Below are 72089 nucleotides of genomic sequence, written 5' to 3' on the forward strand. Positions count from 1 at the left end.
GAGGTAGATGAGTGCTTCTGGAGTTGTTTCTGCATCTTCTAATCTGTTCCATTGATCCTCAGGTCTGTTTCTTTGCCAGTACTATGCTGTTTTTATCATAGAGCTTTGTAGTATAGTTTCAAGTTGGGGATTGTGATGCCCCTGGCCTTGTCTTTGTTCCCCAGAATTGTTTTTGCTATTCTAGGTCTCTTCTGGTTCCAAATGAATTTTTGGATTGATAGAAAATATATTCTTGAGGGCTGGGGATTTAGCTCAGTGGCACCAGGCCTGCTTTGCAAGCACAAGGCCCTGAGTTCAATCCCTGGTACAAAAAAAAAAAAAAGAAAAGAAAGAAAGAAAATATATTCTTAATTTGGGGCTTCCTCTTACATAATAGTGGATTAATTCCTCTAAAAGTCTTAAAAAGTGTATTTTCATGACCATAAGATACTTAAAAGTACACTAATCTGTCTGAAAAGATCTGTAAGGAATCACAATAAACTTCTGGGTCCCCACAAAGGATTTTGGATACAGCTAGTTTCATCTTTATTTCAAGACCACATTTTCCTGAAAGCATCCAGGATTTTTTTTTCCTTTAAGTGATCTTTAATATTACTTTGTTGGCTAGCAAAATTATTCTGGTACCTTCATATTCTCTACGAAATCTACTTAAAAACTGAATAGTTTATTCTTCAGTTTTGCTCTCTCCTCTTACCTTTTTTCTACAGGTCCAGAAACCTCCTTAGCTAAACCATTTAATTCATTAAGAATATTTCCTATTGTCCACATTACCTCAGATCACAGTGTTGCTAAACTTTTCATTACTACATAACAATGGCCTCCCTCCTTCAGCATCTAATAGCACTTTCCTCCCTTTCATTTCTGCCCTCACTAGCAACCTCTTCAGGCCCCATCAGGCTTCTGTTAAGAGTCTCCTTGAGGCTCATTCAGTTTCTACCTCTACACACAGCCAGCTCCAAGGCAGCTCCAGTGCAGCACCCCTACTCCAGATTCAGGGTCCTATTCCTATTATCTCTCCATGTATAATGAACCACCACCCACAACTTTCACAAATTCTATGGTCAGGAGTTTGAAAGGACCCCTGCTGGTGGTTTAAACTGAGTGTTTCATGTAGTTAGAGTCTGATGGAGGTTAGCCTTGGAGCCACAGCAACATGAAGCAATTGGTACTAGGTGGATTCTCTCTATATATCTTTCTCTCTCTTCATCAGCTGTATAACTTCTCTGGGTGGTCTCTCTGAATGAGTTAACTCAGATTTCCTCCCAGCATGGTAGTCTCATGGTGTTTGGATTGCTTACATGGTAGATGAAATCTTCAAAAGCAAATGTCACATCAGCAGGCTGGATGCTGCTTCACCTTTTATAACACAGCATTACACTGTGTTCTGTTTGTTGCAAAAGTCATGAAAGCCTTCCTAATTTCAGAGGAAGGAATATAATCACTACCTCTTCGTGGAAGGAATATCAAGTAATTTGTGGATCTATTTACTTCATTTCTTTAGCAAGCATTGTTTGGGCCCCTGCTATGGGTCAGGTATCAGACTATGGTGCAACATCTCCAGGTGAGTTAGACACAATCCTCCTTGATGAGCTTAGTTAAAAAGACAAAGAGGCAAGTGAAGTGTTGCAATAGAGAATGATTATTTTAAGAGAGCTGTGGGAAGACAGAGATAACAAAAAGTCACAGCCCAAGGACAATTTAGGGAAGTATTTTGAAGAAAATTGCATTTAGTCTAAGCCTGGAAAGACAAGCAGTTCTGCCACTGCTTGAAGACCAATGTTCATTGTAGAATAGAAATGGCATAAAGGTATGAAATACCTTAGTGATCTTTTCATTCTGGTTGTATGATGGTGACATTCACTAAGGTAAGAAATGTGAGAGAACTTGCAATGGATCTAGTTCACGACACATTGACATTTTTAGGTGCACATAAGACATTTGTTCCTCCAACAACAACAACAACAACAACAAAACTGGTAGTAGGCTCTGTCTTTCTCCTATTTTTCAGCAACATCTGGGACAGGTTTAATCTTGGATGTCATCCAAAAGCCAATATGTTAAAGCCTGGTCCAGGGGAATGGTATTTAATAGGCTTCAGAAGATGGGTTCTTAGGTCACTAGTGCTATGTCCTTGAAGAGGACTTTCCTCTTCCTCTCTTTTTGCTTCCTGGCCATGAAGTGAGTGGTTGCGCTCCACCACATACTCCCAACATGTTATGCTGTCTTGTCACAGGCTCAAAGGAAAAGGGCCAACTGATCATGGACTGGAACCTGGAAAACTGTGACCCAAAATAATTCCTTTCTCTCTTATGTTAATTATCTCTGGTATTTTATTATAGTGATGGAAAGATGACTATACAAGGTCTTAATTATACAAGGTCTCCTGGAGAAGACTCAGTAGCCCTGGATGGTGGCCTTCCTCTATCTGGACTCTTCTGAGTGCCTACACTAGCTGCTCAGGCAGTTCCCGTCCCATTATGAATAAATACTCAGATATCCACTAATTCCCAAGCTCAACCTGAGATGCTCAATAAGGATGCTCAACCTGAGAAACACACACTCTACCCTGCAGTGGCTGAAAATATGTCTCTGAGGGAAACACTTGGTCCAAAATATGTGCTTCAGTGTCTAATTCTCCTGGTGGTGATGTGGCCTCTTACGGGTGAGAGAAGAAAGGGGTCTTTAATATCAACTGCTCTAGAGCTTGCGAACTACTGGCATGCATATTGAAACTGGATTTCTTAATTAAGATGAAATTACTCAATGACATAAAAATTGGGAGAGTTTAAAGTGTCGGAATTTTAGCTTCTTTTGAAACATCAATTTTTTTTTTCCATCTAGCATAAATTACCACATGGCAACAGTTAACAAATTTGTCAAGTATTGGGAAGAACATGGGGAAACATTCTCATTCCTCACTGCTAAATTGGTATTGACAATTGGAGGACCAATTCAACATATCTTCCCAAATTTAAAATTCACTTAACATGAACATCAACCTGGCAATTGTACTTCTGGAAATCAAAGTTATAGATATATTTAAATGGAGAACAAAGATTATATTATAATTTTTCTGTCACTCAAACAAATGAAAAAAACTTATTTTCTATCTATAAATATTGGTTAAATAAATTTGAAATATGTATATTAAATATTATCTAGAGATGAGGGATGGAAATGAAATAGTTTTAAATTAACTGGCAGTGAAAGATGCCTAAAATGGATTAAACAGTTTAAAAAGCAAATGGCAGGATAATATGTGTAGTATTATCTTGCTTAGGCTAAAATCAAAAGTATTTGGGCAAATAATAGAGAAAAGTGCAACAAGTAAAAGGTTTTGGGTTTAGACAACTTAGCACTGTTAAGTTTTCCAAAATATCAACTAGCGAATAAGGGAAAGCAAAATTTATTAGAACTCATGGCAGTAAGAATGAATCCATCTTGATAATCTTATGCATTCCCTCAGAGAAACAACTGAGAAGAAAGATGATTATGGGACCATACATAGAGGGTGGGCTCAAATACTCTAGGGCAGTGGTGGTGAACCTATGGCACACATGCCACAGCAGCTCTTTGTATTACTAAAAACTGCAAAAGGTTCACCATCACTGATCTAGGGTATTTTTCAAAGAAAGGGGACCGACTTAGACTGATACATTTCATGATCCAATCTCAATTGGTGGGTGGCCAAGCATGGCTCAATGGGTAGACTATTTGGTGAGCCATTCTGTATCAGCTCTAAGTATCATTCTGTAAGTATCAGTTAGTCTGCAGGAATTCTGGGAGGAAATAATGCAGTTGTTCCTCAGTTGAGCTGTATTCCAGGCAGCACCTGCCATGCTGACATAGGTGGCTCACAGTCATCCTGCTAACAACTAAGTTGTCATGACACAGATGATCCAAATTCTTCATATAAAACATATTCTAGCTATGTGAGTTTGAGAAATTTATTTAAAGTTTAAATTTCCTAATTTATAAGTTGGTGTTAATGATTGTAACAACCTTAGGAGGATTATGATCAATAGTAAATAGGATTCCAGTCTTGGGTTTTGTAAAGCTGGTGGCAGATGTCGGCAACCTGTATGACCTCTGGACAGCAAGGCACGGGTAGAGCGCTAGGCTGGTTTCTCAGTCTTGGCATAACTGATATTGTGGGTCAAATAATGCCTTGTTGGTGGAGCTGTGCTGAGCACTGTAGGATGCTTCATATCACCCTTGGCCTCTACCCACCAGAGGCCCAAAACACTACCCCTCCAAGTTATGACAAGCAAATATGACCCAGACATTATGAAATGTCCTCAGTTATGAACCACTGACCTGTGTAGGTTCTATAAGAGAGCATAACATAAGAAAAATTGGCTATAATATTGTGTTCATTACGGTCTGCTTTTTATTGATGAAGTGCTTGTCCTGTCTGCCCAGGTAACAGCAGACAACTCATTGTCAGGTTCACCTTTCGCACACTGTACAAACACTAATTGTTATGGTTTATATCTGATATCCCCATCAAAGTCTCATGTGCTCACAGTTAGGGCTTTTGAAAGGTTACTGAATCATGGGAACTTTATAGCTAAATATGATATAGGAAGAGGGGCTTGGGTGGAAGAGGTGAGTCACTGGGGATGTGACCTGGAAGGGTGTATCTCTCTCCCCAGCACCTCCCTTCACTCTCTGCTTTCTGTTTGCCATAACATAAGCAGCTTTCCTCTGCCTAGGCCCTTTTGCTATGCTTCCCAGGATGCAAGGACAGCAGCATCTTAAATGTGAGCCAAAATCAACTTCTGCTCCTTTAAGTTGCAGGTGTGTCCCAGCAACAAGAAAGTGACTAAGATGCTAATTCTTTACAGACAACAACAGGAAGATAAATATTTGTTGTAATAGGCATCCAGTAGGTGCTTTCAGACAAGGAAAAAGGTTGTGGCTATTGAGCCATGTCTGGGTCTTGGAAAAGATAAAGGTCAAACCTGTTCATCTCAGATGAGTTCAATTAGACAATTTTAAGATGCTTCTTGGCCAAAAATTTTCTGCCTTTAGGCTCCAGATTTGTTCCAGAAAATTCAGAATGACAGCAAATGATTAGAAAGGGCTCTAGGCCACGGCAACCTGAAATCCAGCAGAAATCACCTACAAGACTCTGGCAGTTTTGGCCACTGCTGCTGACCCATTTGTGGCTGTCAGTGTCTCCCCAGGCCTGGGAGTGACATTAAGAGGCATGTTTCCAAAGTTCCTAATGACCTGACACCTGATCCCAGAGCTTGGAGCAAAGTGAGCCCCACTCAAGCTTCCATTATTGCTTTTTTGTGACCTTTATATACATACAGATAACATAATTTTTCTTGAACTATGAAAGAGGGAAAAATTCTGGCCAGTCCTCACTATTAAAAATCATTTATAGTGGGAAAACCATTCCAGAGACCAGAGAGATCCATCCAGGCACAATATCCAGGATCTTCCAAAACCAAAATCTGATCAACATAATTGTTTAATGTGACATCAAGAAAATATGTTGTCTTTAATTATTTACCATGAAGACTAGCAATTCCTGCATTATACTTACATGAGCTAGCCAAGAATCATCAAATTTACAGAGGCAGAAACAGGAATGATGGTATAGTGTGGAGGGAGGAAGGGAATAGGGAGTTAGTGTTTAAAGGGTACAGTGTTTTGGTTTTGAAAGATGAAAAATGCTGGCGATGGATGGTAGTGGCTGTTGTGTGACAATATGAATGTACTTAGTGCCACTGAACTAACTGTACACCTAAAATGGTTAAAATGCTAAATTTTGTGTGGCATATATTTTATAGCAATAAAAATGGAGGAAATAGCCTCCTCCAGAAGACAAGACTGGTATTATGGTCTACAGCAAGAATGCTCCCCCAAAGGCCTTAGGCACTTACAAGTGAGACTTGTGGAAGGTAAGTGGATCATGCGATACTGTACTCACCAGTGGAATCATCTGCTGGTGAGTTCAGCAGCTGAGTGTGCTGCTGGGAAGTGGGCCAGAAAAGACAGATCACTGTGGAAACATAAATCTCCTTCTCTGGCTCCTTCCTTCTCTCTGCTTCCGGGCTGCCACTGAATGAGCCCTCTCCTTACTTCATGATCCTTGCTGTATTCACCAATTCAAATCTATCGGCCACAAACTCTGCCCAGCTTTACCCAGGTCCCTACTTTGCAAACTCACCTAAAATTTCCTAGCTCAGACCCTAAAACTATAATTATCTGCCCCTCATTTCCCCATTTTGAGATACCAACAAAATTTGTCACTATGTTATTCTCCTTTATTGCAATAAGTCTAATAAACTTAGCTTTGCTTGATCAGCAGGATTTTTTATCAGTGACCTTTTGGGAGGTTAATAGTTGACCGATCGTGGAATCCTCTGAGGGTGCTCATTGCCAGAATCTGAGGTTACAAATGAGCAACTGAGGTAGCCTCCAGGCATGTTTTATTTGTCTTGCAAAATACATTGAAAAAATTAAATGTTTGTCAATTTTTAAATTTGAATTTTAAATATGAATTTCTTACTTCTCTCAAAAATTCAGAACCGGACGCTCTCAAAGCTGGTGACCAGCGACCGGCCCCGGTGAGACAAGGCAAGCAGTTTGGGTTTCCCGAGGCCGTCCCAGGCCACGCCCAGGGCATGGTGAGGTCCGATTGGCCGCGCAGGCGCCTCCAATGCTCAGGTCCCCCCCCCCCCCCCGGGAGCCGCCTACCTTCTGGCTTTACTGCTACCTGGTCCCACACTACAGAGGCACAGGAGATTATAAAGACCCTTGTCCTGAGCGCCACAAGATAGAGCAGAAGTTAGTAGCAGAAAGAGGGCTTCTCAGGCTTCTGGAAGAAAACTGAAGCTCAGCAGAAAAGTACAGAGAACCTCTACAATAAAGGCACATCAGACCACTGTACTTGGTCTGCTGCTGGCTTGCTGAGACTCATTGACTTGTGTATGCACAGGGATTCCTACCTTGCCTACTGCGACAACAGAGACATACCCTGAAGGAGGCCCAAAATTTCTATTGCTATTTGCAAAAAAGAAAAAATTTTTTTTTCTTATTTTTAATTCTTAATTTTTACATTTTTTTCTACTCTTCAAAGTTTTACTTTTCTTCCTTTTCTTTCTTTTATTTTTTCTTTCTCTCTCTCTCTCATTCTTTCACTGTCCCACATTGCCCCTCAACTCCCCATTAGTTCCTTTCTGCACTGAATTTGAATTTCTCCCTTACTGTTCTTTTCTTCTCTTTTTCCTTCTCTTGATTATCATTAGGTTTAAAGGAAAGTAAATTTGGTATCTAGCCTCCCTGTTGCTGTTAGGTGGTTCTATCCACATCTTTGTTCTTTCATTCTGCCATTTTCTCTTGCCTTTAGCAACTTCTTAGAGTTTGTGTGATCTTTCTGTGTCTTCTGGCCTCACCGCTAATCTTACCTGTTCTTTCTACCTGTCCCTCCCTCCCCAGCTCCTTTTAGCTCCCCACCCTGAAGGGGAAAGATGCTATATTGAAGAGTTTATTCATTATAAACTTACTTTGGGTTGGTCCTTGGTTTTAATTTAACTCACATAGTTAAAAGTGATAGATTAATAACTACCACAAATTGTTATTTTCTAAGCTGTGCTAGATGCTATGGTATCGCTGACTATATCATTTGGACTAACATATTGTGATTGATCTAATTAGTTTTCCTTCCTGGTATAAGAAAAATATAATAGCTTCAGAGTCATTAGTCTCAAAACCCAAACACAAGCCATATCTAAAACACATCTGAAAAGGAATCATTCCACAAGGGTTTTAAACACAAGCAACAAAGATACCTACATTAAGCAATCTTGAAATATCAACCCAGGAATTAAATCAAGGACATTACCAAAAGCAAAAATGAGAAGACACTTAAGCAAGGCACAAACACAGGCTTCCATGCCACAAAAAGGAAATTCTGGGGGAAATGAGGTGGAAAAGTCTGATAAGCAACCACTTGGACACCCTGAACTGATAGCACAGGAAGTAACAAAGCAGATGCATGAGGCTCTAAAAAATTTCAAAACAGAAATAATCTCCCAGATAAATACGGACATGGTGAGCAGAGTGAAAGATATGATTAGAAGCTCTAGAGCAGAAACAAATAAGAAAATAGATGAGATCAGAAACATGCTGGAAGCCATGAATGCCCAACATAAGAGAGAAATGGAAAACATGATCGCTCAACATAAGAAAGAAGTGGAATCCATGAAACAGATTCAAACAGATATTCAGGAGATTAAAAACTTGACTGAAAGCATACAGAGCAGACTAAGAGAATCTGAAGACAGAATATCAGACATAGAAGACAGGTTTGCTGTTAAGGACCATGAAAACAGAGATTTCTTAAACATAGTAAGGGACCATGAGAAATCAATCCAGCAGCTGCTAGATGATGCAAATAAGAATAACAAAAGACTGATAGGAGTCCATGAAAAAACAGGAGAAAGTACAATTGACATTAAAAAACAGTTCACAGAAGTAATAGTAGAAAACTTCCCAGACAGAGGTGGAGAAATGGACATACAGAATAGTGAGGCATATAGAACTCCAAATAGCCATAATCAAAAAAAATCTACACCTAGACATATAATAGTCAAGATCCCAGAAACCCAACAGAAGACAAAATTCTACAAGCAGTCAGAGAAAAGAAACAAATCACATACAAAGGAAAGTCCATCAGAATCACAGCAGATTTCTCAACACAAACCCTCAAATCAAGGAGATCCTGGAGTGAAGTATTTCGAGCAATAAAAGAAAATAACTTCTAACCTAGACTGTTGTATCCTGCAAAATTATCTTTCAAAACTGATGGGAAAATTAGATACTTCCATGACAAAGAACACCTGAGAAATTTCATGAACACCAAACCAACTCTCCAAACAATTTTAAGCAATATCCTAGAAAAAGACAATGAAGGTCACAACTCCATGAGGCCCAGCAGAGAGAAGGCACCATGCAAGGTAAGACACTAAAGCAAAAGGGGGGAAAATAAAATAAGAGCCAACAACAGTAAAACATCATGAGAAGGATGAGTCAATATCTGTCAATTATAACTATCAATGTTAATGGCCTCAATTCATCAATCAAAAGAAATAGTCTGGCAGAATGGATTAAGAAGCAAAATCCAACAATATGCTATATACAAGAAACACACCTAACTCAAAAGTAAATCCATAGACTGAAAGTAAAAGGATGGAAAACAGTTCTCCACGCAACAGGAACCCAGAAAAAAGCAGGCGTAGCAATCTTATTTGCAGACAAAGTAGATTTCAAACCAAAACTAATTAAGAGAGACAAAGATGGTCACTACATCCTTGTGAAAGGAACAATCCAAAAGGAAGAGATGACAATCCTAAATATATATGCACCAAATACAAATACTCCCAACTATACAAAACAAATATTAATGGACATGAAAAACCCAATAAGCAGTAATACAATTGTAGTGGGGGACTTCAACACCCCTCTATCACAAATAGACAGATCAACTAGGAAAAAAATTAACAATGAAATTCTAGAACTAAATGAAGCTATTGAACAAGTGGACTTAATAGATGTTTACAGAGTGTTCCACCCCACAAAATCAGAGTACACATTCTTTTCAGCTGCACACAGGTCACTCTCCAAAACAGATCACATGCTAGCTCATTGGACATATCTAAATAAATGTAAAAGAATTGAAGTTATCCCCTGTATATTATCAGACCATAGTGCAATACAACTGGAGATCAATAACATAAGAAACCACAAAACTCCCACAAACACATGGAAATTGAATAACACCCTCCTGAATAACCAATTGGTCACAGAGGAAATTAAAGAAGAAATTAGACAGTTTCTACAAGTAAATGAAAATGCCAGTACAAGATACAGGAATCTGTGGGACACAATGAAAGAAGTTCTACATGGGAAATTCATAACAGTGAATGCCCATATTAAGACAACAGAGAGATCTCAGTTAAATAACTTAAGGCAGAACCTCAAGCTCCTAGAAAAAGAAGAGCATAACAAACCCAAAGCTTGTACAAGAAAGGAAATTATAAAGATCTGAGCAGAAATCAATGCAATGGAGGCTAAGAGAATGATACAAAAAAATCAGTGAATCAAAGAGTTGGTTTTTGGAAAGAATAAATAAAATTGATAAACCTTTAGCCAACCTTATCAAAAAAAGGGAAAGAAATGGCTCAAATACATGCAATTAAGAATGAAAAAGGCGAAGCCATAATAAATCCAGCAAAAATTCAGAGAATCATCAATACCTACTTTGAGAACCTGTACTCTAATAAAATGGAAAACACAGAAGAAATGGACAGATTCCTAGATACATACGAATTGCCAAAATTAAATGAAGAAGATATAGAAATACTAAACACCCCAATTACAATAAATGAAATTGAAAATGTAATAAAAAACTTACCAACAACAAAAAAGCACAGGTCCTGATGGCTTCACTGCTGAATTCTATAAGACATTTAAAGAAGAACTATAGCCATTACGATTTAAACTCATCAAGGAAATTGAAAGGGAAGCAAAGTTTCCAAATTCATTCCTGGAAGCAAGTGTGACTTTGATTCCAAAACCAGGGAAAGACCCAACCCCAAAAGAGAACTACAGACCAATCTCCCAAATGAACATAGATGTAAAAATCCTCAAGAAGATACTGGCAAACAGAATACAGAGTGTCATCAAGAAGATCATACACCCTGACCAAGTTGGATTTATCCCAGGGATGCAAGGATGGTTCAACATCCATAAATCAATAAATGTAATATGCTATATTAACAGAGTCAAGGACAAAAACCATATGATCATCTCAATAGATGCACGAAATGCATTTGACAAAATCCAACACCCATTCATGACAGAAACGCTACAGAAAATTGGAATAGGAGGTTTTTATCTCCACCTGATTAAGGCTATCTATGAAAAATCAACAGCCAACATCATACTAAATGGTCAAAAACTTAAAACTTTCACACTAAAATCAGGAACAAGACAAGGATGCCCACCATCACCACTCTTGTTCAATATTGTTCTGGAAACATTAGCCATAGCAATTAGACAAGAGAAAGAAATAAAAGGAATAAAGATAGGAAAGGAAGAAGTGAAACTGTCATTATTTGCTGATGATATGGTACTTTACAGAGAAGACCCAAAAAACTCAGTCAAAAGTCATCTAGACCTAATTGACAGATTCAGTAGAGTAGCTGGATACAAGGTTCACACTAAAAAAACAATAGCCTTTTTATATGCGAATAGCAGACCCACTGAGAGAGAAATTCGGGAATAAATTCCTTTTACAATAGCATCTAAAGAAATTAAATATCTAGGAATCAACCTAAAAAAGGAAGCAAAAGACCTCTACACTGAAAACTACAGCACTCTGAAGAAGGAGATTGAAGAGGATATAAGAAAATAGAAAGATATCCCTTGTTCCTGGGAAGAAAGAACCAATAGAGTGAAAATGGCCATACTTCCAAAACTGCGATATAGATTCAATGCAATGCCAATTGAAATTCCAACAATATACTTCACAGAACTAGAGAAAACAATCCAAAAATTCATTTGGAAACAGAAGAAACCTAGAAGAGCAAAAGCAATTCTAGGCAACAGAGACATGGCTGGGGGTATCACAATCCCCAACTTAAAACTATACTACAAAGCTACTGTGATAAAAACAGCATGGTACTGGCAGAGAAACAGACCTGAAGATCAGTGGAATAGATTAGAAGATGCAGAAACAACTCCAGACATACTCAGTCACCTCATCTTTGACAAAGGAACCAACCACCCTCATTGGAGGAAAGATAGCCTATTTAATAAATGGTGTTGGAAAAACTGGATTTCAACCTGTCAGTAATTAAAACTAGACCCATACTTATCACCACGCACTAAACTAAGATCGAAGTGGATTAAAGATCTAACTATTAAGTCAGAAACACTAAACTTGCTGGAAGATAAGTTAGGTAGAATTCTTGAAGATATTGGCATAGGAAAAGGCTTAATGAACAAATCTTCAGTAGCACGGGAGCTAGCACAAAGAATCAACAACTGGGATCTCATCTTATTAAAAAGCTTCTGCACTGCAAGAGAAACTACCAACAGAGCTAAGAGACAACCTACAATGTGGGAAGAAATATTTAGCAGCTGTAGCTCAGACAAAGGTCTACTATCAAGAATATATAGGCCAGTCCCAGCACCCAGAAGGAAGCTCCCTGCCTCCATCCCAGGCTCCTAGGGCAGTGAAGCTCAGCCAGTCCCAGCACCCGGAAGGAAACTCCCCTGCTGCCATCCCAAGCTCCTAGGGCACAGAAGGTGAGCAGATCCCAAAACCTGGAAGGAAGCTCCCCACCTCCATCCCAGGCACCTAGGGCAGTGAAGTTCAGCTGGTCCCAGCACCCAAAAGGAAGCTCCCCTGCTGCCATCCTAAGCTCCTAGGGCACAGGAGGTGAGCCACGTGGGCACCACAAGCACCCCCCCGCATGGAAATGAGAAGACACATAAACAAGACTCAAAAACAGACTTCCAGATCACCTACAGCAACCCCAAAGGGAAACAAGATGGAACACTCTGATACTCAACCACCTGGACTCTCTGAACTGGCAACAAAAGAGGATCTGGGAAAAATGAAATCAGAAATAATTACTCAGATAACAGTAAAGATTTTGCTCATGGTGCAAGACATGATTAATAAATCTAGAGAGGACACAGATAAAAAATAGAGGATCTGAGGAACATGATGGAATCCAAACATAGGAAACAAATGGGAATCCATAAAACAGATACAAACAGATTTCAAGAGACTAAAACCTCCATGGAAAGTCTGCGCAGCAGAATGAACCAATGTGAGGATAGAATTTCACATATAGAAGATAAGATTGCAATTAGTGACCAGGAAAAGAAAAATTGCTTTAAAATTGTAAAGGAACATGAGAAATCAATCCAGCAGCTGCTAGACGATGCAAAGAAGAATAACATAAGACTGATTGGAGTTAATGAAGAAAGAAGAGAGAGTGCAGAGGACATAAAAAAACTGTTCACAGAAGTGATGGCAGAAAACTTCCCAAGGAGGGGAAAAGAACTTGACATACACATAAGTGAGGCATATAGGACTCGAGCTAACCTTAATCAAAAAAAATCTACACATAGTCATATAATAGTTAGGATTCCAGAAATCCAACAGAAGAATAAAATTCTATAAGCAGTGAGAGAAAAGAAACAAATCATATACAAAGGAAAGCCCATCAGAATCACAGCAGACTTCTCAATGTAAACCTTCAAGGCAAGAAGAGCTTGGAGTGATGTATTTCAAGCCCTAAAGGAAAACAGCCTCCAACCCAGATTGATGTACCCTGCAAAACTATCTTTCAAAATTGATGGGGAAATAAGATGCTTTCATGATAAAGAACACCTCAGGAACTTCATGAATACCAAACTGGCACTCCAAAAAATTTTAGTCAATACCCTAGGAAAAGACAATGAGGATCACAACCCCAGGAAACCCAGCAGAATGAATCCATTGGACATGACAAATTAAACGCAAAGCGGGAGAATCCAACAAAAAGAAAAAGTCATGACAAGGCTTTTAAAATTTTTGACTTCATCTCCCTAATGAGTGTATAATTCAATCTTATTATTGTACTGATTAGTATTTTTCTGATTCTAGAGTTGCACACCATTCCTTGTGCTATACTGGCTATTTATCATCTTCTTATGTCTACATTTTAATTGGGTTGTCTATTAATGAGCTCTAGGAATTCTTTATATATTCTGCTCATAGGTTATATGCATTGTAAATATGGTCTGTTTAAGGACTACTTTTCATTTTAATGATGTCATTTAAAGTTCTAAATTTTGATGGAATCTCATCAATTTTTTTTCTTTTATACATCATGGTTTTTGTATCCTAGGTAGTTCTTGCCTACCCTGAATTCATAAATATTTTCCCTTATAATTTCTTCTTAAAGTTTTATACTTTTAAGCTTTCTTATTTAGGTTCATAGATCCCTTCAAGTTATTTTCATGCATGGAAATAAAGGGTTGAGATTAATTTTTAATATACGGATACCAGGTGTTCTAGTGCCGTTTGCTGAAGACATTATCTCTTCCTTGGCTCTTGAATTGAGTTTATATTCTATAAAATGGTAAGGTTAAATAATCTTTCAAAACTCAGTGGACCATATATGTGTGGTTCTATTTCTAGATTCTCTGTTTTATTCCAATGATCTATATGTCTTTCCTTACACCAACACTGCCTCGATTACTGTAGCTTTAGAAGAAGTCTTAAAATTGGGTGCTAAACATCTTCCAACACTGTTTTTGTTTTTGTTTTTGGCTTTTCTGGGTCCTTTGTACTCCTACATAACTTTAAAATTTCAATATCCAGTTCTTCATTTATACCAAGTATACACAGACCTGAATTTTTAAATATGCCTTGGGTTTTCTAATCCTGCTAAATTCAAGTACAAGTTCTAGAGGCTCCTAGAGATTTCTTAGTATTTTCTCTGTAGATGATCATTTCATCTACATATAAAGATTTTGCTTCTGCCATGCCAATCCTATCCTAGTTGTGTCATTTTATTGCCAGACTATTTTGGTTTAGACCTATGTTTCAAAGTCTAATGGACAGATGAAGAGTAGGCATATATGCCCTTGTTCCCCACTTTAGGGAGAAAGCATTGTATCATCTCCATTCATAGAAGAAGTTTTTATTGGAAGTATGCAGTACCTGTCTTTGATCTGTTGAGAAGGTTCTGTTCTACTTCTAGTCTCCTGATAGCTTTTACCATGAACAGCTGTAGAATTTAGCCCAATACTCTTTCTCCAACTAGTGACAGGATCATATGCCTTTTTCCTTTCCTCTGTTAAAATGATGACTTTTGGGGGTGGATCTTCCAATGCTGAACCAACAGTGCCATCCCTATAACAAAACCACTTTGTACATACTGCCAGATCTGACTTCTAAGAGTTTGTTTTGTTAAACAAATTTCTATCTATGTTCATACTTTTTCTTCTATTATCTTTATCTAGTTTTAGGATTAGCACAATGTTGATTTCCTAAAATGAGGGGAGAAGTGTTCCTTCTTTTTTCTGCTTTAACTGTTTGATATAATTTATCAGTTAAAATGTATATAAGCCTGCTGTTGTCATATAGGTAGGTTTTCAAGCTAGGAATATACTTTCTTTAATAGGTGCTATTCAAATTTTATATTTCCTCCAGAGTTAGTTTCATTAATTTGTCTTCTAAGTTACTTCTTAGAGGTTGTCAAAATTATTTCAAAACAGATTTTTGTAATATGCTTTCTATATCCTTTTAAATTCTGTAAAATCTGTGATAATGTCTCCTAGATCTTAATATTGTAATTTAAAAAATGCATAACTGATATTGTGTAACAGGAAGAAAAGGTCTAAAAGAGCAGGGGAATTGGGAGGGGTAGGGGAAGGGAAAAAAGGGAAAGGAAAAAATATGAGAAGAGGGAAAAAATGGATACAAGGTCTTTGCAAATAGGGAAGGGTGGAGGGGGTGAAGGGAGGGCAAGGGAAGGGGGAAAAAATAAGAACCAAGAGACTCATGTAGTGGTACAAGATCCCAATGATGAATGTAACTGTATTGTATACCTAAAATGTACCAATAAAGTTAATGGGGGGGAAAAAAAAGAATATATAAAGAACTGAAAAAAATCAGACCTCCCAAATTCAAGGACCCAATTCAAAAATGGATATCTGAAATGAACAAACATTACTCAGGCAAAGAAGTAAAAACAGCAAGTAAATATATGAAAAAATGTTCAACATCACTGGTCATTCGAGAGATGCAGATGAAAACAACACTGAGATTCCACCTCACCCCACAAAGAATGGCTGCTATCAAGAAATCAACCAATAACAAATGCTGGCGGGGGTGTGGAGAGAAAGGAACCCTTCTCCATTGTTGGTGGGAATGTAGATTGGTGCAACCACTGCAGAAATCAGTGTGGAGATACCTCAAAGAACTAGGACTAGAGGTCCCATTTGACCCAGCTATTCCCCTACTGGGAATCTTCCCCAAAGAATTAAAAGAATCATACCACAGCGATATATGTGCACCTATGTTTATAGTGGCACAATTTGTAATAGCTAAAGCTTGGAAACAGCCCAAATGCCCATCAACAAAACTAGATAAAGAAGATGTGTTTTTTTTTTTATAAAATGGAGTACTAGTCAGCCATAAAGAATGAGAAATTAGAGACCTTTATAGCTAAATAGATGCATATTGAGGCCATACTCTTAAGTGAAATAAATAGGACACACATATGTAAATACTGAATAGTTTCTCTAGTGTGAGAAATTGAAAGTGTAAATAAGAATGAAAATGATTAAAATGAATAATTGCTAATTTGAAATAAGAAAAGGTCCAAGGGTTTGGGGATGGTGGAAGGGAAAGGGGAAAGGGAAGAAGGGAAAGAAAAAAAATTATGAGAAAAAAAATGGAATCAAACTCTGTGTAGATAGGGAAGGGTGGAGTGAGTGAAGGGTGCACAGGTAATGGGAGTAAAAATAAAAACTAAGATGCATCATGTTCTGGTACAAACACCCAATGATAAATGTAAATGTATTTTATACCTAAAATGTACCAATAAATATATATATTTTTTTAAAAATTCAGAACAAAATCCATTTTCTCATCCTTCTCACAGGTATTTAGGTTGGTTCACCCAAAGTATTCTCCTAAGCAAAGATGACATGTGTCATGTGACTTGACTCTTAGTGTGCCCATCATCATGTCAGGCATGGCAGCACTTCTGTCATAGGAATGTATCACTCAAAGCAGCTTATTCTAACCAAATGACAAATGTTCTACAATTCATGAAATCAGCCGACAATGTCACCAGTTTGGAATGTGCAAAAGGCTCAAGTCTTCAGTCTGTTTACTGTTTACCTCCAATGTGATGTGGGCAGGTCTCCCTGAGCTCCTTTATAAATGAAACTGGCAGTAGTTGATGGGACCACGTAATGGGTGACAGTATGTCCTGATACACAGTGGGCATGTGGAAAGTAAAAGCAAACATGAATATAGTTATTATTTTCATGAGTTGCATTGAGGCTTTTATTTCTATGGAATCGCGTTTTCCTTCCATCCATCTTTGTTAGAAAACAGTTTCAGTCTCATATTCAAATCACAAAGTGTGACTCTGAGCTTTGAGACCATGATTGTTACCATGGCAGTATTTTAACCAAAGAAAAATGGAGGAACAAATATCAAAGCTTCAGATAAACTTTTATCTTGATCATTTTTAAACTACTCCTACAAACCCATGAAATTAATTACTCCATCATTCTTTATAAAGACTATTTTTAGATATGGATCTCAAATACATATACTAAAAATCATGGGCACAAAAACCTTCACACTCAGTGGAAGATACTAGTTTGAGAGTGAACAATATTGTATTTATAATTCTGTTTTTAAATTTTCTTCCTATGTAATAGAGAGTTACAGAAAATCATATACTGCATACTCATGTATTCTTCACCTGGCTTGACCACATCTTAACTCCCAGCCATGCCTGCTTCAGATTGCTTCACTTTTTATGCTAAGAAAACTTTACAGATACAACTGAACCATATTGTGTACCCTTCCCTGATCTCATGCCTACCTGCCTTCCCCAGAGAGAACCACCAGCCACATGATTCTAACTTACACAATCATGTGTCACTCAACAATGGAAATATTGCCTGAGAAATGTATCCTTAGGTAAGTTCTTGTGGTGCGAACATCATAGAATGTACTTACACAAACTAGGACAGCTACGGTAGCACTAGGAGATAAAATCTTATGGGACCATTGTTCAAAATAGTGTTTATTATTGACCAAAATATCATTATGTGGGGCTTGACTAGATACACTTATAGCTATGAAAAACATATTGAATTCTTTTGTGTGATTTCAGAATTCAAATAAGTTAGGTATCATGGTATATCCTTTCTTATTTTGTTTCCTTCTGTAGCACTAGTTGAATTATTTTAAGTGCTAAATAGTAGTCTATTACTTTTGATTTTTAGTATCTTTTACATTTGGCTCATGGAAAAACTGCATCATCTTAAAGAAAGGAACCCATATCTTCCCTTTCAGGGGCTCCTCTAACATAAAATCCAAATGGAATTCTGAAACCTCCAGGACATAGACTGTTTCCCTTTCCACCACCCACCTGCTGGCTGTTTCCCAAGCGTGTCACTAATCTAGAGCCTCATTCCCTAGATTGTCTACTCCCTTCTCCTCAAGACTCAGTTAAAATATCACTTCTCAGAGAACCATATCCTTTAGACTAAGTTAGGTAGCATTGACTTGGCTTTGCTCAGCACTTTTCAGAAAACATACAATTTTGAAAACATTTTTAAGTGGCATATAATCATTGTACATATTGGTGAGGTATAGTGTGAAATTTTAATATATATGTATCCTGGGTCAGTGATCAGGATAAATAGCATAATCCATCACCTCAGCTATTTATCATTTATTGTGTGGGAAAGATTCAAAATCCTTCATTCTACCTTGATGAAATTATGCAATAAATTATTGTTAGGAGATTAAAAACTCCATCGAAAGTCTGAGCAGCAGAATGAACCAATGTGAGGATAGAATTTCAGATATAGAAGAAAAGATTGCAATTAGTGACCAGGAAAAGAAAAATTGCTTTAAAATTGTAAAGGAACATGAGAAATCAATCCAGCAGCTGCTAGACAATGCAAAGAAGAATAACATAAGACTGATTGGAGTCAATGAAAAAAGAGGAGAGAGTGCAGAGGACATAAAAAAACTGTTCACATAAGTGATGGCAGAAAACTTCCCTAAGAGGGGAAAAGAACTTGACATACACAAAAGTGAGGCATATAGGACTCCAAAGAGCCTGATCAAAAAAATCTACACATAGGCATATAATAGTTAGGGTTCCAGAAATCCAACAGAAGAACAAAATTCTACAAGCAGTTAGAGAAAAGAAACAAATCACATACAAAGGAAAGCCCATCAGAATCACAGCTGACTTCTCAATGCAAACCTTCAAGGCAAGAAGAGCTTGGAGTGATGTATTTCAAGCCCTAAAGGAAAACAGCCTCCAACCCAGATTGATGTACCCTGCAAAACTATCTTTCAAAATGAATGGAGAAATAAGATACTTTCATGATAAAGAGCACCTCAGGAACTCCATGAATATCAAACCAGCACTCCAAAAAATTTTAGTCAATACCCTAGGAAAAGACAATGAGGATTACAACCCCAGGAAACCCAACAGAATGAATCCATTGGGCGTGACAAATTAAATGCAAAGGGGGAGAATCCAACAAAAAGAAAAAGTCATGACAAGGCTTTTAAAACTTTTAAATTCATCTCCCTAATGAGGGTATAATTCAATCTTGTTATTGTATTGATTAGTATTTTTCTGATTCTAGAGTTGCACACCTTTCCTTGTGCTGTACTGGCTATTTATCATCTTATGTCTACTTTTTCATTGGGTTGTCTATTAATGAGCTCTAAGAATTCTTTATATATTCTGATCATAGGTTATATTCATTGCAAATATGGTCTGTTTAAGGGCTACTTTTCATTTTAATGATGTCATTTAAAGTTCTAATTTTGATGGAATCTCATTTATCAATTTTTTTCTTTTATACATCATGTCTTTTGTATATTAGGTAGTTCTTGCCTACCGTGAATTCATAAACATTTTCCCTTATAATTTCTTCTTAAAGTTTTATACTTTTAGGCTTTCATATTTAGGTTCATAGATCCCTTCAAGTTACTTTCATGGATGGAAATAAAGGGTTGAAGTTAATTTTTAATATACGGATACCAGGTGTTCTAGTGCCCTTTCTGAAAACACTATCTCTTCCTTGGCTCTTAAATTGAGTTTATATTCTATAAAATGCTAATGTTAAATAATCTCTCAAAACTCAGTGGACCATATATATATGTGTGGTTCTCTTTCTAGATTCCCTGTTTTATCCCAATGATCTACTTGTCTTTCCTTACACCAACACTGCCTCGATTACTGTAGCTTTAGAAGAAGTCTTAAAATTAGGTACTAAACGTCTTACAACACTGTTTTTTTTTTACTTTTCTAGGTCCTTTGTACTCCTACATAACTTTTAAATTTCAATATCCAATTCTTCATTTATAGCAAGTATACACAGACCTGAATTTTTATATATACCCTGTGTTTTCTAATCCTGCTAAATTCAAATACAAGTTCTAGAGGCTCCTAGAGATTTCTTAGTATTTTCTCTGTAGATGATCATTTCATCTACATATAAAGATTTTGCTTCTACCGTGCCAATCCTATCCTAGTTGTGTCATTTTATTGTCAGACTATTTTGGTGGGGACTAGGTTTCAAAGTTTAATGGACAGATAAAAAGTAAGCATATCTGCTGTTGTTCCCCACCTTAAGGAGAAAGCATTGTATCTTCTTCATTCATATAAGGAGTTCTCGCTGGAAGTATGGAGTATATGTCTTTAATCTGTTGAGAAGGTTCTGTTCTACTTCTAGTCTCCTGATAGCTTTTACCATGAACAGCTGTAGAATTTAGCCCAATACTTTTTCTCCAACTAGTGACAGGGTCATATGGCTTTTTCCTTTCCTCTGTTAAAATGGTGACTTTTGGGGGTGGATCTTCCAATGCTGAACCAACAGTGCCATCCCTATAACAAAACCACTTTGTACATACTGCCAGATCTGACTTCTAAGAGTTTGTTTTGTTAAACAAATTTCTATCTATGTTCATACTTTTTCTTCTATTATCTTTATCCAGTTTTAGGATTAGCACAATGTTGATTTCCTAAAATGAGGGGAGAAGTGTTCCTTCTTTTTTCTGCTTTAACTGTTTGATATAATTTATCAGTTAAAATGTATATAAGCCTGCTGTTGTCATATAGGTAGGTTTTCAAGCTAGGAATATACTTTCTTTAATAGGTGCTATTCAAATTTTATATTTCCTCCAGAGTTAGTTTCATTAATTTGTCTTCCAAGATACTTCTTAGAAGTTGTCCAATTTATTTCAAAACAGATTTTTGAAATATGCTTTCTATATCCTTTTAAATTCTGTAAAATCTGTGAAAATGTCTCCTAGATCTTGATATTGTAATTTTTAAAATGTATAATTGATATTGTGTAACAGGAAGAAAAGGTCTAAAGGTGCAGGGGAAGTGGGAGGGGTAGGGGAAAGGAAAGAAGGGAAAAGAAAAATTATGAGAAAATTAAAAAAATGGAAACAAAGTCTTTGCAAATAGGGAAGGGTGGAGGGGGTGAAGGGAGGGCATGGGAAGGGGAAAAAAAAAGAACCAAGATACTCATATAAAGGTACAGGATCCCAATGATGAATGTAACTGTATTTTATACCAAAAATGTATCAATAAACTTAATGGAAAAAAAAAGCTTCTGCAAAGCAAGAGAAACCAACCACAACAGTGTGAAGACACAACCCACAATGTGGGAAAAAATTTTTACCTGCTGTTCCTCAGACAAAGGTCTACTATCTATAATCTATAAAGAACCTTAAAAAATCAGACTTCCCAAATTTAAAGACCCAATCCAAAAATGGGCATCTGAAATGAATAGACATTTCTCACACAAAGAAGTAGAAATGCCTAATAAACATATGAAAAAATGTTCAACATCACTGGTCATTCGAGAGATGCAAAGGAAAACGATGCTGAGATTCCACCTCACTCCAGAAAGAATGGCTGCTATCATGAAATCAACCAACAGCAAATGCTGGCGGGGGTGTGGAGAGAAAGGAACCCTTCTCCATTGTTGGTGGGAGTGTAGACTGGTGCAACCACTGTGGAAATCAGTGTGGAGATACCTCAAAGAACTAAGACTGGAAGTCCCATTTGACCCAGCTATTCCCCTGCTGGGTATCTTCCCAAAAGAATTAAAACAATCATACCACAGTGATATATGTGCACCCATGTTCGTAGCGGCACAGTTTGTAATAGATAAAACTTGGAAGCAGCCCAACTGCCAATCGACTGGAGACTGGATAAAGAAAATATGGTTTTTTTAGCTCAATGGTTTTGCTGCCTACCTAGCAAGCTCAAGGACCCAAGTTCGATCCTAGGCACACAAAAAAAATATATATGGTTTTTTTAATAAAATGGAGTACTACTCAGCCATAAAAAATGAGAAATTAGAGACATTTGTAGCTAAATAGATGCACACTGTGGCAATACTCTTAAGTGAAATAAATAGGACACACGTGTAAACACTGAATAGTTTCTCTAGTGTGAGAAACTGAGAGTGTCAATAAGGACTAAAAGGTATAATAGATAACGTGAAATAGGAAGGAAAGGTGCAAAGGGGAAGGGGAAGTGGGAGAGGTAGGAAAAAGGAAAGAAGGGAATGGCATTAATATGAGGAAATGAAAAAATGGAAACAAACTCTTTGTAAATAGGGAGGGATGGAGCGGTTGAAGGGAGGGCAGGGGAATGGGGAAAAATAAGAAGCAAGAGAGATTATGTAAAGGTGCAAATTTTCAGTGATGTATGTCAATATATTGTATACCTAAAATGTACCAATAAAATTAATTTAAAAATTTTAAAAAAATTAAAAATTAAAAAAATAAATTATTGTTAGAGTCACCATACTTTTATATAGCATATTAAAACTTGTTCCTCCATCCAATCGTATTTTTGTACCCAATAATCAAACTCTTCTTAGTTCCTATTTCCCCCTCCCCTTTCTAGCTTTGCTAAGTACTATTCTACTCATTACTTCCATGAAATAAACTTTTTCAGTTTCCACATATGAATGGGAAGAAACAGAATGAAATTCCTTTTGCAGAGTGCTCTAGGCAGTGCCCAGCAGATGGTGAATTCTCCATAGCTCTGGTCACTATTTCTGCCAATGTGGCCTAGGACGGCTCTCACCTGGAGCAACATTCTTTAGCCCTGAGCCTGAGCCCTATGTGGTGCTACTGGGAGGAAATTCTGAGTCACAAAAAGGCCATAGCCTTGGGCAAGCACCTCCCAGTGTGAGGCTGTTTTCCCATATGTATTGATGGGCAGTGTACTGATGGACTTAGGGTCATGTTGTCTCAACCTATAATTTATTAGACATATACACAATTATGGTCTGGGTGGGACAAGCTGGGATGGCTGGGAATCAGTTCCATGGTCATCATCAGAGCAGTAACTGTGCTCAGCGGTCTGTAGAAGTAACTTCACACTGTTCTTGCAGGACTCAGCAAGGTCAGAAGTATCATCCTGATTTGGAGTTTGACAGAGGTGAGATTTTCTGATCACAGATTATGGGGCTTGATAATGACAGTTCTGGAGATTACACCTGATTCTGTCTCAGCTGACAAATGATCTCCTCTCTGCTCCCCTTTTCAGCCTTTTCTCCCTCTCTCAACAGTAGAGAAGAGCTTAGTTTAGAGAATGCTGGATACCTTTACCTCCCCACCCGTGACTTCCTATCCAACTGCTTCCATTTAGCTGTTGAAAAAAAAAAATTCTGGAAGAAAGCAGAAGATAAAGACATCAATTCGTCTTTCTTCTGAACACTCTGTTCCTTTATCTATGCCCTTTTTAATCCTCCAACCATCCCAGGTCTGTAGACTTGAAATCCTCCACCAAATCAATACAAGGACACTAACCTTCCTGTAGCCCTCATCAGCCTCTCACCTTGAACCAAACCTTCTGAGTTATTGGAGAATAAAGTGAAAAGAACAAGGGCAAAATAAGTGAAATAACTTTGGAAACACAGTCTTGATGTTTAAATTGGAAACAAGGTTCCCAAAGCCTCTTCACCTGTAATATGGCATTCTGGCCACACAGCAGCCTTGCTAAGTCAGAGTTTATGACAACCCTCATCTAACACAAAAACATGAGGGTGGGAAAGACAGAGGGGCTGCCACAATTACTCTCAGTGCACCAGAGGCTACACTAGGATGGATCCTGGCTCTGAAGCTAGAGAAGACCTCTACTCTGCAGCTCGTACATCATTCCCTGTCTGGGAATAATGCTCCAAGAACACTTTGCAGTGTCCAAGAGAGTCTGATCTACATGTAAGAGTCCTATTTGATATGCTTTTAATTTTTGGTGTTGTGTACATTTGTATACATTAATCATTTGTTTTCAGTTTATTCATCAAATCAATGTGTCAAATAGGTACATAGAAAACAACCAGAATTCCTAGGGCACATTCCAGAAAAATGCCCCCCCCAATACCTCTCCTTAACCCCACCTCCTCTACCTTGCTCCAAATTCAACTTTCACATATAGCTCTGTCCTCTCTCTGCCCTATCTCCAATTTGCTGCTGTCCCAAGTAAAGCCTTCCTACACAAAGCCAATGTGATGCTTTCACAAGTCTGACCTTCTCCCCACCAACAGGTTGAGGGGCAGCTTTGAATAGGATCCAAGCAATCAGATGAAGGAAGAATTGGAATATATGACCCAGAGACAAGCAGTACAAAAGATTCAAAGAAGAAAAATATCATGTGGAAAGGTCTGAGTTATGAAGGAACTCACAGAAGGTTCTACTTGGCTGCAGCTTAGTATTCACAAAGGGGATGAGGCTGTAAGGGGGATGGTGAAGACCCCCAAGACTCCCCATTGCACATAGACTCAATCCCCATACTCTGCTCTGCAATACCCTATGTGATCCAGCCCCTGCCTCTCTCCCTAGCCTCCTTTCTCACTGCTCTCCACCCAACTGCCGGTATACTTTGAACCTACCATGCTCCGTTTATGGGGGGTTGTTAAATAGCCTCTTCTTTCAGTTTGGAATTCCACCTCACCACATTAATGCACTCATGGAAAAAAATCAGGTCTCTGTCAGTGATATACTCTCAAGGTACTGGAAGTCTTCCCTCTCACAATTCAAACTCCAGGTTGAAATGATCTATTTTTTGTTTAGTTACTGCTTAATGCTAATCTCTCCCATTAGAATGAATGCTTTTCCATGAGAGAAAATTCTGGATATTATGGCTCACTGCTGTGCCCTCAGTGCCTAGAACAGCACCTAGTACATGGTAAATGTCCATAAATATTTGGTGCATGAATGGAAGGAAGGAAGGAAGGAGGGAGGGAAGGAAGGAAGGAAGGAAGGGGAGATGGATAGGTAAAGAGCAAAGGTATTTACTCATAGAATAAAACTGTTAGATTTTTATCAAAGGTGAGCCTCAATTGTCATAAAGGAATGATTTTAGAGATGGAAAACGTCTCTCTGCTTTCAGTCTTCAAAGCTGTAAGAAGGCAAGCTTGGCTGGGATTTCTCTTCATCTAACAAGGATATTCTAGCTTCTTTGCACCTGTCTGTGGCTGGGTTTTAGGCTTTACAATTCCCCCACCTAGTGGGCACAGTGTGTATTCTGCAAGGGACTAGAGAGCCACCTAGCAAAATCCCTGTTAGGGGACTCAGGGTGATTGTTTTGAGAGAGCCCTTCCAGCAGCTTAAATCTCCACTATGGCCTTTTAATCCTCAGTTTTCACATCTTGCTAGCAAGTGTTACTTAAAATGGAAATATATTCCTTTAGAAAAATAAGACTTACAAAATTTTCATCTTCTAAATGCTAATGATTTACACAGGACAATGACTTGGGTGTTGACTTTAGGGCTTGTGAACAGTGTCTATTTGTACCAAATAGTAAGTCTAAGTATAAATACTGAACATGTACAATTTTGGAAACAAAATTGACGATTAAACGGCCATGTTTTGCAATTTTAAAAATATATGCAAACACTCTACCTTTGCTTTATTTGCTACATTGTGAGTTGTATTGTATGATCGTGAGAGACACTAATTAGCCATCTCCTTCCATCTTTATGGTCTTCTGTAGATCTGGGAACCACTTCAGTGTTAGGTCATGACAATATGTAGAAGAATGCCACAAGAACAAGGAGCTGGAGAATGATACAGGATTCAAAGTCAGACATGTCCAGATTTGGATTCTATCATATCACTTCTTATTTCTGCTACCTAGGGCAGGCCACTTAACTTTGCTGAGACTCATTTTTTTGTCTATAATAAAGACTAATGACATCAATCATGATGGTATAGTTTTCCTCATTTTACAGGAGACAGAAAGAAAGTGACACCAAAAATGCTAGCCTGTGCTTCAAGTTGGACAGGTACTGAGTGCCAGAGCCAGGGCTCATGCCCAGGTCTCCCCATTGCCCAAGGTCAGTTCCTTTGCACACACTCGCTTATGTTGAATAAAGGAGCAGCACATGAACAAATGGCTTGGGTATTATTTAAAAATTTCACGCACTTTCTCACCTGTCTAAATCCCAGCTTCCATCCCTGTCACTGAATGTTGCAGCCTCCACTCCCTCCACCTCCAAGGGTAACTTGGTGGATTGAAGTGGTTTTGCTGTTTTCCTGTATCTGGCATCAGTTCAGCAAGAGGTGAAAGAATCTCCCCTTTTCTAATTAGACCAAAAAATCTGTTAAATACTTTGATATCTTCAGATGAAAGGACTACTTAAAATACCATATATAATTTGTTAGTAATCCACACATGCATTTGGATTCTTTGCCTTTTTAATTTGCTTCCTAAACAAAGCAAAAGCAAACAGCCCTGATCTTTGATTTCTTGTTCAAAGGTCCCAGGTATTTCAGATCCTGTTTATCTTACCTTCATTTCTGTGTTCCATTTTCTGCTGTTTCTTACACTTGTTCTGTTTGCTTATTCATAGAACATTTTAAATCATTTTAATCAACAATGAAATGTGAGGGATCCACTACTTTTCAGCCCAGATGCCCAGTTTTGTAAACTGATTAGAATGCAAGGGAGAAATAATAAAATCATGCTTTTTCTGGCACACATTCCCCACAAAATGTTTTTCACTTCCAATAGTTCCTGGACTTGCTCACTCACTTGTGTATTCATCTATTATTTCATTCATTCATCAAATATTTAGAACAACCTACTATGCACTTGGCCGTGGGACAGACACTGGGGACCTCCAGATAAGTCAGACCCAGAGGTAGCACAGAATAAGAGGAGTCTGGAATCAGACAAATGAAGGTTTTTTATCTGGCCTTTAACATTTTCCAGTCGTGTGAACTTAGGAAGTTCCCTAACCTCCTTAAGACTTGATATGCTCGTTTGCAGAATAGAAATTGATTGCTGATACATTTAAAAGTAATCTGTACCTGGTACTGAATAAACAGTGGATATCAAAAAATTACACAAAGCATAACTTGGACTGTGTAGCTCCAGCATGGCCTCTGACTTCAAAGACCTCAGGTGTAGTGGGCATCATAGACATGCTGTATACATAGATCCATAATCATCCCTCTTATCTGTAGGGAACTTAGTTTCAGGACTTCCAGAGACACCAAAATCTGCAGTTGCTCAAGTCCCTTATATAAAATGGCATAGCATTTGCATATGAACTACATACATCCTCCTCTATACTTTAAATCATGGCTAGATGACTTATAATCTCTGATACAATATAAATATTGTTTGGCTCATTGTTATTCTGTATTCTTTAGGGAATGATAACAAGGAAAAATGTCTGAACATGTTCAGTAGAGATAGAATTTTTTCCAATATTTTTAACCTGAGATCGGTTGAATTCCAAAGATGCAGACCTATAGCAAGGGAGGGCCAACTGTACAGCTTAAGGAAATAATCCCTACTAAGAAGAAAAGCTCAGATACATTAATGCTCCTCCAAGTGTTGTTTTTAAATGTGGGAAAACAGGAAAACAACCAATAATAGTAGTAAAAAAAAAACCCAGAGTAATCAGAAAGAATACTGTCTATGCTTTTAAAGTAATGTTAAAAACATTTCTAAGAACAACTGTATAATGACATGAGTGAGTTGCCATTATGTAATGTTAAGTATAACAGTCAGGAACTACAGCTATGTGTGTTGTATGTAACCAAATACATAGTTCTAAAAATATACATGTGTGTTGAATTTTAAAAGCCTAAATGGTGGTTTTCTCTTTGTTTTGGGATTAAATGCCATTTTCCTCCTTTATTCTTTTTAGTATCTGGCATGATTTTGACCCCTGAGCATACTTTGCTTTTATAGATGGGAAAGCAAACACAAAATATTTCAAAAACAATAGCGGTTTCGATTCCCCAGGGGCTACCACTGTTGTTTTCATTAAAAAGTACTAAAAACTGGGCTTACCTGAGGGCTGGCTCCCACCACCTCCCCACACCCACCAGGTGGTGATTTGGGTCCTGCTACACAGAAGGGTCCCCAAGAGCTAAGACCACTGCTCACCGTGACTCTCCCTCGCTCTACTGTTCCATATGCCTTCTCAGACTTAACCCCTGCTACCATCAGCTTGTACAACTCTTCTTGTAAACATCAGTTTAACTCAGTGAAAGCACACAACCATGACCAACTATAGTTTAAAGCTGTGCACACTTGCTTCTCATTCTCAGAGCATCCCTGTGAAACACAGCCATGCTTTGTTTACCCTAGGGAAAGTACTCAGAGACACATCAGTGGGCGACTTTGCCCTGCAGATATCACAGTTTGCCCCTGGGGGGTGTAGCCTAATGCATACCTAGGCTATGTGGTACAATGCAAGTGTACAATACAATACAATACAAGTGTAGTATAATACAAACTGGTAACATAGTCATTTATTATTGTTATCAATGTTTATATGCTATACTTGTATGTAATTGTGCTCTGCTTTCATATGACAGGCAGGGCTGTAGGTTTGTTTACACCAGCACCACCACAAGTATGTGAGAAATGTATTGCAGTTCGGCACTATGACAGCTACAAAGTCACTAGATGAAAGCAACTGTTCAGCCTCTATGACCTCATGGAGCCACCAACTTTGACTACAGTGTCATTATGGGGTGCATGACTATATTCAGTTTTACAAATAGAAAAACTGAGGCTCAAAGAAATGAAGCAAATTGCTTAAGACCTCAGAAATAGTGACTGATCCCAGATCTTTTTAATCTCCCAGCCTATATTTCTTCCCCCTATTGCATGCTCCAGCCTCTTCCTGGACAGCCAGCTGCCCTCTCCTGATTCTCCCTGTCCTGAGGTCATTCCCTCATGTCCTTGCAGCCCACCATCTCAGCTTCTTCCCTGTCCCAGCAGTCCCTCTTTACTGCGATCCCCAGACACCTTGCCTTCCAAAGGCAGATGAAGGCTGAGTGGGTGTTGGAAGAATTGTCATTCTCAAAAGAACAGAATAGCACAGAAGACAGGAAGGCTTGACAAAGTGACAATGAAAAGCCCAGAAAAAGGACTAAAGTCAACACGATTTGCTCAAAAGAGATCAAATTCCAAGGAATAGTAACACTGTACTGCTATGACTTTAAAATTGTGCTAATAGCTTCAACCTTTTCTTCAGCAACATCAAAACACAGTACTTTTCCTCATGCTGAGGAAGATGTGGGAGAACTTGAAATTGGGTCAGCACCACCTGGAAAATTCCTGAAGCTTGAGACAGTACTCGGGGTTTCAACAGAAGTATCTTCTGGCAGTTGTCCCTGGGATTCTTGCCTCTGGTGCAGCAGGGGATCCTCTGGGGGCACTGAATAGGAAGGAAGAGGAAGATCTGTAAGCTCTCTGTACTTGTACAGGCAAAATGAGGTCTCCATCTGTTTGTTGGTATTGCATGGTAATATTGCATGCTTAATACAAATGAGACATGCAAAATTTATGTGAGATCATTGGGGGAAAATTCTGAAAGACTGCCATCAGAGGAGAGGATTCTACCACATTTGGAGGTGTGCTCACTGCTGTGTGTCCAGTTGGCTCAGACTACATCACAATACCAAAGCTGTGCATCACTTCCCAACTCTGCTCGGTTACTTCACATTGACAGCTTGCAGGTCATCAAGAAGGACATATTTACACCATGGAAATTGGCAAGTGTGTTAAACCAGGCCTAAGTTTCATCTCAGATGCTCAAATCCTCCAAGGTTCCCTCATATGTAGATTTTGCCTTGAAAATGTTTGCGGCTCCCCAAACCCTCTCTAATCTAGTGACTCTCAAGACCACCTATGCCCTGCTCAAGCCACTCTCCTGAACTCCATCCCAACTTGGGCTGTCTTTGTATGTCTCTTTCTAAACATAATGACCTTTCCTAAAAGCCAGTTCTGATCTGGGTGCTGATCTGGGAGCATGAGGCTACTGTCCACAAAGCAATATTCTGGAATCACTCTGGAGCCTACCTGCATTAAAATTTTTGATAAACCATGAGGTCCTACTGATTCTATCTCCTAATGCTGTTAGCCTCTGCTCCATTCCCCTGTAACTTTCTTGGTCTGGTCATTTTTGCATTTCATGTCCTTATAAAAATCTGCTTCTCTCTATGGCCAAACCATTACAAAAATAACTTAACCTGTATGGTTACTTTCCTATTCTAATCCCCCCAATAATGTGTTATACTCATTAGAGCAATAGTCAAGCCCCACAACACTGAGAGTACTCATGACCTTGGCCCTGCCTCCTTCACCACTGTCACCTCCCAAGGACCACTTACGCAGGAGCCATGGTCACACAAAGGGAAACTGTTGCAGTTCCCAGACCCTCATTTGTGTACTGAGTCCCTACACACTTGCAGAGAGCTGTTGTGTCTCTTTTTCCTCTGGTGACCTTCTGCTTCTTCTTCAAACCCCTGCTCAACACCCCTTTTCTATTAAGTTCTCTTGGAACTGTCCTACATCTCAGGGGAACAGGCTATGACATCTGAGTTAAGATCTGAAGAATGCAAAGAGCCCAGTATGGAAAGCTCAGGGGAAGAGAATTGCAGGCAGAGGAATCAGACATGCTGTTCTCAATGCAGGAAAAAGTGACAGGTGCTCAGATCTGTCCACTGTGAGGTTCCACCAGGTATTCCACTGCATCTCAGGAGCAATTCTGCCACACAGGTGACAGAGCTCCATTGCCTTGGGTTTGGACTTTTGTGTTTCCAATGCTTTTTGCTCATTGAGGAAGGACAAGAATGGTAGAGGTCCTCATGATGTTGGATGAAACCACACTCATAGTCCTTGGAACCTTACAGAAAGTGTTGCTCAGTGATTAGATTTCTTGCCAGGTGGTTGAAGAGGACAGCTATGTCCAAGTGAGCATATCAACATCCCAGGCACTAGTCACCAAATTAAAGTGTTGAGCACTGGGATGGCGACAACAGCATGGACACAGACGTAGAATGCTCTGGAAAGCAACAGATGCTGAACTCCTGACTTACCCTGAGGTTTGCCTTATCAGAACTGCTGCCCCTCCCTTCCTCCTCAGCCCCTTTCACTTTCCTTCACAACACTTCTCATCTGATGTTCCACCTGTTTATTGGAGGAGGTGTGTGCTGCCCTCTCCTGCACCTATTATAAGAGCTCCAAGTGGCAGGGATTCATTTCCCCCACTGTTCCCATGACTCCTGGAAAGAATGCCTGGCCCACTGCAGAAAAAACAATGTTTACAGTTTGCTAACAACTTGCATTGTAATTTCATGGCTCTGTGTGCTTACTGAAAGAGAAAACAACAGAAGGAATTTCCATGTGAAGTGAAACATAAAGTATGTGCCCAATGGGCTATTTTTTAAAGAAGAGGAGTACAGTGTCCATCCTGTGCCAGCCACTTCCCTCCCAGAGCCCCACTCACCCTCAGGATGCTTCTATGAGGTAGTGTCCACCAGCAATGATTCTTCATGCTGTGTGTTGATGTGCTTTGTCATATCTCCACACTCAGTGAGAGATTCTGAGTGGGCCTTGGGGCCTGTGCTGTCTGCTGTCAGCCTGACAGCTCTAAGCAAGTCACCATTGCCTCAGGGGTGGTGGTCACTAGGGAATCTGAAAACTGGAGTCCTATATGTGTGTCTTTTATGTTCAAAGCCAGTGGTTAGTACAAAGCAGGACAATGATGGTGCACACCTGGAAATCAACTTTTGCAACTGCTCAGACCACAGAAGACACTGTGTGGGCTGGAGGAAGGAAGAAGCACAGGAAGATGACAGCTGAGTGAGAGGCTGAGTCTGAGAACTGATCCTTGGACAAGGGTAGTGCCTTATGGAGGTCAGATCGAGGCCCCAGAGAATTCAGTCTCTGTTTGAGGGAGCATTGTCCATTGCTCTCACTGAAACACCCAGTCCTCTCAGTCATCTGGAGAGGGCCATTATCATGGTAAAGGGTGGTCTCTAACTAGTGGGGGAAAGACACAGGAGGGAGAATGCCAAATGCTGTCAAGATGTCCCAGTGGTGGAATATTCCCCTTCCGTATCCCCATTTTGAAGACCAGAAAAACAAGAATCAGAAAAGTGAAATGGCCTGTACAAGGTCAGGCAGCTAGTGCTGGTAAAGAGAACACAGGTCTCTTCTCCTCCAGGGTCCCTGAGATTTCCACCTCACTTACCTACTGCATCAAGAGGTTGTGAGGCAGGAGAAAGAGCAAGGACAAATGCACAACAGAAAGAAAGCCATGGGGCAAAGACTTGAGAAACCAGACAGGGCAAGGATGACTGTGTCAGAATAGCAGGAAACCAACAGGTAAAGGTCACTGCGTCCCCCCAGTACCCCAGACACCTGCGAAACTGAAAGTGCACGGCCCTAGTCTGCATCCAATCTCATTTTCCCTGTTCCCCACCCTCCCCACCCACCACCAAAGGGTGGGTTTTGGACAATGACACTTCTTCTAAAAACCTTGTAGTCTCAAAAACTCCCTCTCTTGACAGGTGGGCTGAGTCAGGTAACTGATTGGGCCACGGCTTCAGCCAATCCCCAGCAATAGATCCTCCAATAATCCCAGGACCTTAACAGACCTAGTATTTGCCCCTACTGTGGCCATGATCTCTTCTCACTGGCCGTCTTCCACCCTGTGGAGTGTATCTTCACTCTTTTTGCTTTTAATAAATCTTATTGTTACTTTTTTGAGTAACCTGCTCAATTCTTTGTTAAAGATGCCAAGAACCTAGACACAACTTCCCTGAGATTCCCTCATCTGGTAACAGTAGCACAAATTCATTCCCTACCAATGGGAAGTGAACCTAGTGACCACAGGTGGTATTTTAAGCGACCCAGAAATGAAGGTTCCCAGACGGCTTTGCCAGTGGTCTCCCATGAGACCACTAGAGGGCACCCGCACCTCACAGACTCACGGTGGCATCCATCCAGGTAGGGCGCTTTGAGACCAAGGGAAAAGCCTCCTTCGGGTAAGGCTTCACTACTAACGGAGAGCTTGCTCATTTCCTCTTTTTATCTCTTCGTTCCAGTCTCTAGTTCACAGCCCGGCTAGCGAAAGTTTCAAACCTCCAAGGACAAACCGTTGTGTTAGACACGGATTTGTTCATGGCTGGACTGGGACCACTGTTGGCGCCAGCCACGGCATCTTTTAACGTACGCATTCTCTGGGCAAGAAATCTGCGTTTGTACCAAGAGTAGAGGATTCTGAAGCCACATAAAGGTTGAGAATTGCTGCATTCCAGCACTCAGAGCAGGTGACACTTCAAATCAGCCTCACCCGGCTGTTGTAAGGACCCAGAGGTGAAGCTGCTTGACCCCAATTGCAGGACCATGAGCAATGGGGCCGTGCTGTACCCCCAGCCTGCCCGGCTCCTGCAAGTGGAGAAACCAGCTACAGCTTTAGTCAGGGTTCGATCCCCTGGGGCTCATCTGTGGGCAGCACCGCTTAAAGGATAAGGCTTTATTTATTTTGGTGTCAGTACCATCACAGAGCCATGACCACAAGACCCCAGTGATAAGCTTTTTGTGAGGGGAATTTCTTTGCTACCTTTCCCAGCCAGACTTTAATGTTCCTCTAAGTTGGAGTTTAGAAATCAAATTAGATTCCCTTTGGAATCAGAAACAGGGACAAACTGTTCAATGATACCTGGTATGATTTCTCCCAAAGTTCATGTGTTGAAAAGTAAATCCTCAAATTCATGTTGATGGTATATGGAGGTGGGACTTTTGGGATGTAATTAAAATTAGTTGAGGTCAGAAGGGTGGAGGCCCCATGATGGTATTAGTAATTTTAAAAGAACAGGGAGAGAAAGCTGAAGTACTACACTTGCTCTATTTTGCCATGTGATTCCTTCCACCATGTTATGAGGCAACAAGTAGCGCCCACCAGATGCCAGCATCCTTGGACTTCTAAGCCTCCAGAAAATAAACTTTTTAAAAAATAAATTGCCTGGCCTCTAGTATTTTATTATAGAAATGGAAAATGAACTAAGACAACACCCTCCTACTTACAAAATATCCCCACTGGTTGTCCAGTGTCAGGGGTCTCCTTTCTAGAACATTCTAATTGAGCCATTTCTATTTCTGCAGTGTTAAGAGTACAGAGACATTGACTGCTTCATCCACCAGAAAGCCTCAGATAAGTATGTTCTGAGTTTTGGCTTTCCTCTGAACACTCAAGAAAGGCCTAGGAAAGGTAGGCCCTTTGTCTTGAAAAGGAATGAGAGGGGAGAGAGAGGGAAAGTGAGAAGCAGAAATCCATGAGCAAAGATATGATGTTTTCTGGAGAACTCCACAGAGTGGGAAACATTGGAATCAGACCCCTGTGGAAATGTTGCTATGAATACAGGATCCATGTCCCCAAACTCTAAGTTGGAAAAGAGTGAACTATGAGAGGCAGACAGACAGAGACAAGAGACAAAGAAGGGATTCCAGTATCCTCAATGTGTCCAGCCTCCAGGTGACACACCAGCCAATGAGCCAGACCACAGGAGGACTCTGCTGTCTAAGCCCGGGTGCAGAAAGGAGTAGTCAAAATGGCAGCTGTTTAAGTCACTAAGATTTGAGTTGACCTGTTATGTAATAATAGACAAAATGTCTTGATGTAGTAAACGTTTATTTCTCACTCACAATGCAATTCAGTGGTGACTGACTGAGAAGAGGGAGTGCTCTGCTCCATGCAGCCTGCAGGGACTCAGCGTCCTTCCATACAGTGGGTGTCATCTTCTAGGCCCTTGGACCTCTGGAGGCTCTATACCCAGCCACACATAAAAGACAGGGACAGTGGAGAAGACAGATGGAAGGGGGACCAGCAGGTCTGAAAATGACCCATAACTAGGTTGTTCAAAAACTCAGTTACACAGCCTTGTCCAGCTGAAAGCAGGCTGGGAAATATGGCCAGAGCATGTGACCAGGATAAAGAAGAAATGCATGGGTTTGAAGTCCCCTGTCACATAAGATATGTAAATATATATGTATACACACATATACATATGACTAATGTAGATGAATATGAGCAATGGTTTAGAAAATCCATAAAAGGAAACAGTTTTGCATTAAGCCCCATCTCCAGTCAGCAAAATAATGATAGAACTTGATCTGAGTTTGGAAGGGTGAGTAGGAGTTTGCCAGGCGAAGAAAGTAAGTTTAAGCAAAGGACCATGAGAGAACACAGAAGGCAAAGAAGGTAATAAGGAAAACAGAACCACTAAAATGAATAAAGCTAAAGCTGGGTCCCTTGGCCTGAGGCCCTGAATTGTGCTGCTCCAGAGGGACGTCTGTGTCATTTAGTTATAGGAACATTAAGGCTTAATCTGTTTTGAGCTGGGTTGAGTCATTTCTAAATAAACTACTCTTGATGAATAATTCTGAAATTCTAGGATTATTTATTTCTAGTAAATAAGATCCATAACACCACTCAAGGGGAACCTCTGAAAATGTAGTGGACAGCTAGATAATATAATTGCATAAAGTGTCTTCCATCCAATCATTATCTCCCACCACCAGAGTCCTTGGTTAATTACTCCTTGAAGTCAGAGCATTTTCATCTCTGAACCTCAGTTTACCATCTGTCAAATGGCCAGACACATTAGGGCTGTGCCTCCTCAGCTCCCACTGAAGCTATGCCCACTCAAGAGCTCTCCCTCCTGGCTTCAGAGGATTGGACGAGATGGGGGCATGTGACCTTTGATGAGCCAGTTAGATTCTCTCCTATAAGAGCAGGAACTAGGAGACAGAAAATCTCCAGTGAGATTGGGAAGCCTGCAGCTGCCAACCTGGAACTCAGGACTGGAATTTAGTAATGTGCCCCCCGGGAGAGCTGGCAGTGGAAACTCATCTTCAGTGAAAGGCAGAGCAGAGAACAGGTTAGCAGGGCAGCCACACCACCCATGAATGGAGAGAAAAAGATGTGGTCCACTGATTTCCCTCTTACCATGAGACTCAACTCAATCTTTGCAAAATAAATTAGACATTTGCAAAATGAAAGACCCAACTAAAGCAGAGGGAACAATAATGTATTGTGAGGGGTATTGCAAGAATGACAATGTCACAATAGAGTCATGTGCTTCATAGCAATGCTTCAGTCGACATCAGGCCACAAATGTGATAGTGGTCCCATACGATTATATCACTTAGTGACACTGCAGCTGTCTTAGCTTGGGTAAGTGCACTCTACAATGTTTGCACAATGATTAAACTGCCTAATGACACATTTCTCTAAATATATCTCCAGGGTTAAGTGATGCAAAACTCCATAAGACATGATCATGAAGTGAATTGAGGATAAAAATATCTAATGGAAACGTTATGTAGATTGAGTGGGATTATCCATGCAATACACAGTTCCCGGCACACGCTGTACTAGGTACACCAAGAAAAAATTATTATGATCATTATTGTTCCTCTCACAGCACCCCTACCCTGCCAAGCACACACACATTTATGCATTGAGACTTTACCTAGGGTTAGCTGAAGAAGAGAGAAAGAGATTTGCTTTGCCTAACATATGACTGCCAATCTTAATCTTCTGTTACACATTCTCTTCCAAAAAGATCCTTTCCAGTCATAGCACCACACAACATTTTCTCCTCTGCCTTCCCCTAAGGCTCCAGATTTATGACTCCCTGTCTGTTTTGGATTCGGAGTTCCTCCCGACATTGCACACCCAAATCTAAATCCATCCCTATATTCTGCCAAATGAGAGCCCTCCTGTGGCACAGCTGATATGGGCCAGAGCTCACTCCTGGTACCCTACCAATGGCCAACGTGCTGGGTAGCACTAGGTAGTGTTAGGTTGGCTCCAGGGTCCAGTGTTTCTGCACCAGGAGCAGGCCCCATGCAGCCCCAAGAGGCTGGAAGGACAGGACACAAGTGTCCATCAAGGACTAAGGTCTGATTCAGTCTCTTCACGACAGATGCTGTGAGATGCTGATGGGCCTCCTTGTCCTCCTCTGCAACACTGCCCTCTCTTTCACCTCCCTCTCCTGTCTTAAGGACTCTTGAGGTTGTCCCAGCAGGGAAATGCCAAGTTGTCAGCAGAGGAGGCAGAGTTTAACAGAGCCTTAATGGAACATTAAGACTAATCAACAAAGATTGACAAAAGGGAGAGAGGCCTGAAGCTTTTTCCATAAGAGGAGAGATTCTTTCCCCAATAAAGGGGAGCAGTCTGGGATGACAGGAGGGGTGGAGAAGCAAAGAAAAATCCTTCTAATGTACCAGATGTGTCTTGACAAGCCATGTGTCTAGTTTTCCACAAAGCTCTGAGACAAATTAAATGTGCCTGATGAATAGGAAGTGGGCATGGTGGTGAGTTTTGAAACTAGGAAGAGTGCCAGACTGTGTCACAATAACCCTAAAAGGGTCCCTCAATGACTTTTGGTCCAACATGTTGGTTAACTTAATTTCATGCCCATAGCCTGCAATTCTGTAATACAAACATCCAAAAATTATTTTATTATCTCCAAGAACAATTATGCACATAAGCTTTTATTTGCGCGATGTCATTGCAAACTTATATAAAACAGATAAATCAATAATACCCATTGATCATCTGAAATTTTATCATCACTCAGGTTTCAAGTTTGAAATTCTAAAATGACTGCCAAGTTGAGAAAATTGGCAGGATATATAATGGAAGAAGAAAGTTACAATAAAAAACTAAGGCAAATGATTGGAAAACAGAAAAATATGCTCATGATATTGATAAGTAAAGGCAAGTTGAAAAGACAACAAAATAGGATTTTTACACAGCAAAACATTTCATAATCTTCACTTTTAGAAAAGATGTAGAGGAAATGATGATGCTGTGATTGTGAATAAGTATAATAATTTTGAACATATTTTGGCATAATCTATCCAAATTGTAACTGCATTGTTCTTTAATCCAGCCTTTGAAATGCAGAAACGTTCCTACTGCTGTTCTCACATGCATTTGAATTCTTTGGAATGGTCAAAGTAAATGAGGTGGATCTGTATGGAGCAACATGAAATGACTTCAAAAATAAAATGTACATGAAAAAAATCTTTTGAAAAAACAATTTATAGTATGATTGAATTAATATAAATGTTAAACTACTCCAATATTATATGTTTGTACATATAAGGGAAATAAACAATGAAAAGGGGATAGGGCACACTTACGTTGTCAGGTAGTTTCTTTGAAAATGGCTTGCCAAACGAAAGCATTCCAGGTGTTTCTTGTCTCGAACAAACAATTGGATGAGACAAGCCAACAACAGTACCAAGAGTTTATTTCAAAGGTTAAGGGGTGAAGGGGTAAGGGAAGAACAAAAAAAAGGGACAAAAACAAAAATAAAAGTGCATCCTGGGTGTTCTACCATTTTTTAGGACACTGGACTTCTGCTGGTGTCTAGTCTCCTTTATGCCACTCACATCTTGCGGGAGCCCATGAGAAGTTTTACATAGGAGGTCCTAAAAATCATCTGGTGCCACCCTGGGATCTTGAAATTGACAAGCCCCGCCCATTTCTCCAGCCAGCTTTGGGGGCCCTATCTCCTATATCGCTTACACATACCTGAGAGTGGATGGTTCTGGTAATAATAGTGACAATGAAACAGTAAAGAAAGGCATTACATGGATAATAACTATGCTTACTATGAATTAAGGTGCATGAGTGACTTGTTCTGGTAAAACTAGGGTCTACAATGAAAAAATTAAAATAATAACAAAAGTCCTCAAGTATTCTTGAATCCAAATATACAGAATATACAAGTATACAGAATCCAAATGTCAACTGAGGTATTTGTTGTAAGAGCAATAAATTAGAAACACTTTAAATGCCCATCAAAGTTTATAATGTCCATTAATATTTTAAATTAAATAATCACCTGATAGGTCTCCCACTACCTCAGTGGCTATTATGTATAGTAGCTGCTCTCTTCCTGTTGTGCCTTGCCCCCTCCCCGTGTGACGTCATGCCAAGATGGTTGCTTCCACCAAAGAAGAAACCTTTCTTCCCAGCATGCCCCTGTTCCTGCCTAGAAAGTAACCTAATCCTCTCTCACCTCCTGCCAACTAGTGACGTCACAGGCTCCTCCATTCCCTAGTCAGTACCTCACTCAACCCTGCCTCAGCCCCTACAAACCCCACCCCAGTCTCTATAAAAGACTCTCCCTGCCCCAGCCATATTGCCTTTGTCTCTCCTTTGTTCAGAGACAGCCCGGCAGATCTGTTCCCCTAATAAAGGCTTGTTGTGGTCTGGTCTGGTCTTGGTTTTCTGCCTTTTTACCTGACATCACGCATTCAACAACACGTAGTATAACATTGATGGATAATGGGATAATTTTATATGAATTAATATGGAACGTTCTCTGGGACATATAAATTGCAAAAATGGTACAATAGTACAAGAAAAGACACGAACTCAGAAAACATAGGGCATGCATTTGCTTCCTCCTTCAGTAGCATAGTAAGGCTATTGACCTAGCAAGTTTGAGTTGGCTCAACAAAAGAACAGGATAATTCCAACCACTGAGCCAAGAAGGGTCATCTTCTCCACAAGGACAGTTCTATTGTTACAAGATCACATGGACATTTCCTGCTTATTTTTTTTTTTCTGTAAATATAGTAGCACATTTTAGGAGTGGAATTTCTTTCTTGGATCCCTTTCTAAGGAATTTCTCATTCAAGTATTCCTTGATAATTCTATGGGTAACTGGAATCTCAGAAAAAGGGAAAGAAAATAGAGTAGAAAAACATTTGAAAATATGATTAAGACTTTTTCAGAATTGATAAAAGATATCAAACTGTATATCCAAAAATCTTTAAAAACAAAACGGGATAAATTTCCTTCTCATTCTTCTTGCCTCTACCCCCAATACCCACCATTTAGACACATATTCAAACCGCAGAAAAACCAGAGATCAAAAGAAAATCTTAAAGGCAGCTGGGAAGAGGTAGAAACACTATGTACAGAGTATCAGAGATAATGATTATAACAAAGGTTAATTGGAAACTACCCAACCAGAGACAATGGAATGATATTTTAAAGTGGCCAAAAAAAGAAATGTCAGCCTAGAATTCTGTTTCTGGAAAAAAAGTATTTTGAAAATGAAATAGATAATGCAATCTGCTTGTGTCTATGATGGGATAGCAGAGGCAGAATATGTGCTCCTACCTTAAACAAAGAGAAAAATAAATAAAGAATATATATAAATTTTCAGGTAGTGGGCTATGTGGAGCACAGAATGGTGATTGTTGAAGAAAGGGAAACATGATAAGTACCAAGATTGGTGCAACACACTGTAAAGAAGGAGTTTCCAGATACATCATTGGAAAGAAAACTCAGAGAAAGTCTGGTGAATTTGCTTACTTGAAAGGAGAAAGTGCAGAGTGAAGGAAGGCAAGACAGCAAGTTTTTGTGTGGCAGAGAGGAGATGGATAACTGAGAAAAAGCTCCAGAGGTCGGCAGAGTAATCCTCTCCACTTCTTAACTAAGTATTTTCATATGTGAAAGAAAAGTACCAAAGACTGGAAATGAAATGAATCAGCAGGAGTAACAAATTTAAAAATTCCCAACCTTCACATAAAACTAGGAATAGTGCCGCTTCCTAGCAGTCAGCAGCTCAAGCTACAGTAGCTAATCTCTGGAAACAACCTAGATGCTTGTTAACAGATGAAGAGATAAAGAAAAAAATGTATGTATGTGTGTATATATATATATATATATATGTAGGGAACAGGGAAAGATGATGTTACTAGAACCTCTGCAGTAAGTCCTAGTCTCCTGCGAGTCATGGCAGCACAAGACGAATTAACTTATTATACAGGAAAGGTAGAAAAAATGAGACTTGGAAAAGAAGCTGAGCTTTGGGCCTGATCAGTGCTGCTCTGGGCAGCAAAGACAGAACCCCCGGAGCTTGCTGCACCTTTTATTTAGTACATCTGGAGAAACAGATGTAACAGATGACTGGGGAGTGGCAGAATTCCTAGATCAATGAGGAACTATGCAGAGGAAGATTTAGTTCCTCCCAGGTTGTCTCCCGCAGGTGTGGCCATGCCCTGGAACATCACAGCATCACGGGGTCATTGAGGTCTCAGTTGTGACTGGAGGCCAAAATGGAATCATGTCTCCAAATGCCATAGCTGGCCTATAGGCAGGAGAGCCAGGCCTAATCAAATAATTTTTCCCTAAAATTATGTAGCATTGCTCTCCACAGATACATATATATATATACCCATACGTACACAGTGGAAAACAAACATTCCATTTTTGTGACCAGATCATTAGAAGAACTGGTTGCTAAATGAGGAATTGTACTTAATATGTACAATAGTCAGATCAAAGAAATGACCTAAGAAACTCCAGCTTGATGGCTGCTTTTATTTGAATAACTCTTATGCCCAGTACTATAATGTTAAACAGAACATAAAACTATAGTACTGTACTGTAGAGAACAAAAAACAAAAATTGGAGTAATATATAAAGGTATACTGTAAAAAAATACATCTAGGCTCTATAACAAGATATACATACAAAACTGTACCAAAAAAAAGATGTAAGTCCAAACTTGTGGGTCACAATTCAAAAATGAGCATCCAAAATGAACAGACATTTCTCAGACAAAGAAATAAAAGCAGCAAATAAATATATAAAAAAATGTTCAACATCACTGGTCATTCGAGAGACGCAGATGAAAAGAACACTGAGATTCCACCTCACCCTACAAAGAATGGCTGTTACCAAGAAATCAACCAATAACAAATGCTGGCGGGGGTGTGGAGAAAAAGGAACCCTTCTGCATTGTTGGTGGGAGTGTAAACTGGTGCAACCACTATGGAAGTCAGTATGGAGATACCTCAAAGAACTAGGACTAGAGGTCCCATTTGACCCAGTTATTCCCCTACTGGGTATCTTCCCCAAAGAATTAAAAGAATCATACCACAACGATATATGTGCACCCATGTTCATAGCAGCACAGTTTGTAATAAATAGCTAAAGCTTGTAAACACCCCAAGTGCCCATCAACTGGAAACTGGATAAAGATGTGGGGTTTTTTTAATAAAAAATGAGAAGCCATAAAGAATGAGAAACTAGGGACATTTATAGCTAAATGGATGCATATTGAGGCCATACTCTTAAGTGAAATAAATAGGACACACATGTCCAAATACCAAATAGTTTCTCTAGTGTGAGAAACTGAAAGTATAAATAAGGATGAAAATGATTAAAATGAATAATTGATAATTTGAAATAGGAAAAGGTCCAAAGATGTAGGGGTGGCAGGAGGGGAAGGGGAAAGGGAAGAAGGGAAAGGGAAAATTATGAGAAAGAAAAAAAAATGGAAACAAAGTCTATGTAAATAGGGAAGGGTGGTGGGGGTGAAGGGTCCACAGGTAATGGGGAAAAAAATAAGAACTTAGATACATCACGTACAGGTACAAACACCCAATGATAAATGTAAATGTATTGTATACCTAAAATGTACCAATAAATATATAAATTTTAACAAGTGGTGGGTCATAAGTCCAAATAGGGCATCCATAAGTCTAAACAGTCGTTAAATGGGTAAGTTGTTAAATGAGGAATATATGTATTATTTAGCTATAAAGAATTAAACCATGTCATTTACAGCAAAAAGCATGGAACTTGAAGTCATAATGTTAAATGAAATAACATTTTAGACACAGAAAAATCTATCAGTAGGAACAGAAACAAATATGACATATTTTATAGAGTTAGCAGGCAAGAACATTAGAACAGTGACTATAAATATGCTGCCTATGTTCAAGATGATAAAATATAACTTAAACATAGTGAAGAGAGAAATGGACAATTTCACAGTGACCAAAATTAAAATTCTAAAAATAAAAATACGATATCTGAACTGAAAATGTTTAGATGTTATTAAAATTAGACTGTTATTTCAAGAGAAAAGCTCAATAAACAGATACACATAGAAATAGACACTATCCAAAATGAAGCATAGAAAGGAAAATAATTTAAAAAGTGACAGTAACCTGCAGGACTGTGGAGGACAGGGTGAAGAGGCAGAAAAAATATGTTTGCAGAAAAAATATGTTTAAAGAAAAAATGACCAAAATGTTTCCCAATTTCAAAAGCCATAAATCTAAAAACCTAAGATAATCCTAAAGAGAATAAATGAATAAAACCATAATAATCATATTGCTGAAAATTAACAATATATAGAATTCTTAAAGTAACCAGAACCTTACTTACATAATATACACTTCACAGACACAGGAAGGAAGATAAGAATTATACCATACTTCTCATCAGAAACTATGTAAGCCAGAAAATAATGGAGCAACATTTTTAAGCATTAGGGAAAGAAAAAAAATGATCTTGAATACTGCACTCATTCAGAGAAAATATCTTTTTTTAAATTAGTTTTATTGGTACATTTTAGGTATGCAATATAATGACATTCACCATTGGAAATCTACACCTCTACAAAGTCTCTCTTGGTTTTTATTTTTTCCCCCTTCCCCTGCCCTCCCTTCAATCCCTCCATCCCTCCCTATGTACAGAGACTTTGTTTCCTTTTTTCATTTTCTTATATTAATCCCATTCCCTACTTTTCTTTCCCTACCCCTTGCCATTTGCCCCTTTTCTTCCTATTACACATTATCTATTACACCTTTTAGTCCTTATTTACACTTTCAGTTTTTCTAACACTAAAGAAACTATTCAGTATTTACACATGTGTGTCCAATTTATTTCACTTAAGAGTATAGCCTCAATGTGCATCCACTTAGCAATAAATGTCTGTAATTTCTCGTTTTTTATGGCTGAGTAGTACTCCATTTTATAAAAATAAAAAACACATTTTCTTTATCCAGTCTCCGGTTGATGGGCATTTGGGCTGTTTCCAAGTTTTAGCTATTATAAACTGTGTTGCTATGAACATGAGTGCACATAGATCACTGTAGTATGATTCTTTTAATTCTTTGGGGAAGATACCAAGCAGGAGAATAGCTGGGTCAAATGGGACTTCCAGTCCAATTTCTTTGAGGTATCTCCATACTGATTTCCACAGTGGTTGCACCAGTCGACACTCCCAGCAGCAGTGGAGAGGTATTCCTCTCCCCACAGCCCTGCCAGCATGTTATTGGTTGATTTCTTGATAGCAGCCATTCTTTCTGGGGTGAGGTGGAATCTCAGTTTTGTTTTCATTTGCATCTCTCAAATGACCAGTGATGTTGAAAAGTTTTTCATGTGTTTATGTGTTTATTTGCTATTTCTACTTATTTGTGTGAGAAATGTCTGTTTATTTCAGATGCCTATTTTTGGATTGGGTCTTTAAGTTTGGGAGGTCTGATTTTTTAAAGTTCTTTATAGATTCGAGATAGTAGACCTTTGTCTGAGGGACCGCTGGTGAAAATTTTTTCCCACATTTTGGGTTGTCTCTTCACACTTCTGGGGGTTTCTATTGCTGTCCAGAAGCTTTTTAGTAAGAAGATATCCCACTTCTTGATTGTTTGTGCTAGTTCACAGGCAACTGAGGTTTTGTTCATAAAATCTTTTCCTGCATAAATGTCTTCAAGAGTTCTACCTAACCTCTGTCCCAGGCAGTTCAGCGTTTCTGTTTTAATAGTTAGATCTTTAATCTATTTTGATTCTAGTTTAGTGCATGGTGAGAGATATAGATCTAGTTTTAGTCTCTGGAAAGTTGAAACCCAATTTTTCCACCACCATTTGTTAAAGAGGCTATCTTTCCCCCAATGAGGGTGATTGGCTCCTTTGTCAAAGATGAGGTAGCTGAGTGTGTCTGGAGGTGTTTTTGCATCTTCTAATCTGTTCCACTGGTCCTCAGGCCTGTTTTGCCAGTACCATGTTGTTTTTATCACAGTAGCTTTGTAGTTTAGTTTCAAGTTGGGGGTGGTAATACCCCCTGCCGTGTCTCTGTTACCTAGAATTGCTTTTGCTATTCTGGGTCTCTTCTTGTAAAAAATGAATTTTTGGATTATTTTCTCAAGGTCCATGAAGTATTCTGCTGGGATTTCAATTGGGATTGCATTGAAACTACATAGCACTTTTGGAAGTATGGCCATTTTCACTATATTGATCCTCCTACCCAGGAACAGGGGATGTCTTTCCATTTTCTGATATTGTCTTCAATTTCTCTTTTCAGAGTGCTATAGTTTTCAGAGAAGAGGTCTTTGATTTCTTTTGTTAGGTTGATTCCTAGGTATTTCAGTTTTTTGGATGCTATTGTGAAAGAATTGTTTGCCCTATTTCTGTCTCAGTGAGTCTGTTGTTTGTGTAGAGAAGAGTCACTGATTTTTGTGTGTTGACCTTGTATCCAGTTACTTGACTGAATTTGGTAATTAAGTCTAGAAGACTTTTGGTGGAGTTCTTGGGGTCTTCTATTTAGAGTCTCATGTCATCTGCAAATAATGCAATTTGAATTCTTCATTTCCTATTTTTATTCCTTTTATTTCTTTCTCTTGTCTAATTGCCTTGGCTAATGTTTCCAAAACTATACTGAACAAGAGGGGTGATAGTGGACATCCTTGTCTTGTTCCTGGTTTTAGTGTGAAGGATTTCAGTTTGTGACCATTTAGTATGATATTGGCTGTTGGTTTTTCATAGATAGCTTTTATCAGTTTGAGGTAGAGACCATCTATTCTGACTTTTTGTAGGGTTTTTATCATATATGCATGTTGGATTTTGTCAAATGCTTTTTCCACATCTATTGAGTTAATCATATGGTTTTTGTCCCTGGCTCTATTGATATAGTGTATTACATTAATTGATTTGTATATGTTGAACCATCCCTGCATCCTTGGGATGAATCCCACTTGGTCAGGGTGTATGATCGTCTTGATGATATTCTGCATTTTGTTTGCCAGTATCTTATTAAGGATTTTTGTATCTATGTTCATTAATGAAACTGTCTTTCTCTGCTTTGGGGATCAAGGTGATGTTTGCTTCCAGGAATGATTTTGGGAATATTGCTTCCCTTTCAATTTCGTTGAAGCGTTTAAACAGTAGTGGAAGTAGTTCCTCTCTAAATGTCTTATAGAATTCAGCAATGAAGCCACCAGGACCTGGGCTTTTCTTGGTTGGTAAGTTTTTAATGGCATTTTCAATTTCATTGATTGATATTGGGTTGTTTAGAATTTTTAGGTCTTCTTCATTCAACTTTGGTAATTCATACGTGTCTAGGAATCTGTCCATGTCTTCTGTGTTGTCCATCTTACTGGTGTATAGGTTCTGGAAGTAGGTATTGATGATTCTCTGGATTTCTGCAGGGTCTGTTGTAATTTCACCCTTTTCATTCCTAATTGCATGGATTTGGGCCTTTTCTTTCCTTTTTGTGATAAGGTTGGCTAAGGGTTTGTCAATTTTGTTGATTCTTTCGAAGAACCTACTCTTGGCTTCATTAATTTTTTGTATTGTTCTGTTAGTCTCCATTGGATTGATTTCTCCTCTGATCTTTATAATTTCCTCCCTTGTATGAGCTTTGGGTTTGTCTTGCTCTTTTTTTTCTAGAAGCTTGAGGTTCAGCATCAGGTTTTTTAATTGGGCTCACTCTGTTTTCCTAGTATGTGTATTCACTGCCATGAATTTCCCTCGTAAGACTGCTTTCATTGTGTCCCATAGATTCTGATATGTTGTACTGTCATTGTCATTTAATTGTAGAAACTGTCTGATTTCTTCTTTAATTTCCTCTGTGACCCATTGGTTATTCAGAAGTGTGTTGTTCAATTTCCATGTGTTTATGAAGTTTTTGCTGTTTCTTTTGCTGTTGATCTCCAATTTCATCACATTATTGTCTGATAATATACAGGGGATAACTTCAATTCCTTTGCACTTCCTTAAACATGTTCTATGTGTGAGTATGTGGTCTATTTTGGAGAGTGACCCATGTGCAGCTGAAAAGAATATGTATTCTGATTTTGTGGGGTGGAAGACTCTGTAAACATCTGTTAAGTTCATTTGTTCAAGAGTTCACTTGAGTTCTAGTATTTTATTACTTACTTTTTTGTCTAGTTGATCTATCTATTTGTGACAATGGGGGTATTGAGTTCCCCCACTACAATTGCATTTTTGCATATATGACTTTTCATGTCCATTAGTATTTGTTTTATATAGTTGGGCTCACTAGTGTTTGGTGCATAGATATTTACGATTGTCATCTCTTCCTCTTGGATTGTTCCCTTTACAAGGATGTAGTGTCCTCCTCTATCTCTCTTAATCAGTGTTGGTTTGAAATCTACTTGATCTGCAAATATGATAGCTACTCCTGCTTTTTTTGGGGTTCCCGTCACATGGAGTATTGTTTTCCACCCTTTCACTTTCAGTCTATGAGTTTCATGTTAAATTAAGTGTGTTTCTTGTATGCAGGATATTGTTGGATTTTGCTTCTTGACCCATTCTGCCAGTCTATTTCTTTTGAGTGGTGAATTGAGACCATTAATGTTGATGGTTATACCTGAAACGTATTGACTTGTCATAGCCATGACTTTTTCATTTTGTTAGGGTCTCCCCCTTTACACTTAATTTCTTGTCATGCCAGATGGGTTCATTCTGCTTTGCTTCCTGGGGTTGTGATCCTCAATGTCTGTTCCTAGGATATTGTGTAAAATTTTTTGGAGTGCTGATTTGCTATTCATAATGTTCCTAAGGTTCTCTTTATCATGAAAGTATCTTATTTCTGCATCAATTTTGAAAGATAGATTTGCAGGGTACCTCAATCTGGGTTGGAGGCTGTTTTCTTTTAGGGCTTGGAATATGTCACTCCAAGCTCTTCTTGCCTTGAGGGTTTGCACTGAGAAGTCTGCTGTGATTCTGATGGGCTTTCCTCTGTATGTGATTTGTTTCTTTTCTCTAACTGCTTGTAGAACTTTGTTTCTCTGTTGTGTTTCTGGAATCTTAACAATTATATGCCTATGTGTAGATTTTTTTTTGATCAAGGCTATTTGGAGTCCTATATGCCTCACTTATCTGTATGTCAAGTTCTTTTCCCCTGCTTGGGAAGTTTTCTGCCATTACTTCTGTGAAGAGTTTTTTTATGTCATCTGCACTCTCTCCTGTTTCTTCATTGACTCCAATCAGTCTTATGTTATTCTTCTTTGCATCATCTAGCAGCTGCTGGATTGATTTCTCATGTTACCTTAGAATTTTGAAGCAATTTTTCTTTTCCTGGTCACTAATTGCAATCTTATCTTCTATATGTGAAATTCTATCCTCACATTGGCTCATTCTGCTGTGTAGACTTTCAATGGAGTTTTTCATGTCCTGGAAATCTATTTGCATCTGTTTTATGGATTCCATTTGTTTCCTATGTTGCGATTCCATCATATTTCTCAGCTCCTCTCTAGATTCATTAATCATGTCTTGCACTAGGTGCACAATTTCTCCTGTTATCTGAGAAATTATTTCTGATTTCATTTTTTCCAGATCCCCTTTTGTTGCCAATTCAGTGGGGCCAAGTGGTTGAGTATCAGAGTGTTCCATCTCATTTCCCTTTGGGGTTGCTGTAGGTGATCTGGAAGTCTGATTTTGAAACTTATTTACATGTTTTCTTGTTTCGACTGGGGGGGGCGTGGCGGAGGAGTGCTGTTGGCACCCACGTGGCTCACCTCCTCTGAGCTGGGAGAGGTGGGACAGGGGCAGGGAGCAGCAGTAGGGATGTTGGACTGGAAGCCCCTTTCTTTTGGCCACAAGTGGTGGGACAGAAGGTGGCTCAAAAACCCTTTCCTGTGGGCTGGGAGTAGTGAGAGTGATGGTGGCCAAGAAGCCCCTTCCTCTGGACCAGGAGAAATGGGACAGTGGCTCAGAAGCCCCTACCTCTGTGCCGGGAGCAGTGGGACAGATGACAGCCCAGAAGCCCCTTCCTCTGGGCTGGGAGCGGCAGGAGGGATGGTGGCCGGGAAGCCCTTTCCTCTGGACCACCTGTCTGCTCATTTTGATGTGCAGTGGAGGGTATAGGGTGTGTCTGTGTTCCTGGCACCAGCACAGTGCACCTCTCTGGGCTCAGAGCCATGGCATGCCTATGCGGAAGCCTCCTGCAGCCTGGGAGCCATGAGGCACTGATCTGGAGGTTTTCTCTATGCTGGGAGCCAAGGCACACCTACCCAGAAGCCTTCTACTGCCTGGGAGCCATGGTGCACTGATCTGGAGGTCTCCTCTGGGCTTGGAGCCATGGCACACCTACCTGGAAGCTTCCTATATACTGGGAGCCGCAGCACACCTACCCGGAAGCCTCCTGCTGCCTGGGAGCTGTGGTGCACTGATCTGCCTGATTTCTTTAAGTTCCTTGGTGACTTATTGGTTATTCAGAAGTGTGTTGTTCAATTTCCATGTGTTTATGAAATTCTTGAAGTTTCTTTTGCTATTGATCTCCAATTTCATCACACTGTGGTCTAATAATATACAAGGGATAACTTCAGTTCCTTTGCACTTACTTAAACATGTTCTATGAGTGAGTATGTAATCCATTTTGGAGAACAACCCATGTGCAGCTGAAAAGAATGTGTATTCAATTTTGTGGGGTGGAACACTCTGTAAACATCTGTTCAGTTCATTTGTTCAAGAGGTTGATTGAGTTCCAGTATTTTGTTGCTTATTTTTTGTCTAGTTGATCTATCTATTTGTGACAGTGGGGTATTGAGTTCTCCCACTACTATTGTATTACTGCTTATTTGATTTTTCATGTCGATTAGCATTTGTTTTATATAGTTGGGGGCACTAGTGTTTGGTGCATATATGTTTATGATTGTCATCTCTTCCTCTTGAATTGTTCCCTTTACAAGGGTATAGTGTCCTTTTTTCCTCTCTTAATCAGTGTTGGCTTGAAATCCACTTGATCTGGTTTTTTTGGGGTTCCTGTCACATGGAGTATTGTTTTCCACCCTTTAACTTTCAGTCTATGAGTTTCTTTTTGATTGTCTTTCTTGTACACTGCATATTGTTGGATCTTGCTTCTTGACCTATTCTAGCAGTCTATTTCTTTTGATTGGTGAATTGAGAACTTTAACATTGATGGTTATAATTGATACGTATTGACTTATCCTTGTCATGACTTTTTCTTTTTGTTGGATTCTCCCACTTTCTGTTTAAGGTTTTGTCATCTGCAATGGATCATTCTGCTGTGCTTCCTGGGGTTGTGATCCTCATTATCTTTTCCTAGGATATTGTCTAAAAGTTTTTGGAGTGCTGGTTTGATATTCATGAAGTTCCTAAGGTGCTCTTTGTCATGAAAATTTCTTATTTCTCCATCAATTTTGAAAGATAGTTTTGCAGGGTACATCAATCTGGGCTGGAGGCTGTTTTCCTTTAGGCCTTGAAATACATCACTCCAAGATCTTCTTGCCTTGAAGGTTTGCATTGAGAAGTCAGCTGTGATTCTGATGGGCTTTCTTTTGTATGTGATTTGTTTCTTTTCTCTAACTGCTTGTAGAATTTTGGATTTCTGGAATCTTAACTATTATATGTCTATGTGTAGTTTTTTTTTTGATCAAGGCTATTTGGAGTCCCATATGCCTCACTTATCTGCATCTCTTTTCCTCTGCTTGGGAAGTTTCCTGCCATCACTTCTGTGAACAGTTTTTTTTATGTCACCTGCATACTCTTCTATTTCTTCATTGACTCAGATCAGTCTTACATTATTCTTCTTTGCATCATCTAGCAGCTTCTGGATTGATTTCTTGTGGTCCCTTACTATTTTAAAGAAATTTTTCTTTTCCTTGTCACTAATTGCAATCTTATTTTCTATATCTGAAATTCTGTCCTCACATTGGCCCATTCTGCTGTGTAGACTTTCAATGGAGTTTTTAATCTCCTGGAAATCTGTTTGCATCTGTTTTATGGATTCCATTTGTTTCCTAGGTTGGGATTCCATCATGTTCTTAGCGCCTCTATTGTTTTTATCTGTGTCCTCTTTAGATTTTTTAATCATGTCTTGCACTATGAACACATGCTCTGCTGATATCTGAGAAATTATTTCTGATTTCTTTTTTTCCAGATCCTGGTTTTTGGCCAGTTCAGGGCATCCAGGTGGTTGAGTATCAGATTGTTCCATCTCATTGCCCTTTGGGGTTGTTTTAGGTGATCTGAAAGTCTGGTTTTGAGACTTGTTTATGTGTCTTCTCATTTCAATGGGGAGGGGGGAGGATGTGTGCTGCTGGTACCCACGTTGCTCACCTCCTCAGCACTTGGGGTGGTGGTACAGCAGCCTGGAAGGCTCACCTCCTCTGCTGGGGGCAGCTCTGCTCCTCTGCACTCAGGGAGGTGGTACAGTGGCCTGGAAGGTTTACCTCCTCTGCACTGGGGGCAGTTCTGCTCCTAGGTTGAAAATATCTTTCAAAAATGAATATGAAGTCAAGATATTCTTAAAAAAAAAAAGATATTCTTCACACAAATTTCAACAGCAAATCATATCAATAAGAAATGTTATGGGAAGTACTTCAGAAAAAAGAAATGCTATCAAATGGAAATTGAAAATGAACAGCAGTAGCAATGGTAAGTAGGTGGGTAAATATAAACTTTCTCATTTCTTAATCACTTTAAGTTATAATTGTTTGAAATAAAATTAATAGCAATCTTTATGTAGTTTATAACACATTAGAAGTAGCATGAAACACAAAAGACAACAGAGTGAAAGTGAAATGCTATGTTGTAAGTTTTTAACACAATACATAAACTTCGTAGTGCTATTTAAAGGTAGATTGGGATATGTTAGTGATATACATATATAAATACAAGAACCACTTAAAATGTAATTGTCCTTCATAACTCTGGGTGGTCCATATTTGTTGAACCAATCTACTGTGGATTGAAAGTGTTTTTAAATATTTTGTTGATCTAAATACGTATAGATTTTTTTCTTGTTATTATTCCCTGAAAAATACAGTGTAACTATTTCCATAGCATTTACATTTTAAGAGATATTATAAATAAACTGACGATGTGGATTTAGATTTTAAAGTACATGGGCAAAAGCACATAGACTATATGAAAGTATAAGAACCATATAAGAGATCAGAGTATTCATGAATTTAGGTCTCCATGAGCATGAGAAGCCCCCCTTGGATACTGCAATACAAAGATTTCTAGTAAAGCAATGTAGAAATAAAATAGAGTTAAATCTTTTTAAATTTAATCTACAAGAAGAAAGGAAAGGAGAGTAAGGAATAAAGAATGAATTTAAGAACGAAATAGAGAATAGATTTGGACACAACCACATCAATAATTATACTGATCATGTAGTCCAGATAAAAGATAAACTTTGTCAGATTTGATTAAATATGAAGATAAAACTATGTATCACTTTCAGAAAATGTACTTTAAATATTAAAATACTACACATAAGTTAAAATCAAATAACAGAAAAAATATATATCATGAGAGCATTTACTATAAGAAACCTACAGACAAATGACCAATAAGCACATGAAATTATGTTCAACAATTAGTATTAGGGAAATACAAGTCAATACTACAAGATACTTTCATACCTATTACAATGAGTATTATTTAAAACCAAACAAAATAACAAATATTGGCAAATATGAAAAAAACTATTATGTGTTCTGGTGGAAATATAAAATCAGAATACTTCTGAGTATATATTCAAAAAAATTGAAAGCAGGAACTCAAACACATATTTGTACAGAAATCTTTATAGTGACATTATTTACAATAGGGAAAAAGTAGAAACAAACCAATTGTCCATAGACGGATGAACAGATTTTTTTAATGTGGTATGGCCATATAATTGGATATTATTTAAGTATAAAAGGACTGGATTGTGCATACACCTGAAATCCCAGAGTTCTACAAAGCTAAGGCAGGAAGATTACAGGTTTGAGCCCAGCCTGGGCAATATGGGATTTAGGGAAACTGCCTCAAAATAAAAAAAATTTTTAAAGGGCCAAGGATGTAGCTCAGTGGGAGTATCCCAGGTTCAATCTTCAACATCAGAGAGAGAAATGGAAGTCTAGAACATGCTGCAACATAGATAAAACTTGAAGACATTGTGCTAAGTGAAATAAGTTAGACACAAAGAACACATACTATTATGATTCTAGCTCTATGAAATAACTAGAATAGTCACAGTCATAGGTACAGACAGTCACACGTGGGTTTCTATGGGTTAAGAGAAAGGGAACACAGAAAATTGTTGGATGAATGTGGAGCTTCCATTTAGAAATATGAAAAAGTTTTAGAGCTGGATGGTAATAATGGTTGCATGACAGTGTGAATGTACTTAATCTCACATAACTGTGCATTTAAAAATAGTTAAAATGATAAACTTTGTGTTGTATGTATTTTACTATAATAAAAAGAAAGAAATGCTATATGAATACAAAATTAGACTTCAAAACAAAGAATATTATCAGAGACAAAAAAAAGGATATTTCATAATGTTAAAATGTTCACTCCTTTAGGATCAGGTTATAACTCTGAATTTATATGTGCCTAAGCACATAAGATCAAGATACAGAGACCAAAACCTGATAGCATTAAAGGGAAAAAAGATAAATCTACAATTACAGAAGAAAATTTCAACGATTCTCTCGTAATGGTTGATAGAAAAAAGTAGTGAGAAAATCAGTAAGGCCACAGAAAAGGTGAATAACCCTATTTGAAACTAATTGAGATATTTTAGAACTCACCATGAAACAAAAGTAGGACACATTATTTTAAAATCCATATGAAACATGCACCAAAATAGATTAGATTCTTGGCCACATAACTTTTTTAAACATTCAATAACTTTTAAAATAATATAAAGTGTATCTCTTACCACAATGGAATTAAACTAGAAATTAAATACAGAAACATATTTAGAAAATTCAAAGGTTTGGTAAATTTCTGATTTCTGAGTAACACAAAACTAAAGAAGAAAAGACAGGGCAATTTAAAACTGCTCTGACTTTATTGAACATGAAACAGAATATCAAAAATCATCTCATAAAGTTTTAGTAATGCTTACAGGAAAACATAAACCTTGAAATGTTGATGTAAGAAAATAAGAAAGATCTCGTTAATGACTAGTGCCTTTATCTTAATAAATGGAGCAGGTCAAATTAAACTCAAAAGTTAGAAGAAGAAATAAAGCAATAAAAATAAGAACAAATCAGTTGATAAAACGAAAGTTTTAGTTTTTAAAAAAATCAGTTGAACCAAAATTGCTTCTTTGAGAAAAATCAGTAAAAGTGATACAACACTAGGCAAACTGATCAGAACAAATGAAAGAAGACACAAATTACCAAATCAGTAATTTAAAAGGAGGGCATTACTACAGATTGTACAGATTTTAAAACCATAATAATGAAATACCATTTAAAAACCTTAGTTTTACAACCGACAAAATAGACTAATTTCCTGCCTTGCAAGAGCCAGGTCCCGAGTTCAATCCCCAGTACCAAAAAAAAAGAGACTAATTTCTTTACAAAAATACCAAAATTGTCTAACAAAGAAATCTTATTAAAAACTTTCCAACAAAGGAAACTGTAGGAACATCTTTGGATGAATCTTTCAAACATTTAAGGAATAAATATTATCAATCTATACAAATTCTTCCAGAAACATAGAAGAGAAATATTTTCCAAAAACTTAAACAAATATATTACCTGAAAAAGAAAGTGAAAATCAATATCTGTCAGGAATATAGATGCAAAATTTTACAAAAAGTTATAAATATAACCTAAACTTATAATGCTTCATGAATTAGTTAAATTTACCAAAGAAATGAAAGATGATTTAATAATTGAAAATCAATTGTTATAATTTACCATATTAACAGGCTAAACAACCCAAGCCATACCATATAGTTATCAAAAAATGTAATGAATAACATTTGACAGGGCCGGGGATTTAGCTCAGTGGTGCTGTGCCTCCTCACCAGCACAAGGTCCTGAGTTCAATCCCCAGTACCAAAAAAAAAGGAAAAAAATTTTGACAAAATTAAAATTCCATTAAATCAAAATTTAATCATTCATAATTAAAATCACTCTGAAATCTAGTGGGAGAAAAGAACTTCTTCAACCTCACAAGACACACCCAAAGTGTTTTAAAAAACAGCCTTCATTTGCTTTGTTCCAAGATAAAGGATGAAATTTACATAGCAGGTTCATATTTGGTCACATTGACATTTGAATCAATAACTGAAAAAAACAAAAACCACATTGATTCTACAAGCATTTTGATCTCACCATAAAAGCATGCCTAGAATGAAAGGACAGTTGGCAATACCCATCACATTTTCAAAAAGAGGGTGTAAATTACTTAGAGACCTTGCTTCCTTACAACAAATATTTACTAAAACTAGATGACTAGAAAACTGACCTTCCCCTGTATTCCATGAGCAACAAGCTCAGAATCTATACTGAAATACATCACTTCATTTAGAAAGAGGAAGCTATTGATCAAACATGCCTTCCCATTTCATAAACCAAATTAGTATATGACTGTCTCCTTTTACCTAACCATCTTGCTTAAATAGTATGATTATAAGAGCCCATAAAATCTCAGTTTAAACTATCTCGACTCCACCACATAGTCCAACCAAAATACTCCCATCAACCTATACTCTTTAGGCTTTCATTTTTGGCTCCTTTTGAAAGATAAATTTCCAGGAAAAGACAATATTTTACTTGTCATCTTTCCAGAACCAAAATCTTGATACATATATACAGTGATTGGAAAATCATTCCACTCTTCAAAACACATGCCCACATTCATTATTATATTTCATCTTTACCATAGGAACAGAGGCTACTATAATTCCTATTGTTGGAGAAGCTGAAAACTTCATGCAAAATGAAACTGGATGCTTATCTCACATCAGTTATTTATTATCTCAATAGATATAGAAAAAACATTTTACAAATTTCAACATCTCAACACAATAAAAAATCTTAACAAATTGAGTATAGAAGGAATATACCTCAAAATGATGAAGGCTGTATTTGACAAGCCCACAGCTAACATTACACGGGAAAGCTAAAAGATTTTCCTTGAAGATCAGGAACAAGAATGTCCACTCTGGCCACTTTCGTTCACTGTAGCACTCAAGCCAGAGGACTTACACAAGAAAAAAAAAAAGTAGTCCAAATGAGAAAAGAAAAAGTGAAACTATCCTGTTTGTAAATGACATGATTTTACTGTAGAAAACTTTAAAGATTTCACCAAAAAGGTATTTGAACTAATAAAAAAATTCAGTAAAATTTCAGGACACAAAATCAATCATATTTCCATACACTAACAAACTATATAAAACTTTTAAAGAAGATAATCTTATTTCCAATAGTACTTGCTATGGCTTGTGCTTAGATGTTCCCTCAATGCCTCGTGGGGTCATAGGTGGGGCTTTTCAGCGGTGGCTAGATCTAGAGTGTGTGACAGTGGGATCAAGGGTGTGTGATTACTAAATTAGTTCACTGATTTGTTTGGTGTAGTTCTGGGTAGTATTAAGGGTGCCCCACCCTGGGTGTGAGTGATACTTGGGCAGGTAGCCTGGATAGAATATAAGGGTCAGAAAGAGGACTAGTGTCATTGCTTACTGTGGCTTCCTCATTATTTTAGTGCTCTGCTGCCTTCTTGTCTTCTGCCCACTGTGAACTGTCTCTCCTCTGTGATGCCCCTATGCCATTCTATCTTGCCTTGGGGTCAGCTGATTATGGACTGAAACCTCTACAAATTGTGAGCCAAAATAAACCTTTCCTCCTTTAACTTTAGGTATGGGGTATTTTGTCTTAGCAATGTGAAAAGTAACTAAGCATCCAAAAAATAAATAAAATATTTAAGTATAAGTGTAACCAAAAAATTGAAATATCTGTACCCTGAAGATTATAAAGCATTAATAAGAGAAAGAGAAAAAGACATAAATAGACAGAAATAATTTTATATTTATGGATTTGGAAAATTAATATTGCAAAAATATCCATACTACTCAAAGAAATCTACACATTCAGTGCAGGTCCCATCAAAATTCCAATGGGATTTTCACAGAAAAGCAAACCTAAAATTCATAGGGAATTATAAAAGACCCTCAATAGCAAAAGTACTCTTGAGCAAGAAGAATAAAGCTGGAGATATCACACTACTTGGTTTCAGAATATACTATAAAGCTATAGTAATCAAAAGAACATGGTATTGGAATTAAAATAAATATAAATCAGTAAAAATAGAACACAAAAGTAAATCCACACAGTTACAATCAAATGTTACAACACAGTTACAAAGCTGCCAAGAACACACATTGGGAGAAAGGCAATCTCTTTCATAAATGATGTTGGAAAAACTAGATATCCACATTCAGAAGAATAATACTGAATACTTAGCATCCAAAGTGGACTTAATAAGGGTGAATATCCAAAATATATAAGGAACTTAAACAACTAAATAGCAAGGAAAATATTACAATCCAATTTAAAAATTGTCAAAGAACCTGAATAGACATTTCTTTAAAGAAGATTAATATCCAAAAGAAGTATCAAAAATGCTCTACATCACTCATCAGAGCAATTCAAACCAAAAAACACAATGAAATATCACCTCACACTTATTAGAATGGCTAATAACAGAAAGACAAAAGACTCCCAGTGTTGGTGAGGAGATTGAGAAAAGGGACCCTACTGTTACCTACTACAATGTTATTACGTGGTGGATGACTCTGTTATTAGCTTTTGAAATCCATCACACTATAGGCATAAGGTGTTTGATGATAATGTTCATTTTGCTGACTGTAATAAAACTATTTAAATAGATACCCAGAGTTTATCCAATTTTTCCTCTCTAAAAAGGGACTCACATATTGATGGTGAGAATAATACATTGAACCTGCTACCCCAAATTTATACAAGATAAAACAATGGGTGTCAGAATCCACCTTTATTGTGCAATTGGGGGTATTAGCTACAATGGAAAAGTTATTTGTTCAATATCATGCATTTCACCCATCTTCAAACCAGGACCAAAATCTCAAGTCTTCAAGGTAGTTAAAATAGTGTTTCCCAACTGGTGACCCACAATCTAAACTTTCCACTCATCTTGCAAAATATTTTACAATTCAGATATTTTGCATAAAAGTCCTTCTTTGCTGAATTCTTCTGAAAAATGAGAGCTGGTAACAATGGCTGTCATTCATATGAGCCAGAAAACCATGGGCCAGAGCTTAGAGCAGTGTTCTCCATTGGTGGGGCATGTACTCTGCCCATGCACCCCTCAAGTCTCCCAGGTCCCCCTCCAGGGTGGGGCCTGAGTCAGTTGTCTGGAGTGGGCCCTGAGATGATAACAAGCTGCCGAACTCTGCTAATCCTGTTGTGCCAGACGCCTCACTAGCATCTCTTCTGTCTCTGTCTTCCACTTTGGAGAATCCCTCTGATTCCACTGGACCATCTGGATAATCTAGAATAAACTTTAGATTTTTAAGTCAGATGAGTAGCAACTCTAATGCCATCTGCAGCCTTAATTTCCCTTCACCATGTCCATCAAACATATTTACAGATTCTGAGAATTAGGACCTGGTTACCTTGGGGAGGGGGCATTATTTTACCTAGCATATTTAGTAAATATGCATTATTACTGTTATTCAGGTCAGATTAATTTCACCTCTCTGCCCTACCCAAGTCCTTGATTAGAGAAGCAGACTTATTAAAATTCAATTATTACCTGTGTACATGGTAATGTCAACTCAGGCCCTAGTTTGCTTTCCTCAGTAAAACAAAGAATTGTCCGCTGCTGGCCTGTTGCTTTATACAGATGGGCTAACAGGGTACTCACCCTGACAGGCTCTACAAAGCCAGTGAGATCCAGTCAAAGGCATTCCCAGGTCAAGGGAATGGAGAGTTGACAAGGTCAAGGTCAAGAGTGAACTCTAATCTAAAAATCAGAGCTAAAATATGGCATTCCACAGTACAGTGAGATTTCACGAGCAAAGACAGAAGCACCACTTCCCTTCTATGAAAACCAGGCTCTACCTCAGCCAGGGAGCGAGGCATTCAGTCAGGTTAATTGGCTTTGGTGAGAGGAGGACAGGGGAAGGGCACCGCCTCTCCTTGCCTGAGTGCTCTTCTCCTTGTTTAGTCAGAGATGAACTTCAGCCACATTCAAAAGCACTGGAATAACCCCAGGGACACAGAGTTCTGACACAAAGACTTAGAAGGGGAGCAGTTAGGACTTGCTTTCAAGTCCTTAAGTCTACTTTTTCTTTCAATTTCTGCCCCCCCACAATCTGGTGAATATTATGGGCATTAGAGAATAGAAAAAGTTTTCTTTTTGAAATTCTCCTAAGTCCATGTACTTCACAAATATTTGAGAACTTAGAAATATAGTTGGAGTGGCAGCAGGAAACAAACAGACACCAAGAGGTTAATAAGTAAACCAAGTGACTTCAGGTAGCAACTGTGGGAAATGAAGGCAGTACAGCTGGGTCTTAAGAAGGGGGTGATAGGATGGGGAGGAGCTCTAAGGATGAGCTGTTGTTATTAGGTTATTAGGGCAGGAAGAGTATTCACTATGAATGCTATGGGAAAAGGGGTGATTCATGTCCTGGCAGGGACAAGATTCCACTGTGCTGCTCAGAAACCCATACAACCTACAATTTATTAATTGTTAATTTCTAGGATTTTTAAATTTTTTCAACTGTGGTTGACCTTGGGCAATTGAAGTCATAAGAAATGAAAACGCAGATAAGAGGGCAACCACAGAAGCAGAGCTGAGGCACAAAGGAGGAGGCAGCAATGGGAAAAGCAGTGAGGAGAGAATTCCAGGCAAGGTGAACAGCAACTGCCAAATCCCTGTAGAAGATGAGACAGGGGTCAGTGCAGTAGAGGGCAGGAGTGAAGCTCTTTCCGGCTGTCTGTGGAATTGGACCATGACAGGGACCTCCTGACTGCTCTCAAGTTCTTCCTTTGCAAGGGAAGGGGAGGGTCCAGGACACAGGATAACTGGGGTTTGTACTTGGCCTCCCTCACTTACAAGCCATATGTCCTTACTAGAGGGTTTCAGTTCCTTGGGTCTCAATTTCACCATCTGTAGAATGGGTGTGGATACTCCCACTTTGGAAAGTGACAGTAAAGATTTGCCATGACACATGACAAAGAGCTGGTATTCAGTTATTCTGAAAAAGAATATGGGTTCTTGGTCTGATATCCCCTCAGTAGGACACAATCTGGCAAGATTCACTTTCCACTCTCAGCTTTAATTATTACCCTTCGATCCCTTTGCCCACAACCTGTTCCTTGCCCTCTGGTGCTTGGAAAACCTTTGGCCCCAAACATAGGGCATTCCACAGCACAATCCCAAGTTCCTTTTTAAGCATGCTTTTTATTTCCACTGGTAATGAATGAATATTTCTCCTTGTCAAATATTCTAATACAGACACAAATTTTGTAGTGAATAAGACATCAAAGTCCTCTTAATTTTCATTCATTAGCCCCAATGTAAGCTCTGCCTATACTTTGGTATGTATTGATCCGCCTGTTTTTGTGTAACATTTCATATATGCAGACACATGCATGTGCAATCTGTCAAAGAAATGCAGTATTGCATGTTCAGATGCTATTTTTATTCTTCCTTTATACCTTTGCCTTTCCTAAAAATACTCATCTGAAATTCCTATACCCCTTCAGTTCCACAGCCTTCAAGCCACCTTCCCATCTGCTTGCTGCATCTTCTGAATTCACACTGTATAGGTGTAAAATCCTGCACTGGGCCAACATGTTGTGTGCTTCCTGGAATCCCCTTGCAGGGCCTAGAATGGGTCTGGATACATTGTGAATACTTCATAAATAAACAGCAAGAGTCAGGCTAATGATTAAAGCTCATAGCTAATGTGTTGAGCACTCACTGTGTGTCAGACACTGCTCTAAAACACCCTTACATCAGTGTCTCACAGCCATCAAATAGGTGAGGCAGGATTCGAAGATAATTCCTCTGACTCAGGGGATCATGCTTTCATCCCCTGGGTTCTGTTGACTTTTCTGTGGGTAGGTCCTATTAAAGCCAGATCACATATGTGCCAGAGACCAAGGCTGTCCCTGCAGCTCTGTCCCCTGGGGAAGCAGGTCCCCTACCCTTTAAAGAAATGTACAGTCCCTGACCTCACTGCCTGTCTCTGTCCATACCTCTTACTTTAGCAGGTCTCATCACTTCTCTCCTGTGTACCCTTGGTCCTTGGCTTGTTAGCTTTACACTCCCATCCCATTTCTTATACTCACACCTGCTCTCCAATCAGGACTCAGCTTCTTCATGATGTACCCTTGGAGGCCCCAACAAACCCAGTGTCTGATGGTCTTAGCTGCGAATGATCAATTCATCCCAATCCAGATGGTGCTTATGGGCAGGAAGGCTCAAGCCAAGGAAGGTTCAAGGCTGGGGTGGTTCAGGCACAGGTGGGGTGCAGGTGGGGGTGGACATGGAGGCACCATGCAGGGGCAGAGGTATCAGTGCAGGTAGCACACATGTATGTGCTCAGAGTCATTAAGCCAGGTCCACATCTGCGAACCCTCCACAGACCAACTCAGCAAAGGAAGCACAACGTGGTGCAGCTGACATTAACAGTGCACACAGGCAGTGGAGGAATTCTGGTTCTCCCAGTATGGAAGGCTTCATTCCCACCTTTGGGCCTGATGACTCAGGGAACTATCTTGGGGCTGAGGTTTTCTCAGCCTCTTCTGCCAAGTTTCTCAGAAGCAAATAAGCTACTGTTAAGTCACGGTGACATGATGACATTTAAGTATACATGAAGGAAGAGCTGTAAGCAAATTTCTATTTTTCTCTATTACAGATTTTTATTTCAGATTTATCAAAACAAATCTCTCTAACTTATGTAACTAACATCATTTCCAGAACCAATCTAGACAACTAATTGAGCCAGCTGACATGGTTTATTAAAAGTATATTATGATAGAACTACAGGATTATTATTTTTTGAAAATTTTCGCCTGTCATGTGCACTTGGCAGATAAAACATGCAACACAGCTCAAAGACAAATGTATGAAAATATTTAACAGATCTGATGTTCAATGAAATGAAAGTTTAAAAACTGAGTTAATGCACTGCTCTGTTATGTTAAACTTAAGTTATTGTTTTCTAAGCAGTGGCCAGAGTTGGGACGTTATGCCCAGTGGAAGCTATGATCAAACAGCACAGGACCCTTTGGGGAACAATTTAACAGCATGCATCCAGAGCACAGAGTCCTACTGTCCTTTTGCTTGGTAATAAAAATGTGGGGGCTGGGCTGGGATTTAGCTCAGTGGTTCCACAGCTTGCCTCGCAAGCTCAAGGTCCCGAGTTCAATCCCTTGAACCAAAAAAACAAAAAAAAATGTGTGGGCTTTGATGAAAGGGGGAAAAAGTTCCCAAATAAAGTGTGAAATGCCTTGGGATTCACCGGTAAACAATAAAAGTGTCCATTCATAGTAGCTTGGCTTATTAATGTGTGATGGAAAAACACTACATGGGCGATAAAAATGTAATTAGAAATAATTTAGGAATAAGGAAATACATTTGTGATGAAAATAGAATTCAGAATGAAATAGTTATCACAATCACGACCGTATCTGTGTGTCCTTCAAACCAAGGAATTCAGAAGTGACTTCCAGCCAAAAAAAAGTAACACTAGTAATTGTACAAGATGTATGTGTGTATGCATGCATGTGCATGTGTGTGCTCATGCACGTGTGTGTGTGTGTGTGTGTGTAGTGTTAGGGATGGAACCCAGATCCCTGCACATGCTAAGTACATGATCTGCTACTGAGCTACAACACCAGACTAAGACTTCTTTTTCAGTTAAAATTGCCTTTAATATGTTTATACTTTTGTAATATAAATTTTAAAATGTTAAACTTGTACATAGAAACACTGATGTTTTCATTTTTTTCCTTCTGGTAAAGAAAATCCTTTGTGGCTGGCATAACCAGCTTTCTGTTCCTCCCATGAGTAGTTAAACCTTTCAGCCTCCATTATCCTTTATCTCTGTCAGTGTTCTAGGATAAAAGCTCTAACCTTTCAACACAGCACCATTGGAGACAAGGCTTGGAGTAGTTAATTTAGCTAAACTCAGTGGCACAATGACTCATCGTTGCCTTAAATCAAAGTGGTTATTCTAAGAGAGAGAGTTATAAACTTAATCCCTGCTTTTTTGATCCTAGCCAGGCTAGGGTAGAAGAGATGGGCTTTAAGAAATAAAACAAATGAGTTCAGTAAGGATTATGTACTTACTGTGTGCTCTAGCTGTGTTAAACCATTTAGTGCTGAGAATAAACGCATATGATCTGGAATCCATAGCCTGTTGTGACTCTGTATCTACCTACCTCTTGGCAGCTTTATGGCCTTTGGTAAGCTACTCAACCACTCTGGAGCTCACCTTTCTCTGCATTCATCACATTTCTATTATATGTCAGGTACTATGGTAGACATTAGGATACTATGTAAAAAGGTAGTGTGGTCCCCATCTTTTAGGAATTTATAGTCCATATGATTTACAGACAATGATGTTGAAAAGCACAAACCAAATCATAAAGGCTCGTGGCAAGTCCCATTGAGCAAATAAATGGGGATGGATAGAAGCTAGCATGGTATTCCTACTTCAGATAGAATGTATTGGAAAATTCTCTTTGAGTTTGCTATTAACACCTGAAGAGTGAGAAGGATCCAGTCTTACAATAGTCTGGAAGTGTTTCAGTCACTGGAAGAGAAATGAGGATTTCAAAAGTACCCATTCAGTAGGTTCATTTTGAGGGTTAAACAGAATAATGCTCCTCAATCTGCTAGCAAATGTTCTTACTTAAGCCAATAAACAGCAGGTACTACTGCCGCCACCCCCATGAACCTGTATGTGATGTCAAGGAGAAAGCACGATGCTTAGACAGAGAAGGACCAAGTTTGAGTCTTAGGTCTTCTGTTTACCAGTTACCAGCAGAGTGAACTTGGACACGTATTCCTACTCTCTCAACCTCTTGGTCCAAGTTCTTAAGAGGAGGTCAGATGTGCAGTGCATGATGGAGAATGTCCATAAACAGCAATGTATTGATTGTATCTGTGAAGTGATGATGATACAGTGATGATGACAATGAAAACAACAATGATTTCAGTTGTGTGGCTGTGAACAAGCAACTTATCCCCCTCAGCTTTTTTTATGATCTGAAAGTGAGGGCAAAGAGGGACTAAATTTCTGCTAAGACCATTCAGTGGCTTCAGGTGACATCAACGCATAGGCAAGCAGAACCACTATTACATGAAAGCCCATGTTGATCTCTCCCAAAGCCGTGGCACACAGATGGCTTAAATGACTGAACTAAATGAATAGGATTGTCAGCATATTTCTCATCAGACACTTTAAAGGCTAGAATGTAGTGGCTGATATATTTAAAAAGCTAAAAAAAAAAAAAAAAGTAAACTGGCAACCACAACTCCTATTTCCAACACAACTGTCCTTCAAAAGCTAAGGAATAGGTTAAGAAGTTACAGGTAAACTAAAGTTGAAGAAGTTTGTTACCTACCAGTACATGTACCCCTCAAGAGAATACTGAAGGGTACCCTGCAGAATGGAATAAAAGGATATTTGACAGTAATTCAAACCATATGAGAAAATAAAGATCTCAGTAAAAGGTTTTCTTTTTAAAGAAAGTGTTATTATAGCAATGGTTTAAAAATAACCGTTTCTCTACATGATTTAAGAAACCAGTCCATTTTAAAAAAATTATTAGTCTACCAATCCAAAAATGGGCATCTGAAATGAACAGATATTTCTCAGACAAAGATGTAGAAATAGCAAAGAAACATATGAAAAAATGTTCAACATCACTGGTCATTTGAGAGATGCAAATGAAAACAACACTGAGATTTCACCTCACTCCAGAAAGAATGGCTGCTATCGGGTAATCAACCAATAACAAATGCTGGCAGGGCTGTGGGGAAAGAGGAACCCTGCTCCACTGCTGGTGGGAGTGTAGACTGGTGCAACCACTGTGGAAATCAGTATGGAGATACCTCAAAGAACTAGGACTGGAAGTCCCATTTGACCCAGCTATTCCCCTGCTGGGTATCTTCCCCAAAGAATTAAAAGAATCATACCACAGTGATACATGTGCGCCCATGTTCATAGCAGCACAGTTTGTAATAGCTAAAACTTGGAAACAACCCAAATGCCCATCAACTGGAGACTGGATAAAGAAAATGTGTTTTTTATTTTTATAAAATGGAGTACTACTCAGCCATAAAAAATGAGAAATTACAGACATTTATAGCAAATGGATGCACATTGAGGCCATACTCTTAAGTGAAATAAATAGGACACATGTGTAAATACCAAATAGTTTCTCTAGTGTGAGAAACTGAAAGTGTAAATAAGGACTAAAAGGTATAATAGATAATGTGAAATAGGTAGAAAAGGGGCAAAGGGGAAGGAAGTGGGAGGGGTAGGGGAAAGGAAAGAAGGGAATGGAATTAATATGAGAAAATGAAAAAATGGAAACAAGTCTTTGTCAATAAGGAGGGATGGAGGGGTTGAAGGGAGGGCAGGGGAAAAATAAGAACCAAGAGAGACTATGTAAAGGTGAAAATTTCCAATGGTGAATGTCATTATATTGTATAACTAAAATGTAACAATAAAATAAAATTTTAAAAAATTATTAGCCTAAAAGCTAGTATTATAAATTTACTTGGTAACCCCATGTTTTGTCTTCACAGCATGAGACTAATACAAGACTAATACATTGAAATTTATTAGTTTTAAAAAATCAGTAGCCTTCATAAAGAGAAACAATAAACAGAGGGCATAATAGATTAGAGAAAATTGCATTTAAAATGACAATTAAGCACATAGAAATAAACTTAACAAGAAAAGTGCAACACCCACAGAAGAAAAAATTAAATATTTCTGAGACATAAGAAGTTTTATACTATGGAAAGGTAAATCCATGCAAAAATAACATGATTATTCCAGTAATAACAAAGAATCAGCCCTTTCATGTTGAAAGCAGTTTGATGTAGTCAATCTTCAACAAGATAATGGAATGGTCACCCAAGGCATGATATCACATCAAAAGCTGAATGTTGGCTAACAGATTTGTCACTCAGCAATGACTGTGATGAGGTCAACCTCGGTGAATGAAAATCCATATTGATGCTCCCACACATAAACTCCACACCTGTGACCATGACCACTTTTTTGTACCATCGGGCAATGATGGGAGAGGCTGGGAGAGAAGGCTGACTAATGTCCACACGGCAGAACTTCATCCCCTGGGTCACCCTTTAGAAAGCATTCACATAGTATTCACCTTTACACACTGCCAATAAGGATTCCATCCACACATCTCTTCTCCACATTTTTTGCCAGCAGTTTTCTGACTATGTTCATTTTAAACCTTTGGCCGTCCAACCAAAGTTTTAGCCACAGATCATGGGACCTTCATCCCAACCATAGTACCATATGTAAGCCAAACATTTGTTTTTGGGTTGTTTGTTTATTTGTTTTCTTTCTCAGTCAAGTGGACATAGGGAGCTCCCTGTGAAGATAAAAGGGAAGGTTGAGGGAGAGAAGGTAGTAAAACAAAGCTAGGGCCATAAAAACCTGAAGCTTCCTCAAGTATCTGATACTTTCTCATGTATCTTCTTTGCATCTTATGTCTTGATTAAATTTGATCTCTTATAGACTATTTCTATTTGGTATTGGGATAAAATTGTGTATCCCCAACTTTATGGCTTCATGAGTGAAACATCCAATTTATGATAGGCAACTCAGGTCACGTGCCAATATAATCACATATTTACTCTCCAAAGGCCCAGTAACAAGCCAAAAGTTCTCAAAAGCAGAGAGAGCCATTCACAAATGACAGTAAGTCTTTGCTCAAAAATACTAAAGATCTGCACTGTTATTTACCTGTAGGTGCTTTCCAAAGGCTCCAAACAGCATCTCTATATCTTGACACTTTGAGGACCACAGGGTATGGTGGGTCGTATGGTCAAGTGACAGCAGCAAACAAAGAAAGCTTTCTCTGCTGCAAAACCTTTTTTGCTCTGGGCCCCTTCAAAGCTGGTAGCTTTTGATATCGCTCAGTGAATGGGCCCAAATTAAGTAAAATCCCGAATCCCATTAGGCACTGTTTGTTTGTTTATTTATTTATTTATTTATTTATTTATTTTTTGCTGTACCATGGATCAAACTCAGGACCTTGCACTTGCAAGGCAGGCACAGTGTCCCTGAGCTAAATCCCCAGCCCCCATTGTGTTTCTTTTTTAATGATAGGTGGGACCAGATGTAGCAAGTTGTTTTTTACCTTTGAAGAAATATCATAACTGGTTCTAGATTACCGAACCTCTAAAAATGTTGTCAACATCACAAGATCCTGAAGTTTTAGTATCTATTTTGTATACTCTTGTATGTAGGTGTCTTAGTAATATACATAAAGCAGTTTTTATTTCCTACTCATGAAATCTAATAAGGATAATATCATCAGTGGACTAGCATAATGTCATGTGGAAGGAAAAAGCAAACAAGATATTTGATGATTCTATTATAATTTAGAACTAGGGAATGGATATATCCCACAAGTAGGTATGCTCTGGATAGTTTCCAGATGAAGACAGTTTCCAGATGAAGCTTTGCCAGCTGAAAGTCAGTTGCCTGTGATGGTCTTTGCCAGCAGATAAGGGAGCAGAAATGCCAATCGATAACTTCTACCAGATACCCAGCAATGTGATGATTTCCTTCAAGAACACAACCACCGCAGCTGCAATTGAAGTCACTTTCTGATTAATTTTACAATAAACCTCTGTCATTCTCTGTAGAGAATATCTGTCTTTTATACAGGTCTAATAGCTGAGTTATGTGGAGATGCAGTAGGAATCACTACTCCTACATCTTTCAAGTCATTGATGGTGACACTATTCCTGCAATCCCTCTAAGAATACGGTTTGCTGTTTTCGTCAGTAGACACAATTCTAATGTTTTCCACTTAATCTTTCCTGTCATAATAACCTTCAGTTCATGGATAATAGAACATAGCTATGTAAGGATCCAAACTGTTACTAAAGGTGTAAATTGTAACTATGCAAAAATTGAGGAAGAACTTGAGGATGAGCTCTGGAACCCACTAAGCATATTATGGGATAAACTTGAGCCAAAAACTCCATTTACATCATGAAGGTAGAGATCATGAAAGGAATTAACACCCTTATAAAAAGATATGATAGAGCTTATTTTCTGGAGATGAGCAAGAATCCTTTTAAGGGAATGCAGTGAACTTAAGAAGCTAAGGTAGCTCATGTAACATCATAAAGCTAATGAGGTTTGAATTCCTGCACCAATCCCTAAGCCCATGCTCTTTGAAACATATTACATATTATTCTTCCTCTGCATCCCCTCTAACCATCCACTTTTGACCAGATTCATCAGATTCCTGGAAAATGTTGTCATAGTATATACATTTTGTAAATAAGCACATACCATAAGGAAATACCAAAGTAAATTGCTTAGAATATCTGCTATAACACATGCTAAGTCGGCGTAAGTTAAATTTTTGAAAAATATATTGATACACACCTGGAAGATTTTATATTTGAGGAAAGAGCAAGAGTTGAGAATGTCAAATATCTCTGTCATAATGAATAAAGTATCTGTATGCTAAAGATTATTATGGATTAAGTATCCCTGTCTAACATCATTCTATTATCTAGAGGTTTTCCTAAAGCTTATGAAGAGCTGACATTTTAGAAGTCTCTCAATGTTTCTGATTAGGTAAGCCTCATACTTTTCATCAGGCATTTTTGGTACTGAATAGGACCAGATGAGACTGGAGCTAAGAATCAAGTCAGATAAAGACAATTTTGTTTGATTGCCATATAATTGATCAGGTGTTGAATGAGAAGGCACCACTTGACTCTCATGAGACTATGAGGCAAATATTCATCCTGAACTTTTCAGTTTGGGAGTGGTGACCATATCCACAGTGCACACCTATTGGATGTGAGAAAGGACAAGAGGGATCTTTCATGGCATAGCAATCAGTGTCTCTATTGAAGACACTATTCAAAGGATAAAAATGTGCAAATTATGGAAGAGTAAGCAGGAAAAAATGTGAATTTAAACCCCAAGGACCTACAATTACACTGATAATGACTTTCATTATCATTCCCCTAGATTAATCTGCCTTCCACACTGTGGGTAATAGTGCTTTCCTGTGGGGTCAGCAGGGCTGGGGTTTCCATGGGGACTCACTCATTCTGCCTGCACAGAAACTCTGCTCTACCAAGGAAAGCAAGGTCTTTGTGGCAGGATGTCACAGCACCCAAGGGGGTATAAGCTTCTCAAATAAGGGAAAGAGTGCAGCTCCCATCTGCACATTTCCTCCATAGCCCTACCTATTGTTGAATGAGGGGGGTGAGTGTGCCAGCCATTGGCCAAATGTCACCGACAGTAAATTGGATGTTTATGTGCTCCAAGATGACCAGCATTCATCTGGTACATGCAGTCATCCCTCAGTGCTCATGGGGAATGGGCTCCAGGACCTCCGCCAATTCCTAAATCAGAGGATGCCATAAGAAAATATTATAGACAGAGTAGCTCAAACAATAGATGTCTATTTCTCACACTTCTAGAGGTCAGGAGGCCCAAGATCAATCAAGGTGTCCGCAGACTTGATGTCTGTCTGATGAGGGCCTCTCTTTCTGGCTTTCAGGCAACCACCTTCTCGCATGCCCTCAAACTTCCCTCAGTGCATGTAGGTGGAAGTCTCTCTCTGTCTCTGTCTCCTCTCTCCTCTCCTCTCTTCTCTCCCTTACCCTCCCTCTCTCCTTCCCCTTCTTCTCCTTCTCCTTCTCCTTCTCCTTCTCCTTCTCCTTCTCCTTCTCCCTCTCTCTCTGCAGTGCTGGGTGCTGGGTGCTGGGAGGGCCTCTGCACTGAACTACATTTCTGGCCCTTTTTTAGTTTTTTTTTTCATTATTACTATTTTAAGAAAGGGTCCTGCCAAGTCCCTAAGTTGGGCTTGAATTTGTGGTCCTCCTGCCTCCACCTCCCAGAGTGCTGGGATTTCAGGCCTGCACCACAGGACACTAATCCTCTCATGAGGGCCCCAAATTATGATCTCCTCTAAACCTAATCCTTTCCCCTGAGGCCCTACCTCCAAATACCATCACTGTGGGAGTTAGGACTTCTACTTATGAATCTTGTAGGGGACACAAACACTCAGCCTATATAGAAGCTCATGCTTATAATCTCAAAAAGTTTTCAGCCTTTCTGTTTTTGATGTTTTCCATGTACCCTTCATTTCTGTATCACATGCACATGCCCAAATCTAAAGAGGTAGAAATATAGTAAAAGAGGAAGAGAACACAGTAAGAGGAAAGTAGAGATGGAGGAAATTCTATGAATCTTTGAATTGTGAGCTCAGGAAGCTGATGTCTTATAAAAGAGAAGTCACTGTCATAAAGCATGTGTCAGAGAAGAACATCTGAGTGGCTGTCACAACGCACACTTTCTCTGCCTATGATGGGCTGGCATTTTATCTGGCTGCTCTGTCTCTGTGCCCGGTTCCAGGGCAACATGAGAATTCTAATAGCTTCATTGGTACAGGGTACTTGAATAAAGATATCAACTGATTAAAAATGAATATTTCTTTTTAGCTCATCTAGATTTCTTTTTCTGTTTTTTTTTTTTTTGTTTTGTTTTGTTTTTTTGTTTGTTTGTTTTTTTTTTTTGCCAGACGGGTTGTTTTGAACAAAGTATTTGCTTCTATAGGTCTGCTTAAAATGAAGAATTTTTACCTGTTGCTTCTGAAGAAGAGTTTGGAGTTATCTTTAACTTCTCCTTCTGACACATTTGGAATAGGGGGTGATGTTCAGGGGAGAGGGTGCCTTAATTCTGCATCAGAGGAGGACTCTCTCTCACCCTAGAAGCTCTGTGAGCCTGCAAAGGACTCAAGCGAAACAGCTTTTCTGCAGTTTTCATTAGCTACAGTCAACCCTCATCCAGAAGTATTAAATAGAAAATTCCAGAAATAAACAATTCATAAGTTTTAAACTGCATACTTTTCAGAGTAAGGAGATCTGGGGCTTTCCTGCTCTGTCCTGCCCAGGACATGAATCGTCCCTTTGTTCAGGGTAAGCTATACTGTGTCTGCATTATTAGTCACGTAGTAACCGTCTGGTTGTCAGATCAACTGTCACAGTACTGCAGTGCTTATAGTAAGTAACTTATTTTACTCAGGAAAGAGCCCAAATCACAAGAGTAGTGATGATGGCTGTTGAGATATGCCACAGAGAAGCTGTAATCCTTCCTCTCAAAGATGAAAGTTCTAGGTTCAGGAAAGAAAAAATCATGTACTGAGTTTGCTCTGGTGTACTATAAGAGCAATTTTTCTATTTGTGAAATGATGCAGAAATAAGAAATTCATGCTAGTTCTGCTATCTTACCTCAAACTGCAAATGTTGACAGCCATAGTGTGTGATCAGTGCTGGTCAAGATGCAAAGATGGAAGAAATGGCAGGGTTCTGTTGCGATGGGCAAACAGTAGGGGGCCACTGCGCTCTTTCTCTGCCTACACTCACTTGCTGAGCTGAACTTGATTGCATCGCTGTTCCTTTGGTCCAAAGCCCACATTTGTCTCTGTGTTTCTTCCTTCACTTGACACTTTTAATATTACATGCTGTATGGTATTGAATTAATGCTGACTTTTTATATGAGATTTTCTTGTTTGCTACATATTATGGTGGATGCCAATGGTGCAGCAATACATGTAGTGGAGCCAAAACATTTATTTTCCTCACTTGTCACAAGGTCCATGGCTGAGATCCCTATAAATAAAAGACAGATTTATAAAAGAAAAATATAAATTTATTTAATATAAGTTTTATATGATATGGGAGCCTTCGGAAAGGATTCAAAAAAACAGGAAAATCTATCTTTACAGACAGTCATGTAGAAGTATAATTAACAGAAAGGGGTAGGATTTCATGGTAATAAACTGGGGGAATCTTA

Source organism: Heterocephalus glaber, unplaced genomic scaffold, assembly GCF_053883595.1.
Source record: "Heterocephalus glaber isolate CG9 unplaced genomic scaffold, H.glaber_assembly_v1.0 deba00001606, whole genome shotgun sequence".
NCBI lineage: Eukaryota > Metazoa > Chordata > Mammalia > Rodentia > Bathyergidae > Heterocephalus > Heterocephalus glaber.